Here is a 72,089-nt window from a genome sequence, read left to right as displayed (position 1 = left end):
ATTATCCGAGAAGTACTGTCCTATAACAAAATAAACCGAAGTGTCTATTAATGTATGACTAGTCACCTGTAATCAACTAAAACTGACATGATCTAATGGAACCTTGCGCTTACCTCCTGAATCTTTTGTACTAGGGAGAGCAGGTCCAAAGTCTTATTCGGTATCCTGCATGGAATATATGTAATATGAAAAACATTGAGTGTCCCTTAGTGCGCATTCACCACATAAGCCTAAGGATTAAAATCAAAAGTCTGAACCCAATTTACATCTACACAAACTCTCAGCAAAGCCAACTACACTCACTTGTTCGGGAATCAAACACCAACAAAATCCGCCGCTCGCTACAACAGTCGAGTGTCGGATAGCGTCTTCCTGGAACTCTATGGCTACTTTCTTGGCAATCACGTGGTATTACGTACGGCGTGGCGGCCATGATTAATGTCCTATGAAAAATGCCTGACTATCTACTGCATTTACAATGAAGGTCAGGCACATTTGGGTATTGAACACAATGGATACCAATATTGTGCCGCACACAAACGCGACCAACCCGTCAGTAAATTGGAATAATTAAAAGTCAAAACAGAAAAGCTTCAAAAAGATATAAAAAATTACGCAAAGGATCGTACATATCCTTATTTAAAGAAAGACTTTTTTGCACGAAACCAATCCAACTGGGCCCCAAAACATACACATTTTTTAGACACAGCATCTTCCAGCTCAGACGAAACGACTGGATTTGGTAGAGTACAAAATCCAGCAACTATTTTAGGGAGAGGCCAATCCTCACAGAGAGGCCGCAGCCGGAACACCCACAGAGGTTGGTACAGGAATCAATACACCCCGGGTTACCGCAAAACGAGGAACAACTACTACGAGTGGTAGAGTCAACCTCGCCAGAAATCTTCACTATAATGGCTGATCAGAATAACCTGAACTTAGAAGTGGTACCAATTTTCAATCTGTCATCACATGAACTAAGCAGCAAAGAAATCAATGTTCTAAGTTATGGTCTGTCATTTGTGCCAACTAGTAGAAACGTTCACTTTACCACCTATGTTGAGATGTACAAATTATTCAGATTAATAGGACTTAGGTATTTTTTCAATAAAGTATCTCTTCCAGAGTCAAAATCTGTTACGGGATTACGCTGCCCTTCAACGTTATTTCCTGCTACCAATCTGGTACCAAAAGAAATAATAACGTTTGAAAATGTGGTGCTAACAGAGGTGGAACAAATGTTTAATGACAGGAAATTTGTTAAGTTCAACTTTTCTAAAGATCAATATGAGACTCTTAAAACCCTTGCTAGCCAGGATGAGCTAGTGATCAAACCGGCTGACAAGGGCGGGAGCATCATAATACAGGACAAAGTTGACTATGACCAAGAAGTATTAAGGCAACTACATAATCCTTCTCATTTTAAAAAAATACCAAGAGACCCTAATGATAGGATTAGATCCAAGATGTTCAATCTCAGTAAACAGGGTTTAGATGGCTTATGGTTGAGCCAAAAAGAATATGACTATCTAAATAAAAAAGATTTCTCTATTCCTGCATTTTACACACTTCCAAAAGTGCACAAAAATGACAAAAAACCACCCGGCAGACCTATTGTCGCTGGTTGTCAATTAATTCTACAGACACTAGCTGAGTATGTGGATTTCTTCATTAAATCTGATGTGCCATTGACCAGGTCTTACACTAGGGACAGCACCAGTGTGATCAACCGCCTAGAAGGAAAGGAATATGACCATGTAATAAATGTCCTCGTTACTATGGACATAGAAAGTCTTTATACAAACATTCCCCAAGCAGCAGCTCTTGAAGTGATCAGAGAGGTGTTAGACAAAAGACCAGGCCCCCATCAAGTCCCAACGGACTTCATTGTCAGCTGTGCCAATTTACAGCATTTACCATAAAACTTATTCCACCTGTAGATTTCCCCCAGGTTTTATTCACACTGTCTTTTTCCCACCCCCGTGGATTGGAACTAGGCCCGCCGGCCCCTGCACCACAGTGTCGTCTCTCGCTATACCTGACCCGTCTTGCATTAAACACATTCCAGTTAGCACTGACCCTTAATTCCTGTTACAGGAGTGCTATGACACCCTCCGGACTTCCTAGTCTCACAGTGTCCAATTTAGGCAACCCAACTTGCCCCGAATCCCCATCCCCCCACCCCCCACCCTCCCTCCCTGTCATCTTACTCCTCTGGTGGCCGCTGTCTCTCTGTATCAGTCCTGGTCATCCAACGAGCCTCCGGCTGCTTTGTCCAGGAGCCGTCTCTCTGGGCTCCTATGACTTTCCTTATTCCAGCCTTTTATTGCCTGCTGTGATGCCTTGGGGTCCGTAAAGATGTGTGATCGCCCTTGTCTGTTGACTCTTAGTTTTGCTGGATACAGCATGGCATAATCAATACCTAGGTCCCAAAGCTGTTTCCTCAGCGGGACAAAATGTCTGTGGGCCTCCTGAACTCTAGTGGTAAAGTCTGGGTACAATGACAACTTGGTACCCTCATATCACAAGACTTTCTTCTCCCTGTCCCAGTCACGATAGTTAAGCAGTTTCGTGATAATTGGATGCGTTGGAGTGCCCACTGGGGTCTAGGGCCCAGGGAGCGGTGCTCCCTCTCCACCACAAACATTGTGTAAAAAACTCCCTCTCCCAGTAGAGTCACCAACAGCTTCTCCATGAACTGCTCTATGTGCCCTGTGGGGTATGGTCTCCGGCAGGCCAGTGATTAGCAAATTAGACCGACGTGAATGCACCTCTAGATCCTCTGCCTTGTCCTGTAATACCTGAGTACCTTTCCGAGTTGTTTGTGGTCCACATCTAGGGTAGTCCATGCCTCTTCCACCTCTGTTAGTCGCCTCTCAGACATATCTAGTCTTTCCGTATGTTTATCAAGTCGGTCCCCCATTCTATCCATTCTATGTGTGAGGGCGTCCATTTTTGTACCCAGCGAGGATTTTTCAATTGACTTAAGCATACTGCGTATATCCGAGTCCGAGTCATCACCCACTGGGGGCTGCATCCTTGTGTCCTCGCTTGTAGTGGCATCGAGAGACTTAAATCTCTTCTGATCGAAGGATAGCTTGGATTGAGTCTTATCTCCCCTGCCCATAGTGTCGGTGATGGAGCCTCTTCAGACGCGGGGGAGACTCAATCTGCATGCGCACTGTCACACGTGGATTAGTTGTGCGCAGTTTGGCGAGATCTGGCGCGTGCCACTTATGCTACCACACTTGTGCACTGAGATGGTGGTCTTGGCGTATGATGTGGTCTCCTTGCCAGGAAGTGTAGTTTGGCTAACACAGGTCCTGTTCAGTTCCGTTATTTACCCCCAATAGGCACTTTTCTCCTCTGGGTTCAATGGTGTGCAGTGTGGATAGCCAAGCATCCTGCTTTGTCTCGTCGTTTGCCCTTAATTGCATCTCTTCTCCAGCACGAAGGCACCTTCTGGGCACTGTGGTGTTCAGGTTAGGTATGCCACCTGTGGTTCTACCACACCGTGGTGTAACGTCAGTAGCCTTGGTCTCTGCCGTGCTGTACTCACTAACTTAGGCTTCCCTCCCTTGCTGACTCATCACAGCTCGGTTAGTTCGAGCACTCCAGATGAGGCAGACACCCCAGCGTTGTTTGACTGCGTGTTGGAATTCCTCTGTTCGCTTTTGTCGTGGTGTAAGCACTGCACTCTGCTTCAATTATTGCCACGTGGAAGTGTCGCAGCACTTTCCTCACCCCGGTCACCTCCTCAATTGTGTCTTTAGCAGAGACATTTCATTTAGGTCTGTGCAGCCTGGTCTCCACTTCTCCGGCTCTTAATGCAGCCCCTTAGCTTCGGTACGCCACCTCTTATGCTGCACTCACCAGTAACTACAGGACCCTCTAGGCCGCTTCTAGGTGCACTCTATGAGCGCCCTCAGTGCTCCAACCCACACCGCTCAGTTCCAATTCGCCTTCCAGGCCCATCGCTCTCCTTGGCGCCTCACTTGCCCGACCAGCGGGGTCCGGGGCCTTGCGTTAGCAGGTTTGTGGTCACACTGCCCGTGATCGTTTGGGGGCACGGCGTTGCCGGTCTCTTCTGCTCGCAGGAGCTCCGCTGGGCTGCCGCCGTTGGTCACACGCTGTGCACCAGCCTGTAAGACTGCTTTCCGCTGTTCGTATTCACTCAGCGCTGCAACCTCCCGCAGCACACACCGCAAGACCCGGTTGCCTGCCGCACGTCGGATGACGCAGCTCCGCTTCTGCCTGCACTCTAGTCCGGGGATTATCGGCCTACTGGCCACTCCAACACTCCTCCCGATATCTCCAGCTGAGCACATCGGATTCCGGACCAAAACAGATCCACCGCTCCTGCTCACCTTCCAATGGCTTATCCACTGACGTGGGGTTAGAGAATGTGTAAATACTGTCAGATAACTAGAGGATTGTTCAACGAGGCAACGGAGCACGGGCTCAAGCGGCCATCTTGGCCGTGAGATAGCTCTGCCCCCTGACTGCATCAATAATTGGTGGACCTAGGTTTGGTCTCTTCCGCAGATTTGGGAAAGGAGGCTGAACATTGGGTCAAGACTAGGGTGTCTACAAAGTCTCATGGAGGGGGTGGCTACTAGAAAGGGGTTATAAATTCCCCCCAAAGGAAAGATGTGGGACAACCTATGGACAAAAGCAAAGAGTCTTCTAAAGTTCTCCAAATCCTTGTTCAGGATGATAGGCCCAGAGACACTTCACAGTCCAAGGGTAGGTTACAGGGTAAAAACTGGGATCTCAAAAACACTTGGTGTTTTAATTGTAAAGCCAACGGGACGCCTCACTAGGGACTCTATCTGTTCCGAAAAGGCATCCTCTAATGCGCTCCCAGTTACCACTGAGGTGGTAAGTCTCCAGATGGGATCCTTGGTGTGCTCTGACCTGTGTCAGAGAGCATACTAAAGCAACTTTGATCTCAGGCAGTGGGGTTGGTGTATTTGCCCTGGCTGTCTGGCCCAGTAATCTGGAAAAATGCAGATAACAGCCACATATTAAGGGAATTAGAGTAGAACAACTGCGAGATACAGGTGCAGGTGCCACAATGTTGACTGAGAAACTGATATCCCCAGAGCAGCATTTGACTGGAAACACCTATCCATTCATCAATGCTGATAAACAAACTAAGGTGCAGCCCATGGTTATGGTGTCCTTAGAATGGGGAGGGGGTACTGGCCAAAGGAAGGTGTGTGTAAAAACCAGAGCATAACGCGCAGTCCTGGGTTCAAAAGAGGAGTTGGAGCCTGGAATAATGGCTCAACCCTTCAAGAGAAAATCTAAGAAGTCTCGGAAACCTATTTCTGAAAAGCCACAAGCTCAGGCCCCCTTTCCTCAGGGAGATGTCCTGTCGGCCCCAGAGGAAACTGAACCCCAGGAACTTGGGCCTTACACAGTAGAGCTCCAAGGCACAGGGGAACCCTCTAGGGAAGAGCTGTACCAAGGATAGATGACTTGCCCTGCTTTTGAGAGTCTGAGACAGGAACCTGCTAAATAGGAAAATGGAGATGTCAGTGGCTCCCACAGAACCTATAGGAAAGAGGGACTCCAGTATACTGAGGCCAGAGACCCAAACCTGGTGCCACTAGGAGAGTGGTAGTACCGCAGCAGTACAGATAACTTTTACTCTCTCTAACCCATGACATCCCCTTAGCTGGGCATCTTGGCCAGACAAAAAACTAGAGTTGGGTAGTCACACACTTCTACTGGCCAGGAATGTCCCAGAAAGTGAAGGAGAAACTCCTGTCTTACTCATCAAGCCAGTGGCAAGACATGCAACCAGCCAAAGGCCCCCTAATTCCGCTTCCAGTGCTTGGGGTTCCCTTTGAAAAGTTAGAAATTGACATGGCCAATCCCCTTGACCCTCCCACTGCATCAAGAAACAGATTCATACTAAGGGTAGTGGATTATGCCACTAGGTATCCTGAAGCAATTTCCCTTAGGGCTGCCACTGCTCCTGTAGTGAGCAGAGCCCTCCCAAGTGGATTTTCCTAAGAAGGTGGTCTCAGATAGAGGAAGCAATGTCATGCCTACATACCTAAAAGGAAATTGAATTGAGTGTGGTGTGACTTATAAGTTTTCTGCCCCACATCACCCACAAACAAATGGTTTAATTAAGACATTGAACAAAACCATGAAAGGCATGAACATGGGATTCCCTGAAAAACTCAGCAGGAGATGGGATGCCCTTTTTCCAAGCCTGTTTTACGCCTACAGAGAAGTGCTACAGAAGGGAATGGGCTTTAGTCCCTTTGAACTTCTGTTTTTTGATACTGTAAGGGAACCACTAAGTCCTTTGAGGGAAGGCTGGGAGAGACCTCACAAAGATCCTAAACAAGACATCATGGACTATGTCCTTGGCCTACATTCAAGGGTGGCTGAGTAGATGGAAAAAGCCTCCAGAAAGCTTAAGGCCAGCCAAGAGCTTCAGAAACTCTGGCATGACCAAAAGGCTGTACTGGTAGAGTTCAAACCAGTGCAGAAAGTATGGGTACTAGCATGGACATCTTCAGGATTTTGGGGGCCAAACTTAGTTTGAGGCCCCAGTGGCATAATGAAACTTGAATGGGCCTCGCTGCAAGGTATGTGGAGTGGCCCCTCTCCAGACTTATTCAGAAGCCCTCCATTCACTGTACTGTGTTGAGGGGACCCCTAGAGCTTTAGGGTCACCGCACTGGGAGGGCCTGTGGCGAGTCTATGTTGTGCCACTGGGCAGCCCCTCTTCGAAAATGCTTTGATCCAATTATCCAATTCTGGCTCTTTCATGCCCTCTTTGGCAAGGTCACTGACAATGCTCAGGCAAACCTGTTCAAATTATAAATAAGTTTATATCGAATATTCAGGGTTAGTGATGTGTTTTTAATATTGTGACAAAGCAGCAGCTCACTAATGTTATTGCAAATAATCTCCGTGACACCATTCAAATCTCATATGTGACATTCTGTTTTGATAATAAACTTGTTATGGTTGTTGAAAGAAACATAAACACAATATTTCTCTCAATATTTCTGTAACAGACTCTCACACATCACCCACAGTAAAAATAAATTAAAGAAAAACAATATTTAAAACAATCTGTTTATTCATTCAAACATTATTCAAGTTCTTCAGGGCAAACCTCTCTGCAGAACAAGGCAAGCACTATCAGGGGGCCCCCTGAAAGGCTGTGGCCCTGGGCCGTAGCCTACTTTGTCCATGCCTTAAAATGTCTCTGGTTAATAGAGTCTGTGGCTCCCAGGGCTCTTCAGGATAAATGGAGTGGTCCCTACCCTATACTTGAAAGGAAAGGCGAGGTTTCCTACTTAGTTGACCTAGGCACTAGCAGGAGCCCTCACAGGGTCATCCATGTGAACCACCTAAACCCTTTCCATGACAAGGCTGATGTGGCCATGCTGATGAGGATCAAGAAGAAGAGAGCAAACCTCTCCCTGACCTCCTCTCCCACAGTCCTAAAGATGGGTCATTTGATGGAGATGTCTTCTCAGATACCCTCTCTGCTCAACAGCAAGCTGTCTGCAGGCAAGTCTTTGAATAGTATGCTGGGCTCTTTTCCCTCACCCCTGGCTCACACTAGCTGGTGTAACCATAGCATGCACACTGGTGACAGTCTGTCAATCAAAAATAGAATATGCAGAGAGTCTGATCAAGTGAAGGAAAGCATCAGGACTGAAGTCAGCCAGATGCTAGACTTAGGGGTGATTAAGCCCTCTGAAGGACCCTGGGCTAGCCCATGGTCTTAATCCCAAACCACATTCCAAGGGTGGTAAACCAGAGCTGATATTTTGTATGGACTATAAGGGTCTCAATACTTTCACTGAGACAGGTGCACACCCTATCCTAATGACTGATTAATTGATTGACAGGCTAGAGGCAGCCACGTTTCTCAGTACTTTTGATTTGACATCAGACCTCAGATGAGCATTACCACAGTAATGCCATTTGGACTACAGAATGCCCCTGCCACCTTCCCAAGGTTGGCGAACAAAGTCCTTCCTGTGATGAAAGCTTTTAGTGCTGCATATCTAGATAAAATTACTGTCTATAGCTCCACTTGGCAGGATCACCTGATGTACCTTGGAGAGGTCCTTGAGGCTTAGCAGAGTGACCTCATAATAAAAGCAAGCAAGTGCCAGATAGGGTAGGGCTCTGTTTGTATTCTTGAGCCTCCTTTTAGGTGGAGGCCAAGTTCAACCCTTACAACCCAATATCCAGACAATTGTGGACTAAGTAGCTTCAACCACCTAGACTCAAGTCAAGGTATTCCTTGGCTTGACTGGGTATTACAGGAGGTTTTTGAAGGAGTATGGTACCATTGTGGCACCCTCCACAGAACTGACCTCCAAGATGCCAAAGAAGGTAAACTGGACAGTGAGCTGTCAAAATGCTTTTGACACTCTGAAGGAAGCAACATGCTTAGCACCCATTCTAAAAGCTCCAGAATATTCTAGGCAGTTCATAGTGCAAACTGATGTCTCTGAAAATGGGATAGGAGTGGTTCTATCCCAGACCAACGATGATGACCTTGACCAGACTGTTGTTTTTATTAGTAGGAGGTTACTTCCCAGAGAGAAGAGTTGGAGTGCCATTGAGAGGAAAGCATTTGCTGTGGTTTGGTCCATGAAAAAGGTGAGACCATACCTGTTTGTAACTCACTTCCTTTTGCAAAGTGAACACATGTCTCTCAGATGGCTAATGTATATAAATGGTGAAAACCCCAAATTGTTGAAGTAGTCCATATGCCTATAGGGAAAGGACTTTACATTGAGACACAGATTTGGGACCGACCATGCCACTGCAGATGGCCTTTCTGGGTTTTTCCACTTAGACGATGAAGACTCTCTTGGGAAAGTTTAGTTTCATTCTCTATCATTTTGGAGTGGGGGTTATGTAGGAAAGTGCACCTTTTTGACATGTTCCCCATTTTGTGCCTAGGATCTGATGCAATTTTGGCAGAAGTACACTGGGTTCTTGCTATCCAGGTACCCAGTGCTACATCTCTTTCCCTAAATTGGTGCAATTGTTCCCCAATTGAAAAGACCTTCGGAACCACTGTAAGTCCCTAGTAAATGGTACACACGACGGTACCTAGGGCATGGGTTCTAAAGAAGGCCCCTAAGGGTTTCACCATGTATTGCCGTACCCTAAGGGACCCCTCACCACACTCATACAGAATGGATATGCAGGCTGCGTAAAATGGTTCAGACAAAAGTGAAAACATGACATGGCACACATCCTGTGTGCCGTGCCTGTAGACACTAGTACAAAAAAAGGGTGGTCCCAGTAGACAATATTAAAAAACAAAGATGATTGCTCAATTATTCACAATATACACAAAGAAATACATACACTAAATTACTGAGAGATGTTGTTTAATCACACCCTTGTTTAAGCAAATATATGAAGTAATACTTTAAGGATTGCATTAACATTGTGACCAGAAAGGAGGAAGGAGGGTAGTGGGGAAAGTATGTGATTTGGTGAAGGATGAAATGGTGTGAACAGTTCAGAGGATTGGTGCAGTCACACAATTCACAGTTGACGTCCAATATGCTTATTAGTTAGCCACATAGGATGTTTAACAGTTGTTGGCCTAGCCCATACAATGAAACACATTAAAAAATAGTCTGTTGTTTGTGGGCTGATATGGATAAGAATGTCGATGTTTTGACCCCTGTACAGCATAGGTTGATTTCCACCTTACTATGGGGTCTTCCTCAGGACTCAGACGTGAGAGGGGAGTGTTGTGGGGCACCTAAGGTAAATTAAATTAAAGTAAATGGGCAAAGCTCTAGAATGGAAAGTTAAAACAAAGGCTGTTGGCAAAATCTCCAAATATTTACCAGGGGGAGGCCCTACAATGAGGGCTGAGACAAGAGAAGGTCAGGCACGTGGGCTCCGAGGGGAAGAGAGCACGCTACCAGCACCTGCAAAAGTAAGGTGTAGTATGAGGGTCCATACGTCCGTATGTGACACAAGGGTTGACGGCCATCATCGAATGCCAGCCGCAAGTACAGTCTGAACCGTTATCTAAGCAACTTACTTGTAGCGTAGAGGAACAGATGGTGCACAGACAAAATATCGACTCCAAAATATCGACTGGACATAATATCGACTTTTAAATATAGACTGGACAAAATATCGACAGGGCAGAATATAGATGACCAAAATATCGTTTTTAAGGTAAGTGATATAATATCGACTGTTAAAAATATAGATAGTAAAAAATATAGATTTTTTAATAATATCTAATTTTTATAGTGTTTTTTTATGGTATAATATGTGTGAAAAGTGTGTATTTATGTTATAAATAATATTAATTAATGATTTTTGTTTTTATAATCATTGCGTAATTTAATTCTGTAGCGGGTTGTGGGTTTATAGGGGAATAGGGTGGGAAGTATTTTAATTATTATTAATTAAATATTTAAATGTATTTATGGATAGTAAATTTAAATTAATACTTAATTAATTTATAATAGTTAATTAATTAAATTTTAATTGGTAATTAATTTTAAATAATTGATTAATTGGTAATTATGTACAATTTACTAAATTAGTTTTGTAGCGGGTTGTGAGTTTATAGGGGAATTGGGTGGGAAGTGATTAAATTATAAATAATGAATTAATTACATTTATTTATATTTATTTAATTTCAAATAATTGTTAAATACTTTTTCATTATTAAATAATTAATAGTAAATATTTTTATTAATTAGTATTAATAGGTGATCAATAGAAATAATTATTGTTAATTAGTAAATATAATATATTAATTAATAAATTGTATACAAATATTAATTATTTTTAATTAATTATTATTTGATATTCAATAATACATTTTATAATTATTTATGAAGTATTAATTTTGTATTCTCTGGAGTGGGAATAGTAATTTTAACCCCTACGCTATCCAACTTTTTCCCTACTGTTGCACCCACTGGAGTGGGACGCTATCCAACACTTTCCCTACTGTTGCACCCACTGGAGTGGGAATAGTAATTTTAACCCCTACGCTATCCAACGCTTTCCCTACTGTTGCACCCACTGGAGTGGGAATAGTAATTTTTACCCCTACGCTATCCAACGCTTTCCCTACTGTTGCACCCACTGGAGTGGGAATAGTAATTTTAACCCCTACGCTATCCAACACTTTCCCTACTGTTGCACCCACTGGAGTGGGAATATTAATTCTAACCCCTACGCTATCCAACGCTTTCCCTACTGTTGCACCCACTGGAGTGGGAATAGTAATTGTTACCCCTACGCTATCCAACGCTTTCTCTACTGTTGCACTCTTTGGAGTGGGAATAGTAATTTTAACCCCTACGCTATCCAACGCTTTCCCTACTGTTGCACCCACTGGAGTGGGAATAGTAATTTTTACCCCTACGCTATCCAACGCTTTCCCTACTGTTGCACTCTTTGGAGTGGGAATAGTAATTTTAATCCCTACGCTATCCAACGCTTTCCCTACTGTTGCACCCACTGGAGTGGGAATAGTAATTTTTACCCCTACGCTATCCAACGCTTTCCCTACTGTTGCACTCTTTGGAGTGGGAATAGTAATTTTAACCCCTACGCTATCCAACGCTTTCCCTACTGTTGCACCCACTGGAGTGGGAATAGTAATTTAAACCCCTACGCTATCCAACCCTTTCCCTACTGTTGCACTCACTGGAGTGGGAATAGAAATTTTAACCCCTACGCTATCCAACGCTTTCCCTACTGTTGCACCCACTGGAGTGGGAATAGTAATTTTAACCCCTACGCTATCCAATGCTTTCCCTACGCTTGCACTCTTTGGAGTGGGAATAGTATTTTTTACACTTCTGCTATCGTACGGTAATATAATAGTATCTTATTTAATTATAGTATGTTACTATATATTTATATATGTTTTAACAAATATGATTGTAAACATTTATTTTTTATTAATTTCATTTATTATTTAATTATTATAAGTTAATTTAAGTATTTTTAAGTATATTTTAGTAATTAAATTTTAATATTAATTTAATTTAACACTGTTTTTAATAAAGTCGATATTTTTTAAAACTATATTATTGTAAACGATATTTTGTACTCGATATTTTTGTACTTACCTGTTTGTAGATACAAACTCGATATTTTGACTGTCGATATTTTGTCCACGATATTTTTGCAAGTCGATATTTTGTCCCTGGATATTATTTCAGTGATCCGGAACAGATATGTTCCCTCAAAGTCAGCCATATTGCTTCAGTACCTGGCCACTTGGTTAAAATCTAAACAAATGGAGATGCAAGTATAAATTATTGTAAACAAAATAACAGCTAGCGCTATTACAGGATATTCAATATTATGTTACAGCAATTTACCTGCTCTATTTTGAAAATTCCCTGTTAAGCACGAGGGCACACAATCTGGGGAGAAAAGCGGGGAAACATCACTATTCTATTCCCAAAGTCCTGCATCTGAATCCTGAGAAAGACCCCATAGTAAGGTGGAAATCAACCTGCCCTGTACAGCAGTCGAAACATCGACATTCTTATCTATACTAGCCCACAAACAATAGACTATTTTTTACTGTGTTTCATTGCATGGGCTAGGCCAACAACTGTTAAACATCCTATGTGGCTAAATAATAAGCAGTGAATTGTGTGACTGCACCAATCCTCTGAACTGTTCACACCATTTCATCCTTCACCAAATCACGTACTTTCCCGACTACCCTCCCTTCTCCTTTCTGGGCACAATGTTAATGCAATCCTAAAAGTATTAATTCATAAATTTGCTTAAACGAGGGTGTGATTAAACAACATCTCTTAGTAATTTAGTGTATGTATTTGTTTGTGTATATTGTGAATAATTGGGCAATCATCTTTGTTTTTTAATATTGTCTACTGGGACCGCCCTTTTTTGTACTAGTGTCTACAGGTACAGCTGGGACCGCCCTTTTTTTGTACTATTGAATACCCAGGTCCTAGTACCATTGGGTTTACCCTACATGTAACGGTGCCTGTAGACATTGCATGCAATATATGTAAGCCACTCCTAGAGCAGGCCTTACAGCCCTAAGTAAAGGTGCATTATATTGCATGTGTGGAAATATCTGCATGAGCAGATATGCACCTGCAATTTTTAAGTTTGCTTCTTAGGCATTGCAAGTGAACAGCAAAGCCATCTTGATTCAATGTGCTGAGCACTGGTGATTATGAGTGCCCCATTTCAGTGATAGATTCACTGAAACTAAATGTGTTTAGTATCACTGATTCCAGTGATGAGTTTATCAATACATGCACCCAGATTGTACCTTAGAGGTACCACTGAAGGCTTGATTGAATGTAGAGGCTTCTAATCACAGCATTTTATTAGTATTTGATAAAAAAGGAAGTTACATCAACACTGGCCTTTCAATCCAAGTAAGGTTGGTGTCTCTGGTGCTGTGTCATTGGTTCGACAATGCTTGTACAAATGCACAGAAGGCACTTTTAGCTCAGTTAAAAATAAACTACGATAATATGGAGGTTAGAGACCGCTGGGACATTTATAAAGCAGCGGTTCATAACAGGAAGTTAAGGAGTTGTGGGAGGACCTTCTCATGACCAGTACAATAAATGACAGCACCTCGTTCTGGAAAGCTGTCAACCACCCTTTTTTTTTTAAAAAGAGGATAGTGTGACAGATCTATCTGTTTATGCTCCAGCCAGTTCTGGAAGGCAACTTTTTCTGGTTTATAGCAGGGGGAATGTTTAGTTCAGGAATCTCCTCTCCCGGTTAAGGGTGCAGATTTATTGTTGCAATGCAAAGAGGCGAGAGATGCAATTGTATCTCTACCGGGGATGAGGCTCCCGGGGCGAATGGGGTTCCAGGTGACCTGTTCAAGTCGTGTGTGGACCTCTTGGCACCCCTTCTTACTCTCTTACTTGATGCTGCTGTTAGTAGCTTACTCCCTGAGCCCTGGTAACATTCTGTCATCGTACCCATAAACAAGAAGGGGAATAGGTGTGACCCTTCCTGTTATAGGCCCATTAGTCTAATAGAGGTAGAGGTAAGAATCATAGGAAGGGTTATACTGAAAAGACTAAACCCGTAGGCCCGAGAAACAGAATATCTTGTCAGATATCCAATGCACCCTTCCCTCCAGGAGGAGAACATTGAACAGAATCTTAAACTTCACCTTGTACATATTAAATATGTCCAGGCAAAGAATGGATCTTTTCCTCTATTCTTTATGGATCTCAGCCCTGTATGTGATTTGGTCAACAGAGAGAAACTCTGGGCAGAGCTGAGGTCCATGGGGTGGGTGAGAGTTTTGTTGGCTTTCTCATGGATCTTCAGTATGGTCTGACGGAAGACAGGTGAAATGCACAATACAGGGTTGTTGAGAATGTTTTCAGCCATCCATGTAGGATTTCGAGTCCCAGTAGGTCAATTCCTCAAGCATGCGTCATTAATTAGTGAAGCCATACTAACTGAGGGTTGCAAGTCAACTGAACCTACCACACATGGAGTACTACATGCACTATTTGCCCATCAGGTAAACGCGTGGGTGTGACGTGAAAGAACTGGAAGCCTTATGGCATGCAGATGCAGATGGAGAATTATCAGAGCAGAAGTAGCTGCAAGATTAAAAACACAAGGCTAATGTTTCAAGAAACACTAGGTTCAAACTTCTGCAGTTTAACTACATACACCAGAAGTACATCACTCCCTACCTCCTACAGAAGATATTTCACATGACTGCCCCAGGCAGAGACAACAAGACAGCATTTTATACATTGGTATGGGATTGCCTGCAATTTGAACCTTTGTGGAAAGACATCACCAACAAACTGACAACCATTATTGGCAGACATCAGTCATATAATTGTAATACATGCCTGCTGCCAGAGACATTGAAAGGGGGAAACATAAAAACCAAGGCAGGCCTTTAGCATGGGCGATTTGGGTATAAGCCAAGGGCCCAGACCTCCTGAGGGGCTCTGAAGCTCCCTGCAGTAGTTTCTCTTAAATCCAAAGAAAAGTGTGTTTGAACACTTTCTGAAGACTAGTGTTGCTTATGCTGACTGCTTTTTTAAAAAAAAAATTTTTTATCATTCTTCTTAATCTTGCCCTCCTCCACCTTCATCCTCTGCCTCCCAAATTTTCAATATCGATGCAATTAACGAGGGCGAGAGGGTGGGGCTGCAAAATTTGGTTTCGCCAATGGCACACTTTGAGCAAAGGCCAAATGTGATAAAAACAATATGTTAGATGAACCCAAGTACTTCTTTAACATATAGGGACATATGTATCAAGGGGCATATGCATCAAGCCCTTTTCCCATTCGCAAACGGGCCGATTCTCAGAATCAGCCCGTTTGCAAATGGGAAAAGGCCTTTTGGGATGTGTCATCCTAAAAGGGCATCACAAATTAGAGAGTCGCAAAATTTGTGATTCTCTATTTTGCGATCGCATTTAAGGAATCGCAAATTGTGATTCCTTAAATGCAATGTAGGAAGCACAGAAAAATTGCGATTTGGCCTTAAGGAATCACAAATTACCACCAACTTCAAGTTGGTGGTAATTTGCGATTTCTTTGAAAAATTCACTTTTTTGCATTTTTCAAAGTGTCATGTGGCGCACATACATGCCCTTAGGGCATGTATGTGTGCCACATGTGCACACATACATATTTCAGGGGTGTAACAGTGTGTCCTTTTGACACCCTGCCACCCTTGAAATTGCATTCTCAATTTGCGATTCTCTAATTACGAATCGCAAATTGAGAATGTCTTCCCATTCATTCCCATGGGGCTCCTAGCCCATAGGAATGAATGGGAAGGTATACCTTAATTGCGAATCGCAATTTGTGATTCTCAATTAAGGAATAGTAAAGAACTGCAATTATTGTTGTGATTCCTACATACATAGCATTTTGCGAGTCCTTATCAGCGATTTGCTAAAAATCGCTACTAAAGACTCGCAAACTGCTAGGATGATACATCTGCCCCCAAGCTCTTTTCCTGTTCTCAAACAGGCCGATTCTCAGAATCAGCCTGTTTGCGAATGGGAATAGGCCTTTTGGGATATATCATTCCAAAAGGGCATCGCAAATTAGAGAATTGCAAATTTAGCGATTCTCTATTTTGCGATTGCATTTAAGGAATCGCAAATTGCGATTTCTTAAAAGCAATGTAAGAAGCGCAGAAAAAGTGCAATTTGGCCTTAAGGAATTGCAAATTACCACCAACTTCAAGTTGGTGGTAATTTGCGATTTCTTTGAAAAATTCACTTTTTTGAATTTTTCAAAGTGTCATGTGGCGTACATACATGCCCTTAGGGCATGTATGCCACCACATGTGCACACATACATATTTCAGGGGTGCAACAGAGTGTCCTTTTGACATCCTGCCACAATTGAAATTGCATTCTCAATTTGAGATTCTCTACTTGCAAATCGCAAATAGAGAATGTCTTCCCATTCATTCCTATGGGCCTTCTAGCCCATAGGAATGAATGGGAAAGTATTCCTTAATTGTGAATCGCAATTTGCGATTTGCAATTAAGGAACAGTAAGGAATCGCAATTATTATTGCGATTCCTACATACATAGCATTTTGCGAGTCCTTAAAAATCGCTAATAAGGATATAAGAGAGCTGTTTGGCGTAACGAGCTACGGAGGAATGACAGCCATTTTTGGAAGCAATCGAAGCCACCAAGGAGAGCCAGCAAAGTTCACCATTTATTGGAATCGTGTGATCTGATTCTTTATGCATCCGTAACAAGACAGACATCTGCATGAAGAACAAATGACATAATGTCACAGCTGAAGTGAGAGCTGGATTGCTTCATCAATATGAGATCAATCTACAAACTGCAATAGTGTTCAAATATATTCTGCTGAAAACAGACGCATGATTTGCTGAAGTAGTTTATATATAGTAGATGGTTGACTTTAAGATGTGTTTACTAAATGTAGTCCAGCATCAATAGATGAGTTTCCAGCATGAAGCTTAATGATCAATCACAGGAGATGATTTGGGTGAGGTTTCTTTAAAAAATAGGCCAACTGACTCTCCCGATTTTCAAGAATCCTCAGATCTAGAATGCATCACGAGACAACACCTTCAGATAAGTCTGAGTGTCATTCATGTACTAATGCATGATTGTGTTTTGATCTACCAAATGTGATTCCAGCAGCTCAATTGGCTTCTTAATCTTAATGAGCATTACAACAGCATAGTCCATCTGACTGCCCCAGACGTGAGGGATCATGGTAGATCTGGAGTTTTTAACATTAACAAATGCAAACTATTACTGAGAGTGTACTAAACCCGGTGCAGAACAGTCCTGTTTTATCCCTTTCATGAAGAAAGCACAGAGAGAAAGACCAAGCAATTTATTGAGTGAAGGATGCGAAGAGGTCAAGTAGGCCCACCAGACAAGTATATATTTTGTCCAGAGTGCACAAGCATTATACAATACTTGGAGTGTTGCCATCTCTCTGCTGTATTTATACTTGAAGCCAAAGTGGTAGGAGCCAAGAAAGTTAAGTTGTGCTGGTGAGGCTGTGGTGGTATTGCCAAGATTTTCCCCGTCAGTTTAAGGAAATCCCAGCGATTTTAGACCTGCCCTGAATTTCTGGAGAAAGAATATCCCTGGCGAGAGAAAGAGGCCTTGTTTAGATTGATCAGCTAGGTTTAAATAGCACCCATTTTTAACAGATTTGCTTGAGGACCACATACCCAGCAGAGGTAGATCTATTACCGGATACTCATATCTGATCGAGAACTTCTGAATGCAACATAAAATCACTGGGAGCGCACAGGATCTTTTAAAGAGAGACCGAGACGTCCCATGGAAACCGATGTTTTCTTGGACAATGCATCCTTCATCATAGAACCACATCTCTCCACTTGTCTTTGTCAATCTGGATTCTTTGGATCATGAGGATCCCCACCAATGTGGCAAAGCAGTCCTTCATATAAAGTATCTGTGGGGAGTCTTGGACAACTTTTATTGCTCCAATGGCTTACATACACAATGAGGGGAGTACTATACTTTGGAGCACACCTGTTCCTGGGTCTAAGGGCCATATGTATCAAGGCAAAATGGGTTCGCAAACGCCGAAATTCGCAGAATTCCGGCGTTTGAGAACCCATTTTCGCTAAATGGTGTGTATGAAACATTTTTGTTGCAAAATAAGGAATCGATAAATTTGCCATTCCTTATTTTACGATTGCAATTAAGTAATTTCAAATTTTGCGATTCCTTAAATGCAATGTATCAAGGAAAAAAACATTCCAAAATGCCATTAACGAATCGCAAATTACACCAACTTCTAGTTGGTGGTAAGTTGCGAATTCTTGTAAAAAAATTTTTTTTTAAAAATCAAAAGGTGCCATGTGACGCTCATACATGCCCTTAGGGCTTGTATGTGTGCCATATGCGCACACATGTCATTTTCTTGGGTGCAGCAGGGTGTTCTTGAGACACCCCTGCACCCTTGAAAATATTCACAATTTGCGATTAGCAAATTGCGATTCGCAATTTCCCCTTCATTCCTAGGAGCCTCCTGGCCCATAAAAATGAATGGGAAATTATTCCTTAATTGCGATTAGCAATTTGCTAATCGCAATTATGGAATTTTAAGGAATCGCTAAAAAGAAGCAATTTTCTACCTACATACCATTTTGCGTTTTTTAAATAGCGATTCCTTAAAAATCGCTATTTAGGAATTGCAAAACGAAATGTTGATACATATGGCCCAATGGCCTTTAACTAAATATGTACTTTTATCATCAAATGCGGACTAATAATGGAGTTTCCCCTCAGCTTGTGCACACGTAACTTCATCTTTACCTGACTACCATCACCTAGTATTGTTTTTGTGACACACATTAAAGCTAAAAGTACAAATATAATGCTCATGTTTTGTCTGGCTAGACAACTTAATATTCTTATTGTTAGGTTCGGTTTCCTACTTCTTAAGTCTTTATTTAGTGGTTATTGGAAAGGCAGCATCATGCTTAACAATGTCTTTTAACTGTATACCGAAAACAATTAAGCTGTATCAATTGCCAGGCTAGTGTTCAGCATCCCAATGCATCTGAATTGTCTGTTATACACTGTCTGCTCAGACTGAGGCATGGCAGTCTGATCAAAGAAGTTATGGCATGAAATGTAATTATCTCTAAACTGTAGATTAAAGAAAACTTAGAATCTATGGAATATTAGTATTCGGGGCATCATTTATGACGGAAAATCTCATCTACTTTATTACTTGCAGAACACAATAGCTGATAACAGGTTCAATCTCAACCTTAGCATTAAAGCATACAATTGATGTACTATTACCTTTCTCTCTAATATCACTCATGTTCAAGCTTTGGGTGGTACTAATGAGCATGATCCATAAATATAATTTTCTAAGGACCTTTACTACAACTACTACCGGCAGGCCATATCGCACCTACCTTATTGCTAAGTCGACCCCTCTCCAGGTGTCTGAATTAGCAACATTTACTTGAGAATTAGGGCCCGATTTAGATTTTCAAAGACGGGTTATTTTGTCACAAACATGTTGGATATCCTGCTTGCCATATTACAGGTGCATTATATCCAATGATACTTGTAATATGGTGATTGGGATATCCGTATTGTGTATGAAGAAGTAACCCATCTGCCGCACACGAAATCCCGAACTCCGAATATTTAAAGATTCAGGGCTATATTACCAAGGGCCATTATCGCCGCTTTAGCTGGACTTTTTCCCGCTACAGCGGCGATAATTCTATCGCCCTATTACCTAGCTGTCGCTAACACCAGTTAGCGACAGCTAGTAGGAGATAGCAATCATCTTAGGGCCCGATTTGCATGTCAGCGATAATTATCGCTAATGACATGCAAAGTGGGAGTGCCAAGATGTTAGCGACTGAAAACAGTCGCTAATATCGCTATCTCCTATGACCAACAATGGCTAAGTTTGGGAAATATTCGCGCTAAGCACGAATATCTCCAAAAGCTAACGCCTGCCCTGACCAGTTCTTAGCGATGTTATCCAATGAGAGATGGATAACATGGCTAAGAGCATTGTCACGGTAATGCCTGAATATCCCTGTTTTGACAGCGATATTCACGCATTTCGAATGATTTTTATCATTTCTGAGATAAACCTTGATAATAGCAAGGTATCTCAGCGATAAAAATTGTCGTAGCGCGGCGATAAAATTATTCCCGCTAACCCTGCTTAGCGATAAATATTGCTATTTCTAGGTAATATGCCCCTCAATTCGTTTCCTCATTATTTATTTATCTATTTGAAAGTTGTGCATAGACCTAAATGTTGCTACATGGTTACTTCGAGTGCTGTAATCTTCTAATACAGGATCAATATTATAGGGCAGCATTCATCCAATCAAGTGCATGATCTGTATCTATGTTTATGCGCTTCATTGCTTAAGTCTCGAATCCTGCTTCAGTGAGGACAGGTTTTTGGTCAACAGCTGTCTTAAAGTTCAGTTTTTGAAAGTTTTCTGAAACTTCTGGTCTCAAAGTGGCACTCAAGGAGTTCCAGAGCCTTATTTTCTAGACGGATGAGGTGCATTGGTGTTCTGATGAAATCACAGAGAAGTGTATGCCTGGGTAAGTAGAAGCCTTGAAGCTGTGCCTTCAAGTTCCTCAAAAGTAGAAACCCCAAAACAGATTGTGCTGCTTGAAGTCTTTTTTCATTTATACTTTGATTCTTCATTTCACTCACTCTTCAAACCTTCAAAAAACTTTTAACATTTAAAAACTCATCTCTTCTGCTAATTTCTAACTACATAACCCTTGAACAATTAAAGAATTGATGTTCAAAATATGTTTCTGCTGTAATTGTTTCCATAAGGCATAACAGTACTCTCCGATGTTGTATTATACTCTGGTTCATTTTTTATTGTGGTTTAATGTAATCTGGAATGATATTAAATAATAAATGCTCATTAAATAATAAAAACCTAAATCAGGGATGATTAACTATTCCTCTTTGAATGAGGATTTACCCTTGATAGTGTATCACTCTACAATTTACAATTTACAATTAAATCTAGAAAGTCACCACTCCAAATCAGCAGTGTGTGTGTGTCTGTAGCACCTCGAATCAATGATTGACCATTTTAAAACCGAATTATTCCCATGACGTTACATGTACACTGGAAAGACACATTAAAAATTATGAAACAATATGACTTGGCCTAATTTGAATTCGGTATCTAAGAGGGTTACCTTAATTTAGGACTTTCCTCATAATTATCATAATGGAATCCACATTGGCTCTTTTTAAATCATAAATATGCCTGTCCAATTCTTTTAAAGAGCACCATGAGTATGTACTGTTTTGTATTATTAATCATAGGTCTCTGCAATTGCACTCTCATCCTGAATTCACGAGTCAGTTGTCAATATGAAGTCTCCACCTTAGCACTTTGAACGAGGAATAAAGAGGTGTCAGCTTTTCTAGGAATATTAATGTAGATATTCATAGAATCTAATTGCATAAAATACAGATAAGAAATAAACATACACAGTTGGCAGTTTTGAAGTTCGAGTTATTCTATTGAGTGGTAGATAGATTTCCACCTAGTTGTCCAATGGGAGGTGTGAATGATTTCCTAAAGCCAGTGCTGTGGCTTCTGAGAATAGATTTGGGTTCTATATGTCAATGGGTAGTTCACACTTCCAGTCTTGAGAATTTGTGTTGAATTGTTTATGTTTTTTGTGGATTGAGCCCAAAAAGGTTTTGAGCCTTTCAGGGTTGGATTTATACTAGCATGGCACAAGTTAGAGGTACACACAGGTAGACAGCGTCTACCCACCATTTTCAAAGGGTGAACGCCGTCCACCCTGGTAAAAAGTTGGGCTCCAGGGAAGTAAGTTGAACTTGTCACAGTGTCATTTTCCAAAATTGGACACATTCAGCAGCACATGCACTGTTGACTGCTTTCTACCGGGCAACATCTTGCAGGTGGCTTTTTTATTTTTTTCTCCAGCTGGACTCAAGACAATGGGCTGATTTTAGGGCCATTAGCTTTCCCTTTGTGAGAGCACTGGTAGCTGTCTGTAGTCTCACACCTAGGTGTCAAAGCAGTAAAGGAGAAACAAAGCACACAGCTTGTGACTACTTCACAAACATTTAAGAGAAACCACCAGGACTTTAATTGGTCCGGGTCTTGCTTGTGCTGAGCACCGGCAGTTCTTAAAAGCAGGTGCTGAGACGGATCCCTATCGGGCTTTCCCTTTTTGCCCTCACCACTAAAAATATACGTTTTAACTCTGCACCAATACCAACCTTCACTGCCTTTGATGTAACTTTCAAAGAAACGCACTATAGTTCTTTCACAGTGCCACCATTTCAGAACTGAAACATTTTCAATATGCTACACTACGGAGGCATGGTCGCTGCTTATTTATCTTATGCAATTAACAACCATTGACAAAGCCAATAGTACTGGCTTGTTGTAAGTGTCATGTTACTTGCTGTAATATATATCTGGATGTTATGACAGAAGTAGCAAAATACCAGTCTGGTGGCTCCCTAAGCTAAGCACAGATTTTCAGCTTAGGTGCTTTTAAGCCACATCCTTAAATGCATCGGCCACGTCCCATTGAGAGACCCTCCCGTTTTGTAATCCCATTTAAAGCCCTTTGTAGGTGTAATGTTACTTGTATTATATATCTAGATTTAATAACAGAAGCAGCAAAATACCATTCGGGTAGCACACTATGCTTAGCACAGATTTTTAGCTTGCCTGTTTTTAAGCCATGCCCTTAATTACATCGGACACGGCCCTTTGAGAGACCCCCCTCCGTTTTTCATCCCCTTTAAAGCCCTGGAAACTACGATTTGAAAGCAAGCTTTTGGCATTGTTCAATTACTATTTAAAAGAGCACGCACTGTACGAATGTGAGCTGTATCGGACTGTGAGTATTTACACAAATAGTCCTTTTTAATTTTTTTTTTATAGATGCCCCTTCCTGTGATGTCATATTTGATGTCACACGCAGTGATGTCACAAACGGTGATGTCAGTTGCATACTGGTGGAAAAGGAGGCATTATCTGTGAGGCCTGCATAAATAACTTGACTACAATTGTCCTTCACTGGGAACCAAACACCCCATTGTAGTAGCGCTTGACTCTCAGAGGCTAGCATTGCAGAGCAGTCTAAGGCTCACTCAAAGGAGGTGGTGTCGGCTAGTAATTGCCATTTACCAGTATGCTGAAATAACTCAATAATTGATAGTCCAGTCTGTACTTTGCTTTGTAAAATGAAGAGTACATTTATTAAACACACACATGACTCAACACTATGCAACAATTTACAAATATACATAAGCTGTTGGTATTATTTCATGACATTGCATAACATTTCCACCCCTCCTGCAGGGGGTGGGTCTAGTACCATCACTTCCATGTATGCACATCATCTTGCCCCCTAATGCCGTGGGTTGGCCATAACCTGGAGTGAAGACCTTGCCCACTGACACCATCCCAGTGGCGACCCACCCCATTATCTCCACAAGTATTTACAATGGGCACACCTGCCATGGTGACACATAACCCTAACTGAGCATCTCATCCTGACCATACAGTATACACCTCCACATCTTGGTGAATAACAGTCTGGGTTGTTCTTCACCTAATGCAGCAGCAAGAATAGATGTTTAGGCATCACTTAAAGTGATAGAATTTATCACAGCTGATAACATTTAAAATGCATTGCAATTAAATTCCCTACAAGGCATCACCATTGCAATCACAGGATTGAGCATGTACACCCAGACACCCTAGCAGTAATGTCCAGCAACATAACCAGTCCCTCGATAGAAACAATACACCTCTGGTGCAATTGCACCTCTTCACCTCCAGGGGATGCCCTTCTCTAGACATCCTCAGTTCAGCCCTTCACACCTCCCTGCAGTCCCAAACACACCCATAGCTGAAGAACAAAAGTTCCAGCCACAGGATGCTGTTGGCGCAAGGCTGAGCCCTTGAGGGGCTGTTTCTTTCAAGTCCCCCAGAGACTTAGGGAGGGACTTTCCTCATGTGGTGCTGGGGCAGCTCCCCTGCACCTGTGCCTACCAACCACGGTGGCCCCAACCTCCTTTGACCACAACATGCCGAAATAACCAGGTTTCCTTGCAGGCTTCTGTAGGCTTTGCAAGGCATTCCTTATGGGTTGCTTCTTTCCTTGGCGTGCATAACATAGTAGCGGCTCCCCCGCTGCTCGAGGAGAGCTGCGTTTTCCTCGTTGGTGACCTCACACTGCTTCCACCCTCCGTAGGGGGCCCGGTCCCACCCAGATCCCTCATTGCTAGGTGAGCAAATTGTTGCTCGGGAAGCCCACCCCCAGCCACTCCTAAGGGCTGGTTGGGGGCCCGGTCCCACCCAGACCCCTTATTTCAGGCTTGTTGGAGAGCAGCTTGGGAAGCCCACCCCCGGCAGCCCTCGCTGGCTTCCCTTCTGGCCAGCACCCTTGCATGCTGCCACGGGAGCAGGCCCTCCATTCTGGTCTGCCCGCTCCTGCGGTGCCTGCATCTTGACCGGCGGGTCCTCGGGGGAGTGTGACAGCACTCCCTCCTCTTCTTCCTTCATGCCGGGACCTGGAGTTGGGTTCCCAGACCCCAGTGCAATCTTCTCAGGGAGAGCGACTGTGAGAAGTTGGCCCGATATGCAACGTTCGCTATTCTAGCGACCGCTATGTATCGTTCCAACGTCCCTTATGGTGTTTGGTTGTAAGTCAACCTATAGACCAGCTATCCTAGTAGCGTGGATACGAGCAGTCTAAGGCTAAAGACTCGAGAGGGCGCGTTAAGCCAGCTGTTTACCACACATGTACCCCTTGAACACCCAGTGAAAGGACACCACGCAAGTGTTATGAAAATAAACAGGATATTTATTAAGATTCACAACAGCCCTGGACTCTTTATGAGGACAGGGTACTAAGCACAAACCAAATCTCTTAGGAAAATACTTCAAGTGCACAATTAAAACAAGTGTCCGAGGACACGGAAAGTTTAAGGTCTCGGGCGGACCCGATAAGGCAAGTCGGAAGCGAGGGACTCGGGACCCTAGAGTAAAGAGGCTATGCAGGCACCGAAATGCCGAGTTACCTAGCCACGAGGGCTGTGGCTGCACAAGTCTTACAGGCGTCGGGGTCTTCGCTGACGAGCCAGGAGCCGGAAGAAAAGGAGTTGCTGGCCGGCGACCAGTGGTGAATAGTTCGTAGAGATCCAAGCCTGGATCAGAGATTGTTGATACCTGAAAGCAGAGGGGACCAAGTTCGTACTACTAGCCAGTAGTCAGAGGGTACCAGGATGGCACCGGTTGGCCGTCACCTCGACCAGGTGAGTGGGCGACGCTAGGCTCTGCAGTCTCACGGACCAGGAGGCGTTGTCGGCGACCACGGCGGAGGTGCGAGCTGTCCCACGAAGGATGATGCTGTCGGCGTCGCTGGGCCCAGGATGGGGCAACAAGCCTTGGCAGATCTCAGGGCCACGTGGTGGGCCTAAGATGGCGTCTTGAGTGGACCAGGAGGGTCCGGGGTGCTTCTCGCAGAGATGGAAGCAAGGGCCAGTCTGGAGCAACCAGACCAGCAGTGTTGATTGTCGGATGTCGTCACAGAAGGGCACAAGCCAGCGGCTAGTGACCAGACAACGTGCTGAGCAGCGAGCAGAAGGGCCCCACGCAGATCGTGGAGATGCTGGGAGACTGCACTTCGGTGCTAGAGCGGCTCAGGGTCGGGGCTTCTCGGACCCCAGAGCACTCACCAGGGAATCGCTTCGATGGTCGTGCTGGTTTAAGAGCGTGCAGGTTCTGATGATGGCCGGTCCCTCGAGGTCTCGTCGCACCCACAGATCACAGCTGAGCTGATGACGTGGGTAGAGGTCAGAGGTGCCAGGGAAGCCGGTTCTCGTCGAGCTGGGCCGTCGGATCCTTGAGGAAGGACTTGCAGCAAACCGCAGAGTTCTTAGATGGTGCCCGCTGATGCAGGGTGACTACTCCTTAGTCACAAGGGAGAAATCTTGAGGAGTCTTGAGTGTCCTTTCGTAGAAAGTAGTTCTTGATTCAAAGATGATCTAATTTGGAAGGGTCCCCGCTCCGGCCTTTATCCTAAAGAAAGGGGTGGGTACATGACTAGGTCCTGCCCTAAGGGTGGGACCAGGAAGGGGGGTAGTTACACCCCTCTCCCCTGCCGGACTTTCCCCAGGCCAGGGCTGGCGCCCCTGGAACTGGTTCTGACCGGCAGATGCGTAGTGAGCACCGGGGTGCCACTCCGCAGTCACCTTCTCGCAAAAGCCCTACCTACCCAGAATACACAAACCCTGTCTGGGACGGTGCGAACACCGCCCTCGACAGGAAACCCTTTGTCCAAGCGCCCCTCACTGGAAGGACTCCCAGCAGCAGGAGGTCAGACTCGTGTCTGTGGTGGCAGCATCCATTTTGTGGAGCTGAGGCTTTAGTTAACTTTAACCGGGGTTCACAGTTACGTACATGTCGTGTCCCTCTAGAAGGGCGGAATGCTACCCTCATCACCAGGGTTGGTGAGAGGGCAGCATCCCGATTCGTATGACACCTTACTCGACATGCCTTGATAACGCGACACCGAAGTTACCGATGGGGTACGCGTTATCATGGAACAGCCATTGGGTCTTGGTTCCGCAAGCTGCAACCGGGCTCGGCTCGGGCCAGAGCCTAGTTCACACGAGCCCATGCACTCTGCCTTCAGGATTGTCAAGGCCTGCCATAGGAGTGACTGATAGGAACTCGAGTGTCCATTGTATGGTTAGATATAGGGCTACTATATCTAAAGCAAAGTGTGATTACACGACTTCGCCCCAGCTGTCATGCAGCCAGTTGTGTCAAATTTAGGCGGCCAGCCAGGGGTGGCATAATACATGCTGCAGCTCCTGGCGGCCCTGGGTACACCTATGCCCTGAGTTACAGGGTCTGATAAGGTGGCCCAGTACCAATTGGTAAATGCACCTAGGGTACATGTCGTAATTTAGAAAGAGAACAGCCAGGCTGTGGGTCTGATTAGCAGGCCCACAGCCAGAGAAAGTCGTAAACCAGTGAAACAAAAGCAAAAAATCTGGGTGATCATAGGATTGCAGACCCTACTCTCCTACAGCGACGGCTCTCCCAGGCTTGTCTTCTGGGTTTCGGGCCCGGAGTTGAGGTCCTGGGCCCCAGTGCCATCTTCCTCGGGAGCGCAACGGTGCTCCCCAACTTCTGCTCCCCTTTCGGGGGCCAGGGTAGGCTCCTGGGACCCCCTATGTACCTTTCTGGGGGCAGCCCCGGGACATGACCCACCCTGGGGGTAAATCTAAGACCGGTGGCAAAGCACCACACGCTTTGTCGTCGGTCAGCGCAGAGGTTGCCTACCTTCTGGGGGGGGGCGTATCTCGCCCCCCAGATGGCCGATTTTCACCATTTTGGCCTCTTCTTGCTCCGGGAGGTCAGCCCTAGCCACCTGGAGCACTTTACTTCGCCCTCCTGGCCTCCAAGAGGGTGGACTCAGCAGGGAGCTGTCTTGCCTGGCTCTCCTCCTGGGCCTCTCTTCTCCTTGCGCAGAGGCCCAGGCTTCTTCTCACTGGTCCTGGAGTCCCCACAGGTGCAATCCAGGGTCCTGGGACAGTCAGGGGGTTCATCCTTTCAACTGCCCATGGCGACGGGCTCCACCCCCAGACTTCCTCAGCAGACTACACCCCAGAGAGAGCTCCTCTTCCTGTGTAAGACCTTTTGAAAAAATTTAGAGGGGGCTGGCAGCAAGGCTCTTCCGCCCTATCCTGCAGTGACACATCACCTCTATGCCCCTGCTCCCTCCTTCCTGCACAGGCCTCTGGGATATTTCAAAATGGTTTTGTCCAGGAGTCTCATGCCACATGGTCTCGGAAAAGCATCCTTCCCCCTTGCTGCCTTCATGGCCCAGAGCAGCTTGGTGCCTGGCACCAGATGACTGCTGCTGAAGGAAAACCTGCAGCTCCTACCCCCCATCTCTCCCTCTTGGAATGCTTGCAGTGAAGGGCTAGACTTCTGATCTACAGCTTGGGGAGGAAGGGTATTAATACAGCTTGGCAGAGTCACACCCAGCCAGGCTCTGGTTATGGCCTGAGTCAGATGAATATGACATTTCTGAATGACCCATAAGCAGTACAGATATGGCTTTGGACTCAGCAGAATACTTCTTTTTACGCAACTTAAAGTGTTTGTTGGTGAGTGTCTTTAATTGGTAGACTCTAGAGAAATGTAACTACCCCATGTGGTCCCCATATTCATAGGAGAGTACTTGAGGGTTCCTATAGTGAAAACAGTAAAGCACATTGCCTTTCCCTTACATGTGTCTTCCAATACTATAAACCTATTCCGTTTCACCACCCAATTCTTCATCATTTCTACCACGCCATTCTATCTGTACCTGCTCCTGGGCTGCGCACAACAGGAATCTCCCCTGCGCAGCCCCCTACACGTGTGCACATGCATGTACACACATGTCTGCATGTAACCAGTCCAGTGCCTCTTCTCCGGCTGCAGCGCAGCGGCCTACTCTCACCAGGGGAAGTCCGGTAAAATCCACATACAGTCTCTTTCTTCATGAGTTCACTGTGGGTGAGTCTCAGCTTATGAGGCTCTTCCACTGCAAAAGCGCAGAAATTAGGTGGTCAAAATGCAAAAAATCAGAGTGGCTCAGATGGGCAGAACCGCCTTCTAACACATACTGTCTAACTTAGTCGCCCTACTTCAGTTTTTAGGACTTGTGCCCTGTGAGTTATTATTTTGTTTATTAAGATAGAGTGTGGAGGGAGGGACATTGCTAGTTTTTCACGAGTCCCTATTCTTTTGAAGCTTTAGCCGTTTATAGAAGTACTTCTATTTTCTTTAATTTTTAATTCGATACCAAAACTATGCACTATATTGTTTATCTCCTTATGCTTAGAAATTTGGTCGAGGAGTAAGGAGACACCTTGAGATACATTCCCATTTGCTATTTGAAGGCTTCATTGTATAAGTCCAGGTAAATACTCACGTTCATAATGATCCAATTTGCTATTTTCCTCTCACTTCAATATGTCCTATCTTATGCCTGTGCTTTTTTCTCTTAATTAGATTAAGGTGCACAACCTATGGATGTGCACCTCGGTTGTTCATTTTCTTCTGTTGAAAAATAAATTAATCAAACAAACAAGACTTGCGGACATCACTATTTGTGCCTTTACAATAAGTTTGTTGTTCTCGCACATTTGTAATTTATGGTGCACCTGTGCTTTTTTTCACTCCAGACGAGGAATACACAACCTAGCAGAGGCAGGCTTTGGATAGTTAGACAAGAAAATACCTACTTTCTAAAAGTGGAATTTTTCAAACACAGAATGTTAAAAACAACTTCAGCAAAAAATGCATTTTATCAGTCTGAGTCCAGGCATACTAAACTCGAATTTCTACCATGTTTTCTGAGTCAGTTAAGATTATAAGAATGTAATAATCTAACTGCCCATTCTGGCCTATGGAAAACAGGTAGCCTGACCATATGGCATAGATGAAAGCACCTGTGTTATGGAGTGTATGTTTGCGGTGTGTAGCGAATTATGGGAATTGGATTGTAATAGTTGTGGAGCAGCATGATGCATAAGAAGAGTAAGGAGAAAAAGAGCAGTGTGAAGCACAAGTAAGGAGAGTGAGGAGCAGAAGAGTAGGGCAAGGGACAAGGAAGGAGAGTGAGGAGGAGAGCAGTGTGAGGCACAAGTACATAGAGTGAGAAGACCAGCGTGATGCACAAGGAAGGAGTGTGAAAAGAGCAGCGTGAGGCTCAAAGGCGGAGAGTGAGGAGAAGAGTAAATTGAGGCACAAGGATGGAGAGTGAGGGGGAGAAGAGCAGCGTGAGGCACAAAGACAGAGTGAGGAGGAGAAGAGCAGCGTGAGGCACAAGGACAGAGTGAGCAGGAGAAGAGCCGCGTGAGTCATAATGGAGCGTAAGGAGAAGAGAAGCATGAGGTACAAGGAAGGGGAGTGAGGAGATGAGCAGTATGAGGGAGAAGGAAGGAGTGTGAGAAGAGCAGCATGAGGCAAAAGTAAGGAGATAGAGAAGAGCCGCGTGAGCATACCTATCTCTGAATTCAAGATCACTCCAAGGTTATTTGCGAAGGTTGTGTTGTTGCCAATAAAAAATCGAAAACTGCTTATAAAAGGAAAGTGATACTTGATGGAGATATGATGCATGAGGACCCCACTGATTGAGGTCACATCTTAGCTACCCCATTCTACACTATCAAATGCAGTTTCCTATACAGCTATACAGGCAGATATTGATAAGCACATGCAAGCAAAGGAGGTAACTCACATCGCAAGGCCGGCGGCAGTAACTCCAGCACCTGTTTACTGGGCCTGCATGCCTCCACTCCCCCCCACACCTGCGTTCACCTGCGCATACTTGTCCTGAGGTGACCCAACCAGAGCCCGGTCCTTGATGGGCTGGTCCGATGATCTCAGGGCCCGGTCTCCAGCGGGTTGAGAGGGGAGGGGTCCAGCTTTATGTGTGCTCGCCCACCACTGCCCTCAAATGCATTTATGTGACCTCTCTGGGGTCGGCACTGGGCCACTCCCCCTGAAAGAGGCAAACAAGGTCAGTGCTGAACGCATTAAGGGATATCTCGCCCCTGGAGTTCTAGAAGAGGCCAATGGCCCCTCCCCCTGGGCGAGCCCATTCGTAATGATGCCGCCTCCTAAGGACCTTCAATTGACTGCTCACTGATCATGACCTTACCGCCTGACCGAAGACTACAATAAATACGACAATTGGTGAACCTATAAGTGGGAGAAAAACCTAAGGACAAAACATCACATCCATAAACCGTCATGCAACCAAAATTACACTTTCCAATATTACATCCTGTGAACGAGGAATTGGCCTACAGGAACACAAAAAAACACCACCTGTGCATAACAAACGAAAACTATTCACTTATATATTCTGTAAATGGGAAAAAGGCCTAAGTGACCAAAGCAACTTAATTTACCACATACCCAATGCACAATTTCAAACACCAAATATTTTCTAAAACTAAACATTCTGCTTCAGGGGCTGGTGGGTGGGAAAGATTATTCCGCCCTCACGGAGAATGACCAGTTTACACTGGTCCGCCCCCCGGCTCCGCCCCCTTGGCCCCGTAAGCAATTAAACTGCTTCCGGGTCAAGGTCGAAACTACCACCAATCGTTGGTGGGGCACTCCCGCCGCATCATCAAGACGCGGCTCCAGGGCATGCTCCACCATCTAGGATGCTGCAGGGAGGTGAGGCCGGCACCCCGCCATACGTGCGGGGGGACCGAGCGGCCCACTCTTTCCTTATAGTCAGGGACGCCGACCACCCCCTCCCTTTTCCACACCGTCACCACCATACCCCCAAGCCAATAGTCTTACACTGGATTCTTTGGATGGCAAGGGGCCTCGCGACCCCCCGGCCGTATTTATTAAAATATGAAAACAAATTTAAAATTGTTGTGAAATAAACAATATTTACATTGACATAAAAAATATACAAAATTCAGACATTAGATTACAAGTGATTTAGACAGGTATCCAAGGGCTAGCCTTAAAAAATGTCTAATACAACGAGTTTCCTAACCGAACCTAACATCCTTCGTATGTATTTTGCATATCCTAACATTTTGGGCCTATGGCAAGGTCTTAACCGGTGTCAGATCCGTATTAACCAGCTACGCCCTCACGTGTGAGTGCGCATGCGCAGAGGGGCCATTTACCGGGAGAGTATTTCCCCCCCTCCCGGTTACCCACGTACGCTCCCTGAACTCTATTGATCAAAAAGGGGGCCCTTTCACTCTACGCCGTTTAATGACGTCATGGTGTCCGTGCGGGGTGACTACGCAGCCGAAAGAGGAAAGCGTGACTCCCCCCTCCCCCGAACCCATCCAACCAAGCAGATATCCCGCCCCTGGAGTTCTAGGAGAGGCCAATGGCCCCTCCCCCTGGGCGAGCCCATTCGTATTGGGGCCGCCCCCTAAGGCCCTTCAATTAACTGCTCACCGATCATGACCTTACCGCCACAGTCCAGCATAGTTGACCGACTATCTGGCCCCCCCACAACCTCCTCCTCCTATAGGTCATGCCCCCCATGACAACACCACTAACCATGCTAAGGTGTTCACTGCCAGTAATTCATTCCCTGACCTGGACATGTGTACTCCATCCTGAAGGTAGAATTGATCGCCCCAAATGCACCCATGAGATATATTCTGTAATTGAGGTGACCGAAACAGCTTCTCTATCTTGTTGTTGACCCTCTTTACTGAGTGTAAATGTAAATGTAAATGTAAATTGATACTTGTATAGCGCACTACTCACTCACAAGGGTCTCAAGGCGCTTGTACGAATACCACTGTGGAACCCATCCTGGCTTTTCCTGTGAGGCATCCACTCCTGGGCACCCCCAAGGTGGAGGCCAGGCATCCTTACCGTAGTGGGGGCCGTTGTGGAGATTAAGCAAGCTATTGCCCAGAGTTGCAGAGTGGGACTCCATGATTGGAATAGGCACCGAGGCGAGAATTATCAGATCCTTGGCATTTTGAGCCCAAGACCCGCCGAGGCGGGGAATTGAACCCTGGTCCCGGGCTAGACCTCTGCAACAGGGTCTGCCGCTCTAATCATTGAGCCACACTTCAACGCCCTAACAGAAACCCCCCCTCTCCACTCCATCCTAGGGATCCTTTGTGACCAAGCTATCGTGCAGCCTGGGAGTATCTTTGCTATCCAGCTTGCGACTGAAATCATCTTCTCCAAAAAAAAACCTGTCTACCCAGTTTAGCCAAATCGTTGCCCCCCATGTGCACAATGACTACTGATGGAGGTGAAGTGTGTTGATTAAGCAACTCCCCAAAGTACCTTCTAAACTGATTGATACCCAGGCCTCCTTTCCCATGGAAGGATACCCTGAAGCCGCATTGTTCTGCCTTACGTACAAAATCACCTGAAAAGAAAACAGAAGCAGCACGCCTTACATAAGAATGATCTACAACCCATGCTACTCGAGTCCTGTTCCCTTGTTCCGTCCGTTGCAATGAAGTTGCTTGCTGTTGCTGACCCGGTCCCAGTTTCCGCCCTGCGTGACAGGCTCGTGAAACTGCATGCGAAACAAAAAACAACAAGCGTCAGCGCGAACTTACCAGGCACTTACAACATGTGCAGCCGCATATAGCGTTTATAACAATCGTAAGACCATCTCCCAATGCACTTGACATTGTTCGATTGCAACCCTCTGACTGTTGCTTCAGTGGCCGCCCCCATCCTGAATAAATGTGTGCCAAAATCCTTGGGATTCAAGCCAGCCTTGGAAATCGTCATTGCCAACACCCTTTGAAACTGAAATTTTGTTAAGGGTGTACCATCCGCATGCACCAACAGTGCCCCCCCTTGTCGGTGCCCGATGACTAAGGAAGTACTCTACATGCCTTACTGGGCAGCAAGGATGAGCCCGTGCCCGGTAAAGAACCAGGCTATTCCCTCTGGCTTCCTGACCAGTCTTTGATCTGAGTATAGTGATCAATAATGTGTCACCAAGTACTTTTGTGTGTTCTACGCAAAGGCCACCACTGTTATCTTTCTTACTTGCAGCCATCAGTTTACCCACCCGTAAGGCCCCATAGAAGGCCAGTGCGAAGGAAGCCCTAAACAGCAGTACTTCCCCAGGCGAACTACATGTGTCATCCAAAGCTTTCAGCAAGGCTGACAACCGCTCTAGGCCAATCGGGTGTCTAGAGTCCTTCACACTCCCCTGAAACCGCCGTCAACCCTTGAGTGCCTTCCTGACTAAGAAAGAGTCTGTTGGATCCCTGACCCCTCTTAATTGTGCCACAAAAGACACTACCACCTTATGCCTGCTGGCTGTTGCAGCAGTAAATAAGAACAATTCCCAACAGGTGTCAATTGGAAGACAATTTCAACAAGTGTATGCAATATGCATTACAAAGGAAAGAAATTAAGGAGTCACTGCAGTTTTTGAAAAAAGGCGGGTATTATTCACCACTTAAAGAGCATGGCGGGTCTGTTGCAAAGTTATACAGTTAAACAGCACTGTACACATCAAATGGGGTGACAACCCGGTGGCACTTGGTGAGGGTGATATATACATAAATATATATAGTGAATAGTGGTGATAGTGCAAGTGCTGGGGTGAAACAGCGTGGTCGGCGCGTAGTGACAATAGGTGAAATATACAGAGTAATGGCTCCAGGGATCAAGTTGTAATCACTTAAAACAAGAATGAGTCAATTTCCAGGAGTACAAAACAAGAAGGGCGCCATAAAATTAAGCTGTGTGGTCGACGGCGTTTCGATCCCCGTCAGTCGGGATCATCATCAGGACTGGGTTGTCGAGGGAACAGTGATGTCCGCCAATGGCAATTTCATGCGGATGGAGGGGCTGGTGTGTGAGATCCAATGCTGGATAGCGATTTGGACGGCTTGAGGCAGCGGGGGTGATCGGCGTCTGAATAAATCAGGACGTCGGGTCGGCTCATACGAAGAGCAGCTTCTGGCAATGTTGCAGTAGAGCGCCCTTCCCCATGTAACCTAACCATGTACTGGATAAAACTTCCTTCCTGAAACCACCTTTAGCCCCAGTCCGGACCCAAAAAGGTGCAATAAGACAGAAACGCCCCTTTATAAGCTGTCCTTGTCCTGGGTGCTAGACTGGCTGCCATGAGGTTTTGTAACTCGGGGCACCGATTTCCCAGAGTGTCGTTGAGAAGTGGGTTGGTGTTGCTCCTGCAGATGGTAAATGGTCCCTGAACACCTGCACCTTAAAATGAGAAAGTGCATCAGCCTCGTTATTCAGTACCCCTGGAACATGTTTTGCTCTGAACTGAACAAATCAACACAATTTCTTTCAACAGGCATAATATCCATTTACACCGTGCCGCCTGCTGATTGATACTCTTGACCACCGTCATGTTGTCTGACCAAAATATTACCGATTGATTGCGCAGCTACTCGCGCCACACAGTTAATGCTACCCAGATTGGGAACAGCTCCAAAAAACCTATGTTACTGGTCAACTCATTCTCGTCCCACCAAGTCGGCCAACGTTGGGCCACCCATCTGTTACCAAGTATGGCGCCAAACCCCTCACTGCCAGCAGCGTCAGTCCATAAACCTAACTCTGCAGATGTGGTGGGGGGCCCACTCCACACCACTCTGCCATTGAAGTCCTCAGGAATGCCAACCAAATACGCATGTCCTGGCGAACCTCCGCCGACAACCTAGTGCGGTGGTGCCCCTCCCTGAGGCCACATTAGCCTGGGCGATGGAGTGCGAGAAGGGACGCGCCATTGGTATTACCCTTAGCGCGAAGTTCAGCTGACCCACTGTCTGTTGTAGCTGATTGAGCGTTACTTTCTCATTCCTAAGGCATTGCTGCAAAGTTGTCTTGAATTTCAGGATTTTTTCCGTGGGCAATCTGAAACAACATTCAATGGAGTCTAATTCTATTCCCAGAAATTCTAAGGATGTTGCCGGCCCAAGCATCTTCTCGGGCGCTAACGGGACCCCAAATCCCCGCATTAGCACGCAAAATTCCTGCAATGCATTCGCACAGTCCTGCGACCCCGCTGCGCCCAGAAAAAGGAAGTCATCCAGATAGTACATGACATTCTGATGCCCAGTTACCTGCCCAAAAACCCATTCCAGAAATGAACTGAATTTCCCGAAGTAAGCGCAAGAGACAGAGCACCCCATAGGCATACACATATCCATATAGAATTTGCCCTGGAATGAAAACCCAGTAAGTGTTGGTCACAAGGGTGCACCGGCAGCAGTCTAAATGCAGATTGTTAGACCTGGCATCATTGGCATGAGTCTCTCCTCCATTTTTTGTCTGTTTGCCTCCTCTGTTTACGATGTTTTGCTGGAATATTGCTTTGGCCACTGTGCCACTGCTGATCAGTGCCACAGTGCATGTGCTCCCTATGTTAAATTGGTACATTAATTGGAATCCATGTTTGGCTTATTTGGTTTACTGTGAGTCCCTAGTACAGTGCACCAGGAGTGCCAGAGCTTGTAAATACAAATGCTGCTGGTGGGCTTGCAGCACTGGTTGTGCCACCCACAGAAGCGGCCTAGTAAAATATGTCTAAGGTCTGCCATTGCAGAACCTGCGTGCAGTCTGGTACTGCCATGCTGACTGCGCAAGTACACCTACTTGCCAGTCCCTAAAACCTTCCCTTAACTTCCTTTTAGTCACCCCTATGGTAGGCCCAAGGGCAGGGTGAATTGTAAGCATAAGGTAGGACAAGCCCTGATGTGTGTGGCATGTCCTAATAGTGAATTACAGGCATTTTCGTCTTTCACTATTGTAAGGCTACCTGCTCTCCTTAGGCCAGAATGGGCTGCTGGAATTATTACACTATATAATCCTCGCAGGCTCAGAGAGCATGGTAGAACGTCGAGTTTAGTATCCCTGAACTTAGAATTTAATAACGCATCCTTTAGGGTGGATGGTTTTTAGATTCTGTGTTTGGAACTAGCCCTTTTAGAAGGTGGCTAGTTTCTTGTCTAACTATCTACCGGTCTCTGCTGGTTTTGTGTGTGTGACAGGAGCTGGGTGGCTCCAGAGGTCTGAATGAGTCAGTGTGGGGTGAATGAGGCATTTGCGTTTAGAGTGGGAGAAGAGTAGTTCCTGATAGCCTTCCCTGCCTGACACAATACTGGCTCCATCTCCTGCTGGGCGACTGATGGCCCTGTACCTGCCAGTGACAATGCTGACTCTACCTCCTGCTGGGCGGCTGAAGACCCTGCCCTGCACAGTGAATAGGCCAGGTGCCTCGGCCTGGCAACATCACAACTAACCCAGGATGGGGGAAATCCCCCTGCATGGACAAAGGGATCAAAGCAGAAAAGGGGTATAAGAGAAGGACCCCTGAGCCAAAGAATTTAGATCACTTCTGACAAGGAAACCTATACCAAGGACAAGAAGCCTGCTAATCCAAGGACTTGCCTGCCCCTTCTGCCAGTGTGCTGTTTGCTGGGGGGAATCCTGCAGTTGCTTCTTTATTTTTGCCAAGGAACAAGGAGAGAGGAACTAAGTGTACTCTCAAGCTTTGCCAAGAAAATCTCCAAGGGCTGGAAAAGTGCAAGCCTCCTGTTGAAGTCACAGGGCTAAAGGACTTCACTATCTGCTAAAATTGCCTGCTGCTGGAACGTGGGAGTCCAGCGCACCTAAAGGAACCAGCAATCTCGGTGTCGACGGACGCCGCCGAATCCAGCTCGACATCGTGAATACGGCTCCAGTGTCCCGCACCTCCAATGCCAGCCGCCGGGCCCAATCAACGCCAGTAGCGACGCCGCTACTGATCGCCTCGACACCACAGCCCCTCTCGACGCCGTGAGCGCTGCTCACTCTTGCAACGACGACATCGACAACGACGCCGTATCCAGCTTCGCCACCATGAGCGCTGCTCCAGCCCGACATCTCTCAGCGCCGCTGCGGATCACACCGGCTCCGAGGCTCGATCGACGCCAACGCCTCAACGCTGACACTTATCAATGTCGGGGATCATCGTTTTCTTCATTCTAAAAGGTACTGTGTTGTTGGAGTCTGTTTCGACTCCGGGCTCGACGTAGCGCTCCTCGCCGAACCTTTTGAATAGCTTTGCCTCGACGTTGTGTGACTCTTGTGGGGGTTACATTGTTGCCAAGAACTGTGCTTTAAAGAACAAGAATTACTTTTGCTGCTAGAGAACTATTTACTAAGAAGAAACTTTACCTGAACTATTATTTTTCCTTCCAAAGAGTATTTATTGAGATTGTGGTATATTTTTGTCGTTATTTGGTTTTGTGCTAAGCCTTATATAAACATCCTTATTTTTATAATACCTTCTGTGTTGTGTCCATTTGTGGTGTATTCACTTTATTACTGTATGTGGTCATAAATGCTTATCACACTGCCTCTGAGATAAGCCTGTCTCCTCTGCCAAGCTACCAAGGGGGTGAGCAGGGGTTCTCTGAGTGTGTGACCCCCTTGCCCCGACTAGAGGAGGTGGGTCCCTATTTGTCAGAAGTATATATCTCTGCCAACTAGAGACCAGCCAATTCTAACACAGATTCAATGTCAGATTTCGCTAGCAGCGCACCAGAGCCCAGACATCTCAAAATGTCTACAGCTTGATCAAAGGATGCATATCTCACTCTACAAATGCTCTCATCTATTGCGTCATTCACAGTAGCGCCCCTTGGTGCTGATAGGTTGTATATAAGTCTGTACTCGCTTTCTTCTTTCTTTGGGACCACCCCCAGGGGGGAACACACCAAATTATGTACTGGTACATCTGAAAATGGGCCAGCTATCCTTCCTAAATGCAGTTCTTTTGCAATTTGTGCAGCCACCACCACTGGATTGTGCTTTAATGACAATTGATTTCTACAGTTTGGTGTCCCTTTAAAACCTCTCGCTGGGATCCTGAAACCCCAAGAGAAACCTTCCTGTAGCATTCTAGCGGACACATGATCTAGATATCTATTCAGCCAAGGGGTCATAGCCATAATATCAATGGGTGACAGGGATACCCACCGCTCCACCATTCTATTCCTGCTTCTTCCTTCCCCTGTATCCTGAGGTATTACCCTTGGAGTGGCAGTTTTTTTCCCGGATGGGAAGAGTGGCCACATAGGGCACATATATCCCTGAATTTGCAAGTGCCTTGCGGTCTGGTGCAAGATCGTTTGTTAAAATCCCAGCAGACCCCCTTACGGCACCCGTCGCCCCCTGCTCTATTTGGCATCTCACCACTCTGTGCTGACCGAAAGGGCTGCTGTGGTTTTGCAGGGTAGCTCTTGGACCAGCCAGTACTAGGACCTGCACTCGCTGCCAGCAGTGTAGCGAACTGCCCATACCATGACACTGCATCCATCCTATCCCAAGTTAATGTGGAGTCAAACTCCTTTGCTTTCCTAAATGAGACATCATACTCTCTCCACCCATCTCCGCCATATTTCTCACTGAAATTGGTGATCCTACTTTGATAACATGCCAATTCCGCCTGCAAATTTGGAGAACGCTCAGCAATAATTGCCACGAACACTGAAAATGCCCTAATCCAATTGATCAGTGTCTCTTCTACCCTGAATCTAGCCATTTTTGCCCGCCATTCACTAAGCAACATCCACTCCTTCTGAGTCTTAGCATACTCCATCTCCCTGTTATCAATCAATAGGGAAAACATGTTAACATATTTGCCCACCCAAATTAGTTCTTTAACACTTTGAGTCACATGTTGTGCCAGAGATTCCCTCCTGGACGGTATTGTACCTTCCCCCAAAACAGGCAATGCCACATCCTTACCATTCTCTGCGACACGCGCAGGATCAACTATCTTGTCTGTTCCCCCGTCGCTGGCCGCACTTGTTGCCTGAGGAAGAACAGGAGGACCTGTCACTCCCCTAGCACTATTTGCCATCCTGATCTTTGCCACAATCTTCTGCACTTCTGCAGTGGGAACCTCCAGGGAGGATGGTAACATTTCCCCTATCTTTAACCAGGGGAGTACCGCCGCTATCTGAGCAGCCAGCTCTGGAGGAACTTGCCCATCCCTGGAAGGTGTAATTACAACAGGAATGGGCAAGCCTAAACCCTGTCCCGGGGTAGGTGCTGGATTCGGCACTGATAATGCTGGGACGACAGGGGGGACAACCACAGGAGCTACATTCGGTGCTGGTGCTGGACTCACCGGGACCGGTATCACTGGTAAGCCTCCCGGAATTTGTGGTGTGGTCACGGGTGTCACCGGCGGTGTGGGCACCGCCGCAGGGGGACCCCCTACTACTCAAGACTTAGTGGCCCGGCCCTTACCCCTCTTGCCCCTGCCCCGACCAGTGAATGCATCTAAGTTACCCCTGGGCTGGGGGGCACTATGGTCCGCTTTGGTCTCCCCGATGCCCCCGCCTGTTCTTCCAACCTCTGCCGCAATTCGGCTACATTCCTTCCCAACTGATCCACCTTCCCCAATCTTCTGTCCATAGCTGACATTTTTCTCATCATACTCTGCAGCATCGTCTGTATATGGGACCGCTTCGCACCATGCCCACTGGCCATTCTACGCTACTCTTAACCTACACGCTGACAACTGCTGGCCACTTATCGACCTGATGTCACCAGTACCTGTATAGTTGGAGGAACACAGGCAGGCCGTAAGCACCACGCGACTGTGGCCGCGAACACCAGCTAGCCTGAGTGCTTGGGCGAGTGTACTCAAGCCCGGCGGCCCACCAGAAGCAGTGAAGTGCAGGCCTACCCGTGTCCCTCTGCTGGTGCTGTCCTCCGTGCTTTGCTCCGTCCGCTCTGTCCACCGGCAAATCACTGAACACACCCGTATTCGTATCTACGATGAAAAGAATATTAATACACCGTACTTTAATACCACAAAACAGTCTGATCACTCCTTGGACCCTCTCTGTTCAGTTATGCAATGTTAACCCTATTTGGCTCGAAAAAAAACAGAATTGGTGGCAGCCCCCTATGAAAAATCAAATCAGCGTTCTAGTATTAGTCAAAGAAGGCTTAAAACCTACAAACCCATGCAACGCAAAAGTCGCACACAAGTATGGGCCACTGGTTCTAATAATGTACCACACCCGTGAGCCCAAATGTTTGCCTAACACACACACCCCTGCTTCTCCTTGTCCCAAACAACCACCCTGGGGCTGCAGTAATCAGAGGGAGCAGATCAGTCACCCATCCAAGTACTAACCAGGCTGGACCCTGCTTCGCCTCGCGGTACGCGGTGTGAGTGATTCCCTCACTGAGGATCGCACTCGGGACCTTCCGATTAAATAACAAAACTGACACGCTGCCCACTGTGCTAAGCAAGCTGCCCTCCTTTACTGTTTTAATACAGAGCGCAACCCTCAGGCAAAGAGAAAACAGGATCCGACGCAATCCGCTGAGGGGGAGGCCGGAAATTTGGCAGCTATTGGTGCGAGCGGGACTATTATCATACGCTCGGGGGCACTCTTTACCGGCTTAAACAGGCGCACTGCACTGGGGAGGGAGGTGCACGTGTCTGAGCCCCAACCACGGGATTGTACTGTAAAGTCGTCTGATTACCTCTTCCAGCTGACTAACCACGGGCCCGCACTTCACCGGGTAAAATACGGCTCTTGAAGAACGTAGCCACCCGACGCCCCTTTTTCACTGCGTCGCAGCCGCCCAGCTGTTGCTGGTCCCCTGGCGTCTCCCGGTGTCGCTAAAGCACTCACCACCCGGCAACCTGAAAAAGAAAACAAAAGATTATTGCGCCCTCACGGGGGCGAGGGTACAGCCTGGGGAGCGCGGGAACAAGAGGGTGCCTCCCGCTCTCCCACAGCTTTTAAACCAAGTTTAGGGGCTGCCCAGTTTACACTGGTCTGCCCCCCCTGGCTCCGCCCCCTTGGCCCCGGAAGCAATTAAACTGATTCCGGGTCAAGGTCGAAACCACCACCGATAGGTGGTGGGGCGCTCCCGCCACGTCATCAACACGCGGCTCCAGGGCACGCCCCATCATCGAGGATGCTGCAGGGAGGTGAAGCCGGCACCGTGCCATACGCGCGGGGGGACCGAGCGGCCCCCCCTTTCCTGTCGGGGTGTTTGCTCTTTGACCTGATATATCTGAAGCGCCCTTTCTGTTGTTATAGATGGTGAGGTTCACATTGCATTTTTTAAGCTATTAGTATTATACATAACAATGCCTTGGCCCTTATTTATGAGGCCTTGCATCAGTTTTGCGCCGCCGGTGTGTCACTTTTTGTGAGCACCAGCGGCGTAAAAAATGCGCCTTGTTGCGCCATATTTAAAAAGTGACGCATCTAGGTAGATGTGTCACTTTTTAAACCCCTGCGCCACATTATACCTGCGTCAGGTATAATGTATGCAGAGGGGGGCGTTCCCCCGCAAAAAGCCTCGTAATAGTGACGCAGTGAAATCTATGAGATTTCACTGCGTCACTTTTAGGGTGCTGTTGCGTCAAAATCTTGCGCCTGCCTCACAGCAGGCGTAAGACTGACGCAAGCCCTTTCACATGGGGCTTTCCCCATGTGAAAGGACGCATTGCTGGAGTTGCATCACTTTTGTGACACACTTCAGCAATGCGTCACTTCTGCGCTTACAGATGACGCATCATTGGTGTCGCAAGGAGTGCGCAGTGAAAAGTGACGCATCGCTGTTTTCACGCAGCGATGCGTCACTTTTCATAAATGAGGCCCCTTGTATTTATGTGTTAAAACTCAAAACATAAATAGAAGCCATTGTCATTTACAATGCCAATAGCTCAAAATCGAGTGAATGCGAGACCTATTGCATTTCCAATGCTTGTTATAGATTCTGTCAGAGGATGTATGCGACAGTGTTTTCCCGTTTTGAAACCAAGTGGATGAGAGTCAGTCCAACTTCAAACAAACTTGAGCCGACAAACAGTTTAAAAACAGTGTGACGTGGACAATTAATCTGCTTAAGCCAAGCCAAACTATTGCTTTAAACCTTCGTTTATTTTCGAAGTAAAACAGGTAACATAGACAGAGGCTGCATTATACATGTTATATCAACATGCACGGGGGCTTGGGTTCCTCTTTTACCACACAGACCTCGAGCACTAAACTCCTGAGCGGGTCCCAAAAAAGCTTTTTTCTTGCATCTCAACCACTTTCTTTCAATTGGTTACTTTCTCCGCTTTCATTTAATTTTTTCATTTGATTTTATTTCTCGACTGTATCCTTTTCAGGTGCAGAGGGCGTCTTGGCCTCTCTCCTCCCCCCGCCCCTTTCCCATTCACGGCCCCTCCACCCCCGCGCGCGCTATTCAGCCCTTGCGCCGTGAAACACACGGTTAGGTTGAGAGCATTCATCGCCCATTCTGCTGGGGAAGAAAAGAGCCCCTCAGAGCTTTATTAGAGATGAAGATCCACAATAAAAATCCATTTCTGCCTCTTTATGCAGTTTAAATGACAAAGCAGCCAGCCATTCACCAGTCATTGTGTGCTGGGAAAGTAATTCACAGACGAGCGGCGGGAAGAGGAAGCGCGGACTCTCTGACCCGCACGGAGCAGATTCCAATATGATATGGGGACCTTCGGAGATAATGACGGGCACTTCATCTTATCCTGGAGGGTGGAGGCAGACGGGGCGGTGGGGGACACAGAAGTGATCGGATATCTTTTGGGGCGGGTTAAAAATGGCATAATGTGGGCAGCATTTTCAATAGCAACTGAATCAGCCTGGTGAAGCTACCTGCATTTTCGGCTTTCCATATTCAGCATACCACCTGATCCTCCCAACCTGTTGATCCGAGAACAAATAGGGGGGAGAGGTCCAGCACAGCCCTGCCAGGGACACACTTGGGGGAGGGCAGTGTCTGCGCCTGATGCACGTTCATACATGCCTACCAAGTTTTATTCAGCTTGCAATCGACCTCATCCTCAAGCATCACGTACATACAAGAATCATTATATACCGTATAACTCCTAAGCGTGCAGATCTGGGAGTCATAAAGCCTAGCGGCTCAAGCTGCCCCTGCTTGCAACCTGGAGACACAGGTTTGTACCCTGGTTTGGGCCCTAGACCCAGCATTTTGTGATTCTAGGCAAATAACGTAGGGCCTGATTTAGGGTTCGGCCTGCTTCAGAGATCGGCAGAAAATGTTTCAACCCTACATATTATAAGTGCCATTGGATAAAATCCACTTATAATATGGCGCAGGACAGTATGGGTTGACCAAGCTGCAAAAGGCCGCTCACTAGAGTGGCTTTGCCATTCGAACTCCGAATCCATTTAGAACCTGAGGCTGCCCTGTGCCGCAAAATAACCACACAGCGGTACAGCTTCGCTGGGGACCCGGCCTGTGCAATTTGGAACTGATGAGCTGTGCCTGAGCAGTGCCTGATCCCAAGGCGCCGGGTGAGGCGACGGTGGCCTGCTCTCAACGGTGGTGTTGGATAGGGGTCATCGGCCCGTGGGCTGACCAAACTGTGCCTCTTCCAGGGGTTGACCTAGGCTGGGTTGTCACTATTGCCATTCGACCCATTCTAAGCCCCCTACCCTTGTATGGGATTTAACAGAACTGCAGGCATGGCCTCTGCTGCAGGCCTATGGTCGCGCGTTCTCAAAGCGGCCTCATGGTCACATTTGGAGCCTGGGATCGAGAGCTGAGGAACAACTGCCATTGACCAGCTGTGCTGTCGTGGGATCTCTGGTGGATGGCTCGGAGTTATGATGCTTGCGGGGGAAGGGAGCTGCTCTGACTAGCCGTGTGCCGGGCAATTCTGTGCCTAATCCGGGGGTTGCGCACCCCTCCTCTCTGTGTTGCACCCTTGACTCAGGCGGGTCTCAGGTGAGGTCCCCCACATTGCACCACCTTTCTCTGCCACAGAGTGTGTTTGGCTTGCCTGGGTGTGGACACACCCGAAACTATGCAGGGGCCACTCTCTTAGAACTGCCCCGTGGCTGTTTACTGCAAGCAGCAATTCCTTTGCAGTTGGACTGCCCGACTTTCACGCCACCCCACGCCACCCCTGGCCAAATCAGTAATACCTCCTTGGGGGCTGTCGTCCTGGATGAGGGTTGCTCTGTTGGCCCTGCGGTTCCCAGAGCCTTGAGAAGTGCCAGCCGCCCGCTCTGATTGCAACTCCTCCCGGCGCCATTTGCACTGTCCTGAGCGGCATCCACCCTAGATATCGCTTCAATTAATTTGGGGCCTGTTGCCATGCAGAACTGTGAGGTTCCCCGGCACTGGACTTGTGGCGTAGTCTGAGCTGGGGAGAGACTTGTTACCTATACTCACCATCTGCTGCCAGGCACCACTATATCAGGGTGACCAGTTAGTGGGTGAGTCCCTGGATCACAACACAAAAAAGGCCATGGGTCCAGAGAGAGCGGTGTGAAGTGCAACAGGGTCTACTCAACCATGTACTAGAGGGGGAATCCCTTTAAGGATGGTTCCCCTCACACACCAGAGGTGTCATGCTTCATCATAGGGGTGCCTCCTCGCGTAGAAGACCAAGTCTCTAAGCTGGCTACAACCCCCTTGCTGTGAGGGAGGAGCACAGGGATGTTTTAATATTGATGAGGTGGGTTGGACTAAAACCCTATGTGAGCTTGGTGTGCTTGGTGAGAAGTGCAGTGCTAAAGTGAACATGGTTAAAACTGGCTACAAGGTTAGCCATGTAGCAACTTTAATCGGCTACCTTGTGACAGGATTAAAAACAAATAGCTGAAAACACAGCTGCTGTCATTAAAAGCTTCTGTGTTAGTGTATGACCAACATGTTTCGGCCTGGGGACCTGTTAGGGTGTAATGGCCTACATCAGGGTCGAGCATACAGCTACTTCAACAAAGTGAAATACAAGCACATATAAAAATTAATGTGCAGTATTAACAGTGTGTTATACTGAACCAGTGGTCCTGCTGTTCAGTATGGTCAACGTGGAACCTGTGGTGAAACAAAAAACGTTGTGCTATTTTTAAAATGAAACAATCGAAATGTAGGCAGTGCATGAAAGACAAGATTGAATAGAAATGCAGTATAACCGCTCAAAAGTCAAAACAATGGACTACAAGTCACTGTTTTAGTCCACATGTCAATTGGTACAAAGATGTGTGATGCACCATGAATGATTAGTGAATTCGCCAAATCTGTCCTGGCATACTAGCAAAAGGGTACATGTGCCAAGCCAATCTAAGGGAAAGGGTGATGGTGTTTAGAATAGGGAAAAGAGAACAGTAGAGTGATAAAGAGAGCGAGTATTGTATGCACGCATGAGTTAACGCATTCAATCTGTGGTCAGAATGCGAAAAGGAGGGGTGCCAGATATGATGGTGTATCCAATTGGCGCATATCTGGGAAATGGTGACCAACATAACCAGGTCACTCATGTGTGGGCAGAGAACTGGGTGTGTGGCTCTGTTTAGCGAGATTGAATGGGTGGTAAATAGACGTACCAATAGAAAGGGTACTGATGAGAGAACAAACAATGACATCCCGGCTGCGGTAGAGCCACGGGCGGTCGAAAATCGCTAGCTGACTCTAAAGAACACCTACTGCGGATGGACAGGGTTAATAGAATAATTAAAGCCAAAACCGAGGACCTTGAAGCGTGCTCCAGGTGTAACAATCTTCAGAGCATGGAGATGAATATATATCTTTACTACGTATGCTTTACAACGCGGACCATTAGATCGCAAGTCGTTACAAGGACTTGCTGTAAGGGGCACGCTGGGCTTAGGAATTGTATAATTTACTATTCCTACTCCAGTTTGTGCAACAGCAGGGAAGGTGTTGGATTGTAAATCCAACACCTTCTGCCCCATACAGCAAGTCATTGTAATGACTTGCGATGTAATGGTTCACGATGTAACAACATGGTAGTTGCAACAACCGCATTGTAATGGTATGCAATGTAAAGCATGCAATGTAAACGCTGTTTCCCCACGGGGATTCCAGTATTGACGGCAATCATTAGGATAGAGGACTTTGTAGATTCACTACTTAGGGACACATTCGGGGACAGCTTTTCTATGGACTTCATTGTGAAGTGCGCCCATCGGTCGCTTGGGATCATAGTTGCTTGCCTCCTAAACTACAAGGAGAGCAACGTGGTCCTGCGGCTGTCCCGAAGCACACCTCCATTCAATATCAAGGTAGCAACATTTCTGTCTACTCAGACTTCATGCTGGTGGTGCAAGTGGTCCACTGTGAATTCCTGCCTGAGAAATGACTCCTCCAAAAGTCTGCCATACCATATGCTTTACTGTACCCTGTCAAGCTATGTATCTGCTTTGAGGACAAGCAACACTTTACAGACACAGAGGAAGACCAAAGTTCACTAAAAATGCCACAAAGGGAGAGAGGTCCCCTCAGGAGACACAGCGTGCCTCTGAAGACGCACAACTCAGCGTCAATGACTAAACCCCCTCCGCCAAGGGCTGATTTCGCCTTCCGTCACTTACCGCTATACCTACTAGTCATAGTCACTACTCAAACCTGCCACTTGGGCAATCAGATGCCAAACTGTCATTTTATTCTATTGGTATTGTTAATGTACCTGTGCAAATCGCATCAAAACTATGTAGGTAATGGGTGGCCCTTGTAATCTCCAGTTCGGTCACCCGGGGTCCCGGGGTCTCTGGCAGGGGTGTATGCCCAGTTATAACCTGCCCCCGGGGATTTCTCCCAACCTAGATGATACACTCACAGTGGCATCTTGGGGTGTGGGGATTAGACTGCTTGTTTCATCCGCGCCGGGGAGGGGGGGGGGATTGGAGTGGGAGAGGGCTGGTATGGGATCTTTGGATCTTTAACTTGTTGCTTGGTTGTTATCATGCTCGCTTCTATGTTTCAGGTTACAGTCACTGTACACCATTTTCTCAGCCCCTACCTGCACAATACCTGTCACACACCTCAGACCCACCATAGACCATCACAATATTAAATAACATGGCTACCAGGACATACATCACCTGGAACATACACAGACTCAATCCCACAGAAAAACATGCCTAGTGCATGTCTATCTTAACAGACACAACATTGATATCTGCTTTTCACAAGAGATCCACTCAGTTAGCATCTCTGCCCCTGAACTTCAAGTTCTCTGTCGTGGAGAAACCCACTTCTCAGTTTATTCAAACTATGCCAAAGGAGTTGCATTACTGCTGTGAAAGGGTCTTCCATGGCAGATGACTGACTCCCACATTGACAAAGACGGCCACTACGTTATGCTTTCAGGCACATTGCACAAACAACCAGTCATCCTAGTTGCCATATAAAGGCCAAACACTGATGATCCAGAGTTTTTTGGGGGGTTTGGAGACTGCTGTCTGATCTCGGTCCCCAGACCATAATATGGGGAGGTGACATTAATGTTGCGATGGAGGACTGGATATACTGGTCTGGCATCTCCAAGCTTTTACACCCGAGCTGCGTACACCCTCAACACAATCATTCAAGATAACCACCTACAGGATTTATGGTGGCATAGGCATCTAGATGCCCACGGCAGCACATGTCTTTCAGCATACCACAACGGATGGTCCAGAATTGACTTCTGGCTACTGGCTACAGATGCCTAGAGTTGTACCATCTTGGTGATTCATCTCCCTTGTACTCTCTCGGATCATGCAACAGTCAAGCTGGTTTTGTAGATTGTCCAAATAATAGCCCACCCATTTGCATTGTGTCTAGTGTCGGGAGCACTATGTCATTCTGTATTTCGGAAAGAGGCTTGTGCAGCAATAATATAATACTTTGAGCATAACATGGGATCCGTACAATCACCATCCACACTGTGGGAGGCATTTAAGGTAGGAATAGGCAGGATATGTATTTCTAAGCAATTGGGAGTAATTAAAGCTATCCGGGCGATGCTATGCAGATTAGAGAATGACAGCCGTACCCAGGAAAGGAAGGTTTTTCAATCCAACAGTGCCGCCACTCTGGCCCTCATCCGAGATAACATATCAGACTACCAGGCTGAGGCAACTAGGGAATCCCACTATCTGAACAGAGAAGAACAGGCCCACCGGTTTGGCGAAGGTGATCATCCAGGCAAGACACTTGCTGGGATGCTCCGCAAACTATATGCTTCAACTTATGTGGCGCAGCTTCAGAACGCAGACTCCCAGTTTCCCTTTATTCTTGGATCTGCCAGAGACGTTAAAGAGGAAAATTCAGTTCAAAAGGGATATTACGGTCCTAAGACCCTATTGCCAACATGTTTCAGTCCACTGGTCGCGGAATACAAACATAATCTGTTTGTGTGTGAAGTTGCACTTTTCACACACCCTTATGTTGCAATATTTTTCAAGAAAGTAATACGTTCAAAAGATAATCTGTGTCAGATATAAAGTAATGGCAACTCTTGTACAAATGTTCAATTGCAAATACGTTCCACTTTCAACATAACATTTCACAAAAATGACAAGTGTGTATCCATTAAAATACAATCATCATTTTCTTGTTTATTGTCTTGCCTATTTTCTTATTCTTCAATGCTCGAAGCAGAGCAATTACATGTCCCAATGCATTTCGGTAAATACCTTCATCAGGGGAATACTGCAAATGACATATTGTAATGCATGAAAACCAAATAATCTTTAGTTCAGAAACATCTAAACAGAAACAGTGTTTAACATAGGGGATATCAGACAAACACAATGGTCCCATCACAAAAACCTTATATAGTTATCCAGCTCATCACTCATAAACGTCTAAATCACACACAATGATCGCATCATGAACACCGTGCACAACTGTCAATCACTATCAGTGTGTGAAGATAACCAGTGGAGTGCTCCATAAAAGGTGCTGGACTTTCTTCAGGGCGGTAATTGTTGCCCCTTGGGGGGAAAAAGTAGTAAGAGAATTTCCCTATACTATTTTGAATAAGGGCAGATAGCTGCTCCTTAGTTGTACATGGACTTTTTCTTTCAGTTAAATCACTCCATCTGCGGAAAAAGTAAAAGAAACAACAAAATCCACCTTTGTATTTATGTTCACATTCCTAAAATCATCGTGCGTTGTGCTGTTACCCCCGTGTTACAATGGTACGAAGGTGACAAACGCTGTAATCTATGTGATGCACTTGCATTTGTCTATCACACACTCAAATTTGTGTATGACCCTGGTGGTGGTGGCAAATTGTCGCATACTGTCACATTTCTCACGCTAGTGGGTGTTCAACACTAATGAAACATCCGTTTCATTCTCACTCATGCAAACATGCCAATATAAAATCTCCGTGCCTCTCATCCATGTGGTATTTTACAAGTATATCTACACACACACACACATTCCTTACCCCGTTTTGGGAGCGGTTGTACTCCATGTTGGACCTCACCTTACACTGGGGTAGCCCTGTAGTCAAACACTGTTTGTGGCAGGATAATGTATGTGGCCATATAAATCATGGTTTTGACAGCAGGTTAGTAATCCAAAACAAAAATGGAATGGGAGAAAGAAAGGAAAAAAAAAAATGGTGGTGAGTAAAGGTGCAGGGCCTCTCAAAAGTGGAGTGGAGTTCGCTCGTACCTGCCGGCTGTTGTTTGTCCATAATTACTCATGACATCAAGGGTTCTGCCCCGTGATTCTTCCTATTTGGAGAGGGTCCCAACGGCTTGGAGCAACATGTATCCAGCAGCCGTTGTTTAAAAAAGAACCCATCTTCGATTGAAAATACGTGACCCCGCCCATTTCCAGGGTCGCGTTGTCGTGTTATCGCACCTAGCTAGGGGCCAATGGGAAATGTAGTAACATACGCCTTCCTCTTTTACTCTGTTTTTTCGATTAAGGACCCCAAATCTACTCTAAAGTTGCAGTCTTTAATATTGATATTTTAGGGAAATGTGATTCTTGTATTTTGATGTGTTCACACATCTTCGATTGAAAATACGTGCCCCCACCCATTACCGGGGTTGCATTGTCGTGCCATCACGCCCCGCTGGGGAAGGATGGGAAATGTAGTAACAAGCGCCTTCCACTTTAATCTATGTTTTTTAGATTCAGAACCCCATATCAACTCTAAAGTTGCAGTCTCTAATATCGATATTTTGAGGAAATGTGATTCTCGTGTTTGAGGTGTTCACATACCTGTGATTCCCGTATTCAACGTTTTTAAAATGTCTGTGATACAGTTTGAATTTCCTAATAAATGTTAGAAACTGTAATTCCCAACATTTTATCTTAGTTTAGGTGCGTTACACTTTTACTAATTGCAAGCGCCCTCATAGGTGTTCTGTATGAGTGACCCAAAATGTGATCACCCGGAACCAGAACAAATTACACAGCCTTACTTTTTATATATTTTTAGGTCAAAGAGTTATATTAAAATTAGTTTCTGGTGGCTTGCCCTTTTTACAATGTTAGTAAAACATTGGGATAGTAGACGCTGCAGTAAGGTGGATATCTGACTATGGTTACCCCCAAACTTTTTGCCTGGTGTTTAGCTGGTTTTTGACATAGTTGGCCTGGGATCCTGCTATTCAGGGCCCCAGGCTAATTGCTCTCTGCTTAAAATGGACTCCATGTACCCTAGGTGCATACACAATTGGAACTGGTTCACCTTATAGGCCCCTGTAACAGTGTACCATAGGTACCCAGGGCATAGGTGTATCCAAGGCCTACCAGGGGCTGCAGCATGTATTGTGCCACCCCTGGCCTGGCCTCCATATTTGACACAACTGGCTGATCACTCAGCTGGGGTAAGTTGGTGTAATCACCTCTTACTTAGATATAGTATCCCTATATCTAACCTTAACTGGACACATGTTAACCTATAAGCAATTCCTATGGAAGGCCCCTGCAATCCTGGCGGCAGAGTGCGTAGTTTCATGTGAGATGGTGCTCTAGCATGAGCTGAGCCTGTCTGCAGCTGTCGGGAACAACTCCCTTAGCTGTTCCGGGATATTGCCATACCATATACTCTTAAGTGCATTATAATCCTCGCGGTTATATGCTAACTTTGGTTTGGCTTTATCAAAACATGTCGAGTAAGGTGTCATACGATTTGGAATACTATCCCCTCGACAGTTCTGTCGACGGGGATAGCATTCCACCCTTCTAGAGGGACAAGACATGTAAATAGCCTTAACCCCTGTTAAAGTTAACCAGAGACTCAGCATCACAAAATGGATGCTGCCACCACAGACACAAGTCTGACCTGCTGCTGCTGGGAGTCCTTCCAGCGAGGGAGGCTTGAACAAAGGGTTTCCTGCCTTGGGAGGTGCGAGCACCACCCCAGACAGGATCTTGTGTATTGGGTAGGACAGGGCTGAATAGAATCAGACATGCCCGGGGCACACAAGGTGTCCTCATGCATAAGCCAGTCCAAACCGGTCCTGGGACTTTCCAGACCCAGGCCAGGCGAGGAGCTGGACAAAGAAAATGGGGTGTAACCGCCCCCCTTCCTGGTCCCACCCAGTGGAGGGACCTAGCAGGTGATCCACCCCTCAGATTGGGAATAAGAGTGGGCGCAGTGCCAAAGCACCTCAGATCATCCTGAATCAACTTGAAACTAAGAAGACGACTGGACTTCGACATTCTGCTAAACAGAAGACTGAAGAGCATCTCCCTTGTGGCCTAGGAGTGGTCACCCTGTGAACTCATTCAGAAAAGGGGGTGGTGATGGACAGAGTATCTGAATTAAGCAGAACACTCCTACCCAGTCAAGAGATCAGGGCTTGATCCATCACCGTTTTTTAGCTCACTGCACCATCCCAGCTCAGAACCTGGCTACATACTCATTGCACCATCAGGATTCAAGCAAGCCGGGCCGACGACGGCTGAAATGCCAGAAACCGGTCCCCGGAAGCTTGTTTCCTTCCCAGTGTAAGAATTGGCTTGGTAGTTTGGTTTGCCCTGTTCCCATCATGCACTGGGAAAGGAACAGACTAATTTGCATATAGCCAGGTTCTGAGCTGGGATGGTGCAGTGAGCTAAACAACGGTGTTGGATCTAGCCCTGATCTCTTGACTGGGTGAGAGTAGTCTGCTTAATTCAGAAACTCTGTCCATCACCACCCCTTGTTGTTAAATATTTTGTCCACCCTAAGCGTGGAAGGGTATACTCAGATGTGAGTCCCTTGCTCATTGCACCATCAGGATTCAAGCAAGCCGGGCCGACGACGGCTGAAATGCCAGAAACCGGTCCCCGGAAGCTTGTTTCCTTCCCAGTGTAAGAATTGGCTTGGTAGTTTGGTTTGCCCTGTTCCCATCATGCACTGGGACAGGAACAGACTAATTTGCATATAGCTTGGTTCTGAGCTGGGATGGTGCAGTGAGCTAAAAAACGGTGTTGGATCTAGCCCTGATCTCTTGACTGGGTGAGAGTATTCTGCTTAATTCAGAAACTCTGTCCATCACCACCCCTTGTTGTCAAATACCCTGTGAACTCAGGCACCATCCAGCAACTAGATGTCTGCTTTGCCGCCGCCTCCTGCCGGAGCCCGATCCCAGAGGCTGATGAGACCCAGTCTCTCAGACTTCTCACCACCCGATCCACAGTCCTTGCAAAGAAGGGACCCGTGGAGGCACCGAGAGACGTGGGACCGGACATCTCGAAAGACCCCCGAGAAGCTGACTGCGCAGCACCCGAGGCACCCTTGATGCTGTGCTTTGGGGATTGAGAAGCCCGACAACCAAGCAGCCCTTGCACTGAAGATCAGCCCCCCAGCATCTCCACGATCTGCGTGGGGCCCTTTTGCATCGTGTCACTTGACGTGCCATCCCGGCCACTTGCCACGTGGTCAGCGGCCATCTTGGCGGCGAAACCTAAAATCTACACTGCGGGTCTGGTTGCTCCAGACTTGCCCTCGCTCCTGTAAAAAGGAGCACCCGCTCTGACCTTGCTGGTCCGAGTGAAAAGCCTTTTTCACTTCCTGCGTGGCTTGCATTAGCCAAGGCCTGTTTGCTCCGATCAAGTTGCCAACACCGCCATCAGCTAGGGACAGGTTGGACATTGGAAATCAGACAGCTGTCGTCCAAAGAATGGTAACAAGGAAAATATACCTCCAGGTAAAGCTCCAACACCCCCTGTCACTGTTAGCAGTGGTCCCCCAGGTAGTGGGAGCACCCCCAAGAATTTGGTTGGGTTTACTTTTGGAGCTCAGGTGGTGCTGGCCTAACCAGGTCCCCTATCTCAGATACTCTTGTCTATGAAACTGGCATGGGGTTTGCCAATTTCACTGCTTGCCCAAACACTTTGAGCAAGTATAGACAGGAGCCCCTCATCAATGCCTTGAAAGTTGAGGCCTTCAGAGACACAGGGGCTAGCATCACCATGGTGGCTGAATGTCTAGTCCCCTCAAGGCAACTTTTACCTGATGCCACATATCAGGTGACAAACATTGATGGAATAGAAACCAAACATCCCATGGCAGTAGTCAATCTTAGCTGGGGAGGTGTCACTGGCCCAAAGAGAGTGGCAGTGTCAGCAAACTTGCCTGTAGATTGCCTACTTGGTAATGAATTGGAAATCTCAGCCTGGGCTGAGGTTGAACAGCAAACCCATTCTAGAATGGTAAATCTCCATGGAAAGGTTAGTGGGGCTGTGATGGCTACATACCCAATCCAAGATGTCCTCCCTGAAAAGGTTGGTATGGCTGAGCAAACCTCAGCCCCATCTTTAGCTAACTTCCCTCCTGAAAAGATTAGCAGGGCTGTGATGGTAACAGCCCATACCCAAACTGAGTCTCCTCCCGAAAAGGTTGGTAGGGCTGTGATGGCCACAGCCCAAACTCAAACTGATACCTGTGTTGTGAAACCTGAAATAATGGATCACTCCACACAAACAGAGAGCATGGAGGAGGAAGATAAATCTCCCCCTCACCAGACATTAGGACAGGATCAGCCTCCTCAGGGAACTGATCTTACCCCTGATGAAGGAACTGCCCCAGATGTGGTTGGGCCTAGCCTGACAGAGCCTCTGATGTCAGTGGACCCTTCTCAGGTGGGACCCAGTCTGGAGCAGGTAACCTGCCCCTCTACCTTGCCTTAGTTAGCCCAGGGCTGCAGAGGACAAGAAGGACAGTGAGCCCCAAAGGGCCCCCTGTCAAATAAAGCACCCCCATCAACAGATTAGGGGCACCGAAACTAGTAGCCCTAGTGAGGTAAAAACTTTAAAAACTCCTGAGGGAGCCCCCTTAAAAGTAGTTAGGGACCTCCCACAGATGGATTCTGTTGGGCACAGCCAAACCTGGGACCCCAAGGCCCCAAACCTCACCTCCCTCCAGTAAGCCAAACAAAGGGACCCCGCCTCCAGCTTTAGGTAGCCAGAGGTTGACCCTGAGAGCACAGTGCAACTCAGTCAAAGAAAGAAAGGCCTACATGGTGGAGAGTGATTGGAGGAAGCTGAGTCTTCCTGGCAATTGGACACAAACCACACCTAACGGACCGGCGGACAGAAACCTCACCTCTGCATCTTCAAGGAGCCTGCTGCCTGCTGTTGCCGCTACAACTTGCAGGACCCGCTTCGCGGGTCCCGCTGCGCGGTTAGCAGCGGCCGCCACACCACATCTCTGCAAGGGGTTTGGCGTCTGTACTGACCGGCAGGGCTGCGAGCTTGCAGCGGCAGACTCCAAGGACCAGGAGTCCCCGCGCGCCCGTCACCACCTGGGCTGCTCTCCCTGCCGGCTCCACCCCACCTGCTCTCACAAAAGCGGCGTCTCAGCACTCTGTAAGCGGATTCTTCCTGGCAATTGGACACAAGCCACACCTAACGGACCGGCGGACAGAAACCTCACCTCTGCATCTTCAAGGAGCCTGCTGCCTGCTGTTGCCGCTGCGCGGTTAGCAGCGGCCGCCACACCACATCTCTGCAAGGGGTTTGGCGTCTGTACTGACCGGCAGGGCTGCGAGCTTGCAGCGGCGGACTCCAAGGACCAGGAGTCCCCGCGCGCCCGTCACCACCTGGGCTGCTCTCCCTGCCGGCTCACCCCCACCTGCTGTCACAAAAGCGGCGTCTCAGCACTCTGTAAGCGGATTCTTCCTGGCAATTGGACACAAGCCACACCTAACGGACCGGCGGACAGAAACCTCACCTCTGCATCTTCAAGGAGCCTGCTGCCTGCTGTTGCCGCTACAACTTGCCGGACCCGCTTCGCGGGTCCCGCTGCCCCGTTAGCAGCGGCCGCCACACCACATCTCTGCATGGGGTTTGGCGTCTGTACTGACCGGCAGGGCTGCGAGCTTGCAGCGGCGGACTCCAAGGACCAGGAGTCCCCGCGCGCCCGTCACCACCTGGGCTGCTCTCCCTGCCGGCTCCACCCCCTCATTCACCAATCCCATAGCCATAAAAGAGAAGCAACACCCCCGCTGCGGGGGAGCGCGCGGGAGGGCGCCGGGAGAAGCCCGGGACAAGGGCGGGACCGTCTGTGGCCGTCCGGGGTCGGACGAGGTTGGGTTGGGCCTAGAGTCCTGGTTTAATCTTCATCCTGTAAATACCCCATTCAGTTACACCTCCAGGCTTTAACATCATCTCCTAAATATGGCATTAAGATCTGGTAAACAGCGCTTAGTGCATATACAAACCTCAAAGGGTGTTGTCTCAGGCCCTCTTGATGCATTTATCACCAGAGCTACAGGAATATTAGAAAAAGAAATAGAACTGGTAGAACACAGATTGTCCCTGGATTTAGTCACTGGGAAACGCTCTTCTATAGGTGCCCTGGCCCGTGTTAAAAGCCCTTTAACCAATGCAGCGTTCAATTGCATTTCTACCACAGAGACAGAAGTAATAGTCCACGTAGATGGTGATGGAGCCACAATAACCACGGCCAATGAAAACATGGAACTGAACTCCGATAATAACCTGACCAGCATAGAAGTTGATAGCCAAAATATTGAGGACGACGAGAGTAGCACGTCTGGCGCCTCACAATCAAATGTTCCTACCTTACCCAGTACGCCCGTTTCGCAACAAGTTACCACTAACCATATTTCTCGGAAAAGAAAACACGTCTCAAGTCCACAGGGAGAAAAGGTACAAAAACAACCTAAAATAGATCACGTCAATAGGACGAACTCCCCCCACTCCCAGACCGACCAAGAACCCCCAATAGTGTACTGTCCCGCACTAGCCCACTCTGGATCTTCTAACCCCTGTCCAACGTGCTTTAGCAGTGACGATGTCTTGTTGGCCAAGATGGAAGCAATGTTTAAAACCTTATTGCTTCCGGTCTTAGAAAGTACCAGGATAATGTCCGCTAAAATAGATGTTTTGGAAGCAGCCGTCAATATCAACATGGACCTTTTGCAAAAACTAACAACTTCTAGTATCAAGACAGGGGGCCATAATTCCAAAGGGGGTGCTAACCAAAAAGGGGGGACATCCACAACAATCCCTCCAGGGACATCAACTACCCACAATAATAAGAAGCCACTAATCGGGGCAAAATCAGCAGCTGCCACATCGACTACTGTCAGCAGAGCCCCTACTAAAGAAATATCAAAGGTCAAACGCCCATTGGCTGCTAATGACGCGCCAGCAAAACAACATCTAGCGAATGGCACGTCAAACCAAATAAATAATACCACAGTGCAAACACTAATATCGGGTAAGGAGAAGAAAACCCCCCATCCAGATAGGAATCAGAGGACAGATAGCAGAAACACACGACACCCTCTCAGAGTTAACCTACCTCCTGAAGCGTCACAGTACACCATCGTCCTAACTGGGGTGGCCCCCCTAAGAGAGGGCACCAAAGAATCTCAAGGGGACCTGCGGAACAAGGTCATATTCTGGCTTAACAAACATCGTCCACTCCCCCCGTCATCCCCCACTGAAATCCTCTATGTAAGGAGAGTCGATTGGGTAGGCAAGGGTGTAAAAGACCTGGAAGGGGACTGTATTTTGATTTCTTTTAAAGACCCCTGGGTGGTGGATAGAATCCAAAGGAAAGCTAGATTTGCCCGTCTCGGTGATGTTCAGACCTTGCACCTTGGTTACTTCTACCCCCATATGTACCATAACCATCCAATGGGCCCCAATCATTGGAAATCTAGAGGGGGGAGGCCCCGAGAGCCCATAACTCCCTACCCCCCCACACTACCCCCTCTCTTTAACCATTTCGAGGCACTGTCAGATCTAGAATGGGTTGACTGACTACGTGCACCGACCCAGTCACCAAATCTAGTCATAGTGAATGGGGAAGGAGTGCATAACCCACACATCCCTACCTCGGAACTAATAATGGAGCAACAGTCTTTGCTCCATATCAAAAGTAGAACACAGGGGGGGCTAGTTGGGGAAGAGGCCTCCACTTCTAATGTAGAAGAAATCAGATTAACAAGTGCATGCTCACCGAGTCCCCTTTCCACCTCCACTGTCAGCAACAATCTTGCAGAAACAGACACACTAACTTCACACATGGTGTCTTGGAATGTTGCTGGAGCCAAGACACGTCTGGTTTCTGAGGACTGGTTGGAGTTCATAGGTAACCATGAGGTTGTGCTTCTGCAAGAAACTTGGGCCACAGCTCCGTTTTACATGGTTGGATTCATAAACTTTTCCAAACCAGCTATAAAAAGCACTAAGGGGCGGGCGTCAGGGGGACTGACCATATGGGTAAAACAGGCCTGGTGTTACTCAGTTTCCGAATTGTATGTGGATAACCCCGATATATTGGCTATAAGGTTGAGTAAAGCAGGGGGGCAGGATATGCTTATTATCAACATATACTCTAAAGGCCTCCCTGGTGGACGATGCCCCAAGCTGATAGGCGCCCTAGATACACTACTAACGGGCTGGAATAAAGGCACATTTATTATGTTAGCAGGTGACATTAACTGTACAATTGAGCCACTGTACCTGCCGGAGGATAATTGGGGGTTTGCAGAAGATGCGACATGGAAAATCCCAGAACTTTCTAACAAAATACCAGTTAAAGCAACGGAGGCTGCTCTGAATTGGACTGCTTTTTGCCTCGCTTGGGGATTAAGGGCCGTAAACGGTCGTACCAAATCGGACATTGGAGCCAACTTCACCTTTGACAATGGTGTGAGAAAGAGTCGTATTGACTATATTTTCATAAAAATGGAATATTGGAGCCTAATTGTTGATATGGAAATTGTTACGCGTCCGGAAAGTGACCACAACCCGCTGTCCCTGAAATTCAAAATACATGATTCGATAAGTTTAGCGGAACCAGATCCTAGGGGCCAAGGGGTTGTAACCATATCAAATGACCGGAGGAGACTGAAATGGTCAACCATATCAAACGATGTAGTGATACAGGCCAACATAGAAAATGTGGTGAAGAATGCTCTAAATAACATGATGAGTGTTGTTGACGAGAGGGGCCATAGCGAACTAGATAAGATTATGGGCATACATGATAAATGTTTTTCTGAGCTTAAAAACCTTCTCTCAAAACCTAGTAAGTCAAACACCAGACATCTGAATGCCCCAAGAGCAAAATGGTATAACAGAGAGTGTAGAGAGGCCCATAGTTATCTAATAGAGAAAGTCAAATCTAGAGATTTGAGTGCAGTAAAGGTGGCCAGGCAAAGGTACAAAAGAGTGCAATGGGAAGCAAAGAGGGAATGGGAAGATGATTTTTGGGCGGACCTTCTGGACGCCAGTAAATCTAACAACCAGACTAAATTCTGGGATATTGTTAAATGTGGAAAGGATGGCGACTTTCGCACCCCATCTAACCATGTATCCCCGGAAGACTGGATAAAACATTATTCCTCCCAATTTTGCTCAGAGGTTGTTGAGCCTATGTCCACATCGAACTTGCTACATGCAATACCCCCTGGCAATGTGTCCATGTCCTTTACAGAAACGGAAACGGAGATCGCATTAGGCCTAACAAAACGGGGTAAAGCTCCCGGGTTGGATCAAATCCCAGCAGACCTATTTAAAGCAAACATAGGCCTTTGGGTACCTTATTTAACAAGCATAGCTAACGTCATAGCGAAAGGTGCCCGTATCCCCAAGACATGGAAAGGGGCGGAGATCCTCCCTATACATAAAAAGGGAGATAGATCTAACCCAGGGAACTATCGCCCGATCAGCCTAATTGACTGTTTCCAAAAAGTTTTTGCTCGTATGATCCTGGCGAGGGTACATGGGTGGATGGAACTCGAAGGAATACTGTCCCCATTACAGGCGGGCTTTAGATCTGGTACAAGTACCATTGACCAGGTTCTACGGTTCTGCATGATCTTTTGGAAGGTCGTCATACTTGGTGGTGGCACCATCTTTGCTGCCTTCATAGATTTGAAATCAGCTTTTGATTTGGTGCCCAGGGGAAAATTATGGCAGGTATTAAGGGACTTAGGAATGCCGGGGGAACTGGTTGAGATGATCATTAGACTACACGAAGACAATTTTGCTAGGGTAAGATGGGGGGCTCAAGGGCAATTCACGGACTCGTTTCCGGTCTCACGAGGAGTCCGCCAGGGGTGCGTTCTCGCCCCCACCCTCTTCTTACTCTTTATTGACCAGGTAGTCAAATTCTTTAGGTCCACTAACACCGATGCACCATCCCTGGCGGGGACTAAATTCCCAATGTTGATCTTTGCTGACGACACCCTCCTCCTATCCAAGACCAGGGGAGGGTTACAGCGGGCTTTAAATCACTTTGAGGATTATTGTAATAAAAATGACCTTCAGATAAATGTGGGAAAAACCAAGTTTATGGTTTTTTCCAGGAAAAAACCAATACGTAGTAGTGTACAACTAAACGGGGTTAACCTGGAACAAGTCGACACGATGACGTACCTGGGGGTCACGCTGGATTGCCGACTGTCCTGGAAAGCACAAATAGAGACCCAACAGCTAAAACTTGCCCAACTGACCGGATGTCTCTTGCGTGAGCAAAAGAAAACCATCACGAAAAGGGTCGTCCCCGCCCTACAAATATATGATGTTAAAATTAATGCTGCCACACTCTATGGGGCAGAGTTATGGGGTTTCATGGACCTTTCGAGCCTATACAGAATCCAGTGTAGATTTCTTCGTAATCTAGTGCGGCTCCCCCAATCAACCCCGCAGATCCCACTTTGCCACGACATGGGTTGCCTTCCAATAACGGACATGGCAAGATACAGAGTAGTGTCCACTTGGAGGCGCTTATGGACTTCGGAGGACTTGGCACTTTTTGCAAAGGAGCTATCCGAGGTGAAGGCTATGGGGGGTTCGGAGCGAATTCCATGGCTTCGCTCGGTGAAAAAGAGCCTGTGTGATATGGGCTTGAGTCATCTGTGGGTCTCCCCCGACACTAACAACTTCCCCTCGAAAAAGGAATTCAAGGGCTTATTTTGGGCCTCAACCCGCCTTTCTTTGGCACATGCCTCCAGTTCTGAAGGCCTGACGGGGCGCTTTTTAAGCTTTAAATTGGACCCTGCCCGTGAGACATACTGGGACCTTATTACCAGGCCAATGGACAAAAAATTGTACCACCAATTTCGGGTGGGCTCATTACCCTTGAATTCCTTTACCTCATCCTGGGATAAAACCTCCTCAAATCTTTTCAGATGTTGCCCTGGGTGCAAGGAAACTGAGGGCCACTTCCTGTTCGCTTGTCCTCAATATAGAGAACCCCGTTCCAAATGGCTTAAACCTATCTTCAAACGCTTGTCATGTAGAAAATCCTCGGACGCAATATGGGCCTTAAAAACAAATACCTCTGACTTTACTGTGATATGTTTGGCCAAGTATCTAGGTTGGGCATGGGCAATCAGAGCCAGAAGGAATCTAACTGCCCCATGACCAGAATGTGTAATGTGCAAAGTGTTTCTCTTGCATATGTCAATTCTACTTTCATGATTAGTCTTATTTAATGTCTTGTTTCTCCTACAATGGTTTAATAACATTTTAACTGTGGATTTTAGTCTTACTGTATATTTGATAACACACTGACACCGTTTTTTTAATAAGATTTTGTATAATGTGGAGATTTTTTGAATTGTTTACGAATGTTTTGTCAAATTTGTCTTTTATGATTTTATCATCGAAATAAAGACATTAAAACTGAACTGATTGGAGGAAGCTGAGACCTACAGAGGAGTCTCACTTCAGTACTCCATACCAACATCAGCCTTTAACTTTGCCAAGACACACCACAGGTAGAGATTCCCTATGGTGGAGACCCTCAGATACCCTTAGGGTGAGGGATTGCTTAGTGGACCATGAGACAGGGGGTAACCAAGCCAGAGCTGGTACTTCCTTATATGGCCACTTAAGCAATAAAGGCTTCCCTGGTCAGGGATAGCCTTATCTCCTTTCGTTTGGGGGGGGGTTGTGTAGGAAGGTGGATATCTGACTATGGTTACCCCCAAACCTTTTGCCTGGTGTTTAGCTGGTTGTTGACATAGTTGGCCTGGGATCCTGCTATTCAGGGCCCCAGGCTAATTGCTCTCTCCTTAAAATGGACTCCATGTACCCTAGGTGCATACACAATTGGAACTGGTTCACCTTATAGGCCCCTGTAACAGTGTACCATAGGTACCCAGGGCATAGGTGTATCCAAGGCCTACCAGGGGCTGCAGCATGTATTGTGCCACCCCTGGCCTAGCCTCCATATTTGACACAACTGGCTGATCACTCAGCTGGGGTAAGTTGGTGTAATCACCTCTTACTTAGATATAGTATCCCTATATCTAACCTTAACTGGACACATGTTAACCTATAAGCCATTCTTATGGAAAGCCCCTGCAATCCTGGGGGCAGAGTGCCTGGTTTCATGTGGGATGGTGCTCTAGCATGAGATGAGCCTGTCTGCAGCTGTCGGGAACAACTCCCTTAGCTGTTCCGGGATATTGCCATACTATATACTCTTAAGTGCATTATCCTCGCGGTTATATGCTAACTTTGGTTTGGCTTTATCAAAACATGTCGAGTAAGGTGTCATACGATTTGGAATACTATCCTCTCGACAGTTCTGTTAACGGGGATAGCATTCCACCCTTCTAGAGGGACACGACATGTACATAGCCTGAACCCCGGTTAAAGTTAACCAGAGCCTCAGCATCACAAAATGGATGCTGCCACCACAGACACAAGTCTGACCTACTGCTGCTGGGAGTCCTTCCAGCGAGGGAAACTTGAACAAAGGGTTTCCTGCCTTGGGAGGTGCGAGCACCACCGCAGACAGAATATTGTGTATTGGGTAGGACAGGGCTGAATAGAATCAGACATGCCCGGGGCACCCAAGGTGTCCTCATGCATAAGCCAGTCCAAACCGGTCCTGGGACTTTCCATACCCAGGCCTGGCGAGGAGCTGGACAAAGGAAAGGGGGTGTAACCGCCCCCCTTCCTGGTCCCACCCAGAGGAGGGACCTAGCAGGTGATCCACCCCTCAGATTGGGAATAAGAGTGGGAGCAGTGCCAAAGCACCTCAGATCATCCTGAATCAACTTGAAACTAAGAAGACGACTGGACTTCGACATTCTGCTGCACAGAAGACTGAAGAGCATCTCCCTTGTGGCCTAGGAGTGGCCACCATGTGAACACAGGCACCATCCAGCAACTCGATGTCTGCTTTGCCGCCGCCTCCTCCCGGAGCCCGAGCCCAGAGCCTGGCGAGACCCAGACTCCCAGACTTCTCCCGGCTCGATCCACATCCTTGCAAAGAAGGGACCCGTGGAGGCACTGAGAGACGTGGGACCGGACATCTAAAAAGACCCCCGAGAAGCTGACTGCACAGCACCCGAGGCATCCTCGATGTTGTGCTTTGGGGATTGAGAAGCCCCACAACTGAGCAGCTTTGCACTGAAGATCAGCCCCCCAGCATCTCCACGATCTGCGTGGGGCCCTTTTGCATTGTGCCACTCGAGGCGCCATCCCGGCCACTTGCCACGTTGTCAGCGGCCATCTTGGCGACGAAACCTACAATCTACACTGCGGGTCTGGTTGCTCCAGACTTGCCCTCGCTCCTGTAAAAAGGAGCACCCGCTCTGACCTTGCTGGTCCAAGTGAAAAGCCTTTTTCACTTCCTGCGTGGCTTGCATTAGCCAAGGCCTGTTTGCTCCGATCAAGTTGCCGACACCGCCATCAGCTAGAGCCTTTGTGGGACAGCTCGTGATCGACTCCTGGACGTCCTCGACCTCTTCGTGTCCACGTGGCTGCAAAGAGAAGCTACACCCCATCGCCTGTTTGCACCCGACATCGCCTGGTTCCATCCTGGTTCCACAGTAGTCACTAGCTAGTGACTTTGTCCCCCTGCTTTCAGGTCTTCACCACTTCAGATCCACCTGTGGATCCACCGGAACTCTTCACATCGAGCCGCCTGCAGCATTTTCAGCTCCAAGCACCATCGACCTGCGTGACGAAACCCGACACTACTTCGCACCTGTGCACCCGCTTCCTGTGGATGAGGTAACTCAGCAACGCTGGTGTTCTTATACTGGTACACACCTCTAGTGTCTGTATCTAAAGTTTCATTCCTCTAGGTCACTCGGAAGGTTCCCTAATAACTAACTTTGTAACTTTTACGCACCATTGACTTAACATTGGTATATGCGTGCACTTTCCGCACTGCACCCGAGTCCCGCGGGCCTTTACCGACTTCATCACTGTTAGTCCCGAACAGCTCCAGCGATTTCCCAGGCCCTAGGCCTACTTCCTTTCAGCTAGGTGGTTCTTATACCACTATTTTAGTATATGGTTTAGGTGGCCCCTAGGGCTCATCCATATTGTGCAACTTTTGTATATTTAAACTGTGTTTTGTTTTAACGCATTTGCTTCTGTGCTCATAAAGAGTATAGGGAAGTTTGTAGTAAATAAATATATATATATTTTCAATATATATCTGTGTGGTGTTCTTTCATTTGGTATTCAAGGGGATTTTGTATGGTAAAACAGCTTGCTTCACATGCCTTTACAGAGTTTAGCCTAAGACTGCTTTGTCCACGCTACTAGGATAGCTGGTCTATAAGGTTGACTTACAACCAATCATCATAAGGGTTGCTTGGCATGGTACAAGGTGATCAATAGAACTAGAGAGCATCATATACCAGGCCAACTTCTCACAGACGCAATACCCAATCTTTTTTTGCACATTAGTCAGGTATTTTGTGCACGTTGATTTAATACCCAAGCGGGAATCATGTTTTTTTTTAATCATAAACGCTAAGTCACCTGTCTCTGTTTAGTTGACTCCAAGGTATAGAATCATTTAATCCAGAAATATGGGTTTTCAATCTATTGACCCATCGTTTTTCAGGTTCCAATAATGTTTTTGTGATGTTACCATCACCCTTGACCTTTTCAATTACTGTCCATCATAGGTCCGTGTCTGTGTGTTCTTTCTCCATATAATGAGCTGTCAGTCTAGTTGCCGAAATGCCCTTTTGATTGTGCTTCTATGTTCACTTATACGCACTTTTAGTTTTCTCCCAGGCATACCCACATAAATGAGTTGGCAAGGGCTCTTGATCAGATAAATTACTTGTTCCTATTACAGTTGGTGTGTGACAGTTGTTCCCATGCGTGGTGCATACCAAGGTCTATTTCTTTTGTATATTCCATGAAGGGACATGCCACACATGAATCACATGGGTAATGGCCGGTAACTCGTAGCTGATTCCAGAGTGTTAGTTGGTGGGTTGTTTTTGCTTTTTGGAAATCCGTGTGTATCAAGGAGTCCCTGAGACTTCTATTTCTCCTGAATGGAGTTTGTTAGTGGTCATCATCATTGACCACTTCTGGTTGACAATTTTTTTATTATCATTGGATGAAGCATTGTAAGTTGACACATATATGAGTGTGTCTTTCACCTCTTTGGAATGCAGATCCAGCAATGCCTCCCTTGGTGTGTTACGGGATCTCTTTTTAGCTCGCTCTATAATCCTTTTACGATACGATTGTTGTGCCAATTTTCTAGATAAGGCTTCTGCTTTGTACTCATTGAGGTCAGCGCAGTTCCTGCGGATTCGCAAAAACTGGCCCACAGGTAGGTTCTCTCTCAGGGCGCGGAGATGGGGGCAGTCAAAATGTAATAGGCTGTTTTTGTCAGTTGGTTTTGTGTAGAGAGAACTGAACCCCCGCCCGTCTGGGGTGCTGATTTTAACATATAGGAAGGACACTTGTTCATTATTGTGAGTCATAGTAAATTTCAAGTGTGGGTTTAGCTGGTTCAACCACTCATGGAAATTTCCAAGGATAAATGCATCTCCCTTCCATATCACTAGGATGTCATCTATATTGTGCCACCACTTTTTGATGTTATTAGAGTAAGGGTTGAGGGTCCAGATGTGTTCTTCTTCAAATTGGCCCATGTAAAGAAAGGCTATACTGGGCGCAAACGTGCTGCCCATTAATGTACCTTGGACTTGGAGATATAATTGGTCCTTAAACCCGAAGACATTTTCCATGAGGGCTAGGTGCATCAATGTAATCACCCAGCTAACCGGGGCGTCCCAGGTCCAATTTTCTTGCTGTAGAAGGTTTATATTAACCTGGATGCTCTCTTCTTGCGGGATACTGGTGTAAAGCGCATCAACGTCTAAACACACTAAGATATTATTCATAGGGTCATATGTAACATCTTTTAGTAAATTGAGCAGGTGTTTAGTGTCCTGTACATATGAGCTGATCCAGGTGACTAAAGGACAGAGGAACCAATCAGTATATTTGGACAGAGGTTCCAAAAGAAACCCTATCCCAGACACAATGGGTCTGCCTGGAGGAGGTGTTTTACCTTTATGAATTTTGGATATTGTGTAAAACATTGGTACTCTCGGGTCTTCAGGGTTCAACAATGTGTGTTCTTTTTTATTTATCCATTACCGGTCCAGTGCTTCCGAGGTCAGTATACTTATAGTTTTCTTGAGGCATGCTGTGGGATCTCTGGGATATGGTCTCTTTTGGAACCTCTGTCCAAATATACTGATTGGTTCCTTAGCCCTTTAGTCACCTGGATCAGGTCATATGTACAGGACACTAAACACCTGCTCAGTTTACTAAAAAATGTTACCTATGACCTTATGCACAACAGTGTGTTTAGACGTTGAAGAGCTTTACACCAGTATCCCACAAGAGGAGAGCTTCCGGGTTATTGAAAACCTTCTAAAGCAGAAAAATTGGACCTGAGATGCCCCGGTTAGCTGGGTGATTAAGTTTATGCGCCTAGCCCTCATGGAAAATTTCTTCAGGTTTGAGGACCAATGATATCTCCAGGTCCACGGTACATCAATGGGCAGCACGTTCACACCCAGTATAGCCTTTTTGTACGTGGGCCAATTAGAAGAAGAACACATCTGCACCCCAACCCTTACTCTAATAACATCAAAAAGTGGTGGCTCTATATAGATGACATCCTGGTGATATGGGAGGGAAATGCAGTCATCCTTGGAAATTTCCATGAGTGGTTGAACCAACTAAACCCACACTTGAAATTTACTATGACACACAATAATGAGCAAGTGTCCTTCCTAGACGTTAAAATCAGCGCCAGAGATAAGGGGGGGGGGGGGTTGTCAATTCTCTCTACACAAAACCAACTGACAAGACCAGCCTATTACATTTTGACAGCACCCATCTCAGCACGCTGAGAGAGAACCTACCCGCGGGCCAGTTTTAGCGAATCCACAGGAACTGCGCTGACCTCAATGAGAACAAAGCAGAAGAAGAAACTTATCTAGAAAATTGGAACAACGAGCGTATCCTAAAAGGATTATAGAGAGAGCTAAAATGTGATCCCGTAACACACCAAGGGAGGCATTTCTGGAATCACGTTCCAAAGAGGAGAAAGATACCCTCATATGTATGACAACTTACAATGCTTCATCCAATGATATTAAAAAAATCATCAACATGAAGTGGTCAATCCTGACCTCTAACAAACTGGAGTTTGAAAAAGCTATGTTTTCATTCAGGAGAAATAGGAGTCTCAGGGAATCCTTGATACACACGGATTTCCAAAAAGCAAAAACAACCCACCAACTAACACTCTGGAATCAGCCACGAGTTACCTGCCATTACCCATGTGGTTCATGTGTGACATGTCCCTTCACGTAACATACAAAAGAAATAGACCTTGGTATGCACCACGTATGGGAACAACGGTCGCACACCAACTGTAATAGAGACAAAGTAATTTATCTGATCAAGTGCCCTTGCCAACTCATGTATGTGGGTATGACTGGGAAAAAATAAAAGTGCGTATAAGTGAACATAGAAGCAGGATCAGAAGGGCCATTTCGGCAACTAGATTGACAGCTCACTATATGGCTGAAAAAACACACAGACACAGACCTATGGTGGACAGTAATCGAAAAGGTCAAGGGTGATGGTGACATCACAAAAACATTACTGGAACATGAACAACGGTGGGTCTATAGATTGAAAACCCATATTTCTGGGTTAAATGATTCCATACTTTGGAATCAAGTAAACAGAAGCAGGTGACTTCGCGTATATGATCAAAAGAAAACATGATTCCCCACTTGGGTATTAAATCAACGTACACAAAATATCTGGCTAATTGCAAAAAAGTTGAGTATTGCTTCTACTATCCCAACGCTTCACTAACATTGTGAAAAGGGCAAGCCACCAGACACTGATTTCAATATAACTCTTTGACCTAAAAATATATAAAATGTAAGGCTGTGTAGATTGTTCTGGTTCCGGGTGATCACAAATGGGGGCGCTCATACAGAACACCTATGAGGGCGCATGTAATTAGTAAAAGTGTAACACACCTAAACAGAGATAAAATGTTGGGAATTACAGTTTCCAACATTTATTAGGAAATTCCAAATGTATCCTGGGCGTTTAAAAAATGTTGAATATGGGAATCACAGGTGTGTGAACACGTCAAATATGAGAATCACATTCCCCCATAATATCGATATTAAAGACTGCAACTTTAGAGTAGATATGGGGTTCTGAATCTAAAAAACATTAAGTAAAAGCGAAGGCACCTGTTATTACATTTCCCATCCTCCCCCAGCGGGCTACGTTAACACAACAACGCGACCCCAGTAATGGGTGGGGGCATGTATTTTCAATCGAAGATGTGTGAACACTTCAAAATACGAGAATCACATTTCCCCAAAATATCAATATTAAAGACTGCAAATTTAGAGTAGATTTGGGGTTCTGAATCTAAAAAACATAGAGTCAAATCAGAAGGCGTCTGTTACTACAGTTCCCATTGGCCCGCAGCGAGGCGTGATGACACAACAACGCAACCCTGAAATGGGCGGGGTCACGTATTTTCAATCGAAGACGGGTTCCTTTTTAAACAGTGGCTGTTGGATACATGTTGCTCCAAGCCGTTGGCACCCTCTCCAAATAGGAAGAATCTCGGGGCAGGACCCTTGATGTCGGGAGTAATTATGGACAAACAACAGCCGGCATGTACGAGCGAGCTCCAGTCAACTTTGGAGAGGCCCCACAACCTTTACTCACCGCCATTTATTTTCCTTTCTATCTCCTATTCCATTTTTTTGGGGATTACTAAACCACTGTCAAAACCATGATTTATATGGCCGCATACATTATCCTCAACAATAACAATGTAAGTGGCCTTTTTTTTTCCCGCATACATTATCCTGCCACAAACAGTGTTTGCCTACAGGACTACCCCAGTGTAAGGTGAGTTCCCACGTGGAGTACAACCTCTCCCATAACGGGGTAAGGAATGTGTGTGTGTGTATATATGCTTTTAAAATACCACATGGATGAGAGGCACAGAGATTTTATATCGACATGTTTGCGTGAGTGAGAATGACACAGATGTTTCATTAGTGTTGAACACACACTAGCGTGAGAAAGATGACAGTATGCGACAATTTGCCGCCACCACACGGGTAATACACAGATTTGAGTGCGTGATAGACAAATACAAGTGCATCACACTGTTTACTGCATTTGTCACCTTCATACCACTGTAACACCAGGGGTAACAGGACAACGCACGATGAATCGAGTAATGTGAACATAATTACAAAGGTGGATTTTGTTGTTTCTTTTACTTTCCGCAGATGGAGTGATTTAACTGAAAGAAAAAGTCCAAGAACAACTAAGGAGCAGCTATCGTCCTTATTCAAAATAGTATAGGGACATTCTCTTACTATTCCTTTTCCCAGGGGGAAACAATTACCGTCCTGATCAGAGTCCAGCACCCTTTATGATGCACCAGTGGACTGAAACATGTTGGCAATAGGGTCTTAGGAGCATAATATCCTTTTTGACCCGAATCTTCCTTTTTAATGTCCCTGCAGATCCAAGAATGAAGGGAAACTGGGATCTGACAGTGGATTTTTAAATATTTATCCCCCTGGCCAAGAAATATTTCTTACTACATGCTCCCTGATATATGGTCAAGCCCACCCTGACTTCTAGGCGTCAGGGTGTCCCGATGATGAAGCATGACACCACTAGGGTGTGTGAGGGAATATAAAACAAAAGGACGTGCCTCCTTTCCCACTTCCTAGTGGTGTAATATTCATAGCTTCACGTAGGGTTTTCCACCAGTGTTAGTTCGGGAATTGTCCTCAAAACCTAACCTGTCCCAATGGTTAAGTAACCAGGGGAGTACTTTTTGTGAAATAATATCTCAACACTATACACTTGCTCTAGCTAGACAGAGCCCATCACGTATACTTAGACTTGCCCATTACAACAGGGGAAATTGTGCAAGTGACCAACCTGGGGACAAAGCCCCCGGGCTCAATGGCCTGACCACAGCATTTTATAAGAAGTTTGCCCTGTTACTGGCCCCTCACCTGCTGGCGATGTAGCAGGATTCTCTAACCACTGACTCATTCCCCCCTTATAAATAGAAGGAGTCATCATAACACTCGTTAATCAAGACAAACCAGCTGAGTGCTGTGATTCCTACAGATACCATTCATTAATAAATGTTGACAATAATATATATGCTAAGATGCTTGCTAATTGCTAGCTGCACCTTCTGCCAATGATCATTAGACCGGACCAGTCAGGCTTTATCCCCGGTCGTACTATATCCCACAACCTCTGCCCCATTTTTGCAGTCAGGCACCACCTGGACACCCAGCTTTCTTCAGTAGCTGCCCTTTTGGATGCCACAAAAACATTCAACTCTTTCAAATAGGGATATCACTTTTCACTGCTTGCACTCCTGTGGTTAAGTCCACAACTCATTAATCAGGTCCAGCCTCTACATACTCTTCCAAATGCTCCAGTGTGTCTAAATGGACTCCTCTCTGATCCTTTTCCGATCAGCTGCTGCACGCAACAAAGGTGCTCACTATCACCACTTCTCTTCCCCATCACCATTGAGTCCCTGGTAAGCGAGGCTCTGTCAATGCCACTGAACAGGTGTATCTTCTTCATAACTATTGGTGGTCTTGATGTGTGCGGACAACATCACCCTTTATGCATGTGACCCACAACCAAATGTGGCCCCTTGGAAACACAAAGTTGTCTGCTTCAGAGGTTATTCAGGTACTCAAATAAACAGGTCTAAATCCTTTCTATACTCAATTCAATTCAATTCAATTCAAAAAGACTTTATTCGGATTTCAACAAATCCATAAAAGCAACACATAAAATACATTAAAAGAATTAAAGAATTGTCCCAAGAAGCTAAGGACTACAAAAGTGCATACAAACATAGATGTAAACAATCAGTGTAATCCAATTACTAAAGTGCAAAGGCATTGGGAGCTATAAGACGCGTAAACAGTTCAAGGGGATTCCATCGTTTTGCGTGTGTGGGAGATAACTTTCAGGAATGAACTTACACAAAAAATCAATTCAGCATTTTCTAATTTTAAAAGCATAGAATAGGATTGAATCAGGGAAACTGGTCTACATTTTTTGAAATATGGGGCTAAAAACCATTTGATATATTTCATATAAAATTTACAATTAAAAAGGAAATGTAAATCATTTTGCCTACTAAGTCCATCGCAAGGGCAGGGGCAAAGCATATTTACTGAGTTCATCATGCTATGGCCCATAGGAAAACAAAGTGAGAATTTTATAGTCCCTGCTCTCAGGCGAAATAATAACGATCTCTCCCAATTCGTCATTGGGAGTCTTAAATATAAAGGAATTTGTTGTGGAGATGGGTCATTATTTACGTTATTCACATAGGACTTAACAGTTTGTTTTTGCAATTCTTCTTCCAACCTCTTTTCCCTGAAAAGGGCATAATTAGTTTAGTTTAAAGGAGCTTGTAGAGCGCTTGGTAACACCTCCCGGCGTGTCCCCGCGCTATGGAGAGAGAGTGCAGCAGCAGAGAAGAAAAACCACTCACACAGCAAAGAGGCAGGTTTTCAACTTCTTCCTGAAAACGCTTTCATTACTCTCCAACCTGATATCTAGAGGCAGGAGGTTCCATTGCTTGGCAGCTAAGGTGCGGAATGATCTGCCTCCCATTTTAGCTTTTTTGGGGCAGGTAGTTTTGAGCAGACCCATTCCTTTGGATCTAAGAGATCTGTTAGGTTCATACACAGACACCAAATCAGACATATATGCCGGTGCTCTGAGATGAATTATTTTATGGCACCAGAGCATAGCTTTAAAGACAATCCTCTTACTGATCGGTAGCCAATGGAGGGCTGCTAGAGATGGGCGTGAAGGAGCGCGGCGGGGAA

The sequence above is a fragment of the Lissotriton vulgaris genome, chromosome 11 (genome assembly GCF_964263255.1).
Source record: "Lissotriton vulgaris chromosome 11, aLisVul1.2, whole genome shotgun sequence".
Classification (NCBI taxonomy): domain Eukaryota; kingdom Metazoa; phylum Chordata; class Amphibia; order Caudata; family Salamandridae; genus Lissotriton; species Lissotriton vulgaris.
Note: the sequence above shows the minus strand (reverse complement) of the source record.